The 72,089-nt window shown below is 40.6% G+C and overlaps 3 protein-coding genes across 5 annotated transcripts; all 3 read right to left on the bottom strand.

Annotated features, from left to right (window-relative positions):
- Positions 1-13,931: 13,931 nt before the first annotated feature.
- On the bottom strand, positions 13,932-35,143 carry LOC310644852 (epithelial membrane protein 2-like). 3 transcript variants are annotated; one of them, XM_083370163.1, is made up of 4 exons: positions 34,621-35,143; positions 34,374-34,526; positions 32,844-32,957; positions 13,932-14,214 (listed from the first exon to the last, which is right to left on the bottom strand). In XM_083370163.1, exons 1-4 carry the CDS (start codon positions 34,886-34,888, stop codon positions 14,159-14,161), a joined length of 591 nt encoding a protein of 196 aa, XP_083226289.1. In that variant the 5' UTR covers positions 34,889-35,143; the 3' UTR covers positions 13,932-14,158. The 3 variants fall into 3 exon arrangements, with proteins under 3 accessions (XP_083226289.1, XP_083226291.1, XP_083226290.1); XM_083370165.1 differs by lacking the exons at positions 32,844-32,957; positions 34,374-34,526; positions 34,621-35,143 and adding exons at positions 20,529-20,642; positions 22,132-22,284; positions 22,379-22,549 and having other exon boundaries at positions 13,941-14,214; XM_083370164.1 differs by lacking the exon at positions 13,932-14,214 and adding an exon at positions 32,333-32,386.
- A 2,417-nt stretch (positions 35,144-37,560) lies between these two features.
- LOC310644755 (epithelial membrane protein 2-like) lies at positions 37,561-43,006 on the bottom strand. The gene is made up of 4 exons (XM_083370057.1): positions 41,511-43,006; positions 41,264-41,416; positions 39,657-39,770; positions 37,561-38,695 (listed from the first exon to the last, which is right to left on the bottom strand). Exons 1-4 carry the CDS (start codon positions 41,776-41,778, stop codon positions 38,649-38,651), a joined length of 582 nt encoding a protein of 193 aa, XP_083226183.1. The 5' UTR covers positions 41,779-43,006; the 3' UTR covers positions 37,561-38,648.
- Positions 43,007-61,514: 18,508 nt separating this feature from the next.
- LOC310644812 (protein NKG7-like) lies at positions 61,515-65,745 on the bottom strand (the record flags this gene model as incomplete). The annotated part of the gene is made up of 5 exons (XM_083370120.1): positions 61,515-61,525; positions 61,624-61,758; positions 63,039-63,188; positions 64,101-64,345; positions 65,732-65,745. The coding sequence occupies 5 exons, from the start codon at positions 65,743-65,745 to the stop codon at positions 61,515-61,517; spliced, it is 555 nt and encodes a 184-aa protein (XP_083226246.1).
- Between the last annotated feature and the right edge of the window lie 6,344 nt (positions 65,746-72,089).

Below are 72,089 nucleotides of genomic sequence, written 5' to 3'. Positions count from 1 at the left end.
AAGCTTCTTCAGCTCTGACTGGATGGTGGGGAATGGAAGGATTTATATTCCTTGCAGACAGCTGGTCATTTGCATTCTTTTAGTAAGTTACCTGGAGGCTTATCTGTGTCTTCAGGGTCACCTGAGTAGTGCAAATGGATGTGGAGCCTTCTTGGAACTGCTGAAAGGACTGTTTTGTAGACTGGAGATAGATGATGTCGGATTCCCCCCCCCCCCCACTGAGAGAGGGCTGTTCAATTTTGACCTAGATGGCATCTTTGACCCCTCTTTCAAACCAGCAGTCCTCTCTGTCCAAAATGTGGACTTTGCTATCTTCGAAAGAGGGGCCTTTGTCTTTTAAATGCAGGTGGACTACTGGCTCTTGTCCTGATGGGTTTGTTCTCCCTATAAGAGCCTTGGTGCAGCAGTGGGCTAATGCCTCCTTAAGTAACACCAGCTGCCTGCAATTAGTGCAGGTTCGAGTCCCACCAGGCTCAAGGTTGACTCAGCCTTCCATCCTTCCCAGGTAGGTAAAAAAGGACCCAGATTGTTGGGGGTAATAAGCTGACTTTGTAATAATGCCGCTTGGGGGGGGGGACAAAAGCCCTAATAAGCAGGCTTGGTGGAGCAGTGGGCTAATGCCTCCTTAAGTAACACCAGCTGCCTGCAATTAGTGCAGGTTCGCATCGCACCAGGCTCAAGGTTGACTCAGCCTTCCATCCTTCTGAGGTAGGTAAAATGAGGACCCAGATTGTTTGGGGCAATTAAGCTGACTTTGTAATAATGCCGCTTGGGGGGGGCGAAAGCCCTAATAAGCAGGCATATACATAGAATGAAGGCTACTGCTAAGCTTGTAAGCCGCCCTGAGTCTTCGGAGAAGGGCGGGATATAAATGGAATTAAAATTAAAAAATAAAAATAAATAAAATAAAAAAATGTTGTGCCAGGCATTTTTGAAGTGGTTGTTTTGTTTCCCCCAATGTACAGATCTGCACATGGCTCATTGGGCTGCGTATACCACGTTGCTCAGTTTGTCTCTGGGTGTTTTATCCTTGGGGTGGACAAGATTCTGCCTTAGTGTATTCTTAGGTGAAGTGGGCTCATATGTTGTTTTGGCTGAGGGGGACAAATAAAAGCAGTGACTCAGTTTCAGTCACCACATTACAAAAAAGAGGTTGAGACTTTGGAAAAAAAACTGCAGAGCAGAGCAACTAAGATGATTAAAGGCCTGGAGACTAAAACATATGAAGTGTTATGTCGTGGGTGCTGGTGAGCAGGAATGAAGACAAACGGCTGAGAGTAGAGAAACTCATTCTTCATTTCTTGATGGTACTGTACTTGAGCTTGGGCTGCTCCCAGACCCAATATATAGCCAAGCCCTATGGTAGCAGCCAATAAGATTGAACCCACGCTTGCCTCCAGAAGCTGACCAATTGCAGGCCTGGAGACGGCCTGTCTGGGTGTGATGCCCAAAAGCGCAGTACGTTACATGAAGAATTTGGGTATGGCTCAGTGGGTTAGGACGCTGAGCTTGTCGATCAGAAGGTCGGCAGTTTGGCAGGTCGAATCCCGAGTGCCGCGTAACAGAGTGAGCGCCTGTTACTCGTCCCAGCTTCTGCTAACCTAGCAGTTCGAAAGCACGTAAAAATGCAAGTAGAAAAATAGGGATCACTCCGGTGGGAAGGTAACAGCGCTCCGTGCGCCTTTGGCGTCTAGTCATGCCGGCCACATGACCACGGAGACGTCCTCAGACAAGCGCTGGCTTTTCGGCTTTGAAATGGAGATGAGCACCGGCCCCTAGAGTCGGAAACGACTAGCATGCATGTGCGGGGGAACCTTTACCTTTACCTTTACTCTAAAGAAAGAAAGGACTAGAGTGACATGATAGCACCATTCCAATATTTGAGGGGCTGCCAGAAAGAGGAGGGGGTCAACATATTCTCCAAAGCATCAGAGGGAAGAAACAATGGACAGAAACTGATCAAAGAGAGAAGCAACCTCGTACTGAGAAAAAACAGTGAGAACAATTAACAGCTTACCTTCAGAGGTTGAGGGGGTTTCATCGCTGGAGGTTTTTTTAGAAGAGACCGGACAGCCACTTGTCTGAAATGGTTATAAGGTCTCCTGCTGGAGCAGGGGGTTGGACTAGAAGACCTCCAATGTCCCTGCCAGCTCTATTCTGACTCCTTAATATGCAATTGTTTTTAAACGATTAACTCTACCAATTGCAGGTGGGGGAAAGAAAGAAACTCTCTGAGGACAATGACTCGTGGGTGAAGTTTTGCCATCAGTTCCCCCCCCCCCAACACTCCCTTCTTTACTACAAACAGTTCACATCTCATCATGAACATGTCAGTGGAGGAAATTGAAGATGCGTTTTATTTCCGGGGAGCAGTGTGTGTGTGTGTGGGGGGGGAGGGGGGGGGAAGCATCTGGATGATTTGGTAGAAAGTCAGCTGGACTTGTTCAGAGGTTTTGACCCCAAAAGATCTTCCTAAAGATTCTTAAGCCATTGAGTATCAAAAGGAGACGAGGTCCAATTAATGCACCCCAAAAGAAAACCAAAACACATGCTGAAGCAGTATTTTTATTTTACATCTATTTGGGTCCTCAAGGCCACCTCCACTCCTGGCAACTCAAGCGGGGAACCCTATGCCATTTCAGACAAATTGTTGTCCAATCTCTTCTTAAAAACCTCCAGTGATGGAGCAGCCACAACCTCTGGAGGCAAGTCGTTCCACAGATGAATTTTTGTTTGCATCGATGTATCAGTGACTATGCCCTAGATCAGGGGTGTCAAGCTCAATTTCACTGAGGGCGGCATCAGCATTGCGGTTGCCCTCAGGGGGCCGGGTGGGTATGGCCAGGGTGGGCGTAGCCTACTGGGTGGGCGTGGCTAGAGTGCGTATGGCCTACTGGGTGGGCGTGGCCAGCTCTACATCGTTCGCATCAAGGGTGCCTATGGGGGCCTGGGCAGGAGTGGGACAGATCTGAGGGTCTCTGGGCCAGGGCCAAGGCAGTGGGGGCCGTTCCCTCACTGTTTCCAGGATGGCTTCGTGGGCCACATGAAACCACTTCACGGGCTGGATCTGGCCCCCGGGCCTTGTGTTTGACATGTCTGCCCTAGATGCTTTTTCTTTTCTCTTTTTACTGCAACATTAGAGAGGCTGCTCTTTCATTGATGTGCAGCCTAAAATACCACCTTAAGCTGTGTTATTTTAAAATGATTATGCTTTACACCTTCATGCTCGTAATTATCTCTGTGGCGGTGCAGGTTGAGGTAAAGATTAACTGAAAGATTTATGGCCGAGCAGAGATCGGAAGAAAGTTCCCTAATTCTTGGCTGACCCTCCCGATATCACACGGCCGCGGTGTATACAGGGAGACAAAATAGCGGCACACTCGTGTGTGCACTACACACACCCATAGAAACCGGTTTCCAGCCGAACATGCGCACACCCTGAATTGATCAGAAGACAGTTTACTAGTGAAGAGCCAGGAGACACATACAAAGGCTGTCTGTGAGAGGATATGTGCAAATACAGGCATGGTCCAGAAACATCTGGGACAGGGGAAAGGCCTGCCTAAGAGTTGGGGGTTTGGAAAATTCAGAGCAGAGTAGAAACAGAGTAACTAACTAACTAACTAACTAACTAACTAACTAACTAACTAACTAACTAACAACTAACCAGTGGAACAACCTGCCTCCAGAAGCTGTGAATGCTCCAACAATGGAAGTTTTTAAGAAGAGACTGGCCAGCCATTTGTCTAAAATGGTATAGGGTTTACTGCCTGAGCAGGGGGTTGGACTAGATGACCTCCAAGGTCCCTTCCAACTGCTTCTTCTTCTTCTTCTTCTTCTTCTTCTTCTTCTTCTTCTTCTTCTTCTTCTTCTTCTTCTTCTTCTTCTTCTTCTTCTTCTTCTTCTTTTCTTTTCTTTTCTTCTTCTTCTTCTTCTTCTTCTTCTTCTTCTTCTTCTTCTTCTTCTTATTATTATTATTATTATTATTATTATTATTATTATTATTATTATTATTATTATTATTATTAAAGAGTACATTGTGGTCAGTGCTGACCCAGAAGACTAGTCGACAAGGAAGTTAGTCTGTTTGTTCAAAAACATTTGCATGGCTGGCTTACTGCAAATTCGACAAAACCTAACGAAAAGAACCAAAAGCACAGAACAGGTCGTCCTCGACTTACAACAGTTCATTTAGTGACCGTTCAAAGTTGCAACAGCACTGAAAAAAAGTGACTTACGGCCGTTTTTTCACACTTGGGACCATTGCAGCATCCCCAGGGTCACGTGATTAAAATTCGGACGCTTGGCAACTGATTCATATTTATGACGGTGGCAGTGTTCCGGGGTGATCATGTGATGATCCCCTTTTGGGACCTTCTGACAAGCAAAGTCCACGGGGCAAACCGGATCCACTTAAGAACCGGGTTGCTAATTTGGGAACTGCAGCGATTCGCTTTACAAACGGGGCGCGAAAAGTCATAAAACGGGGCAAAACCCACTTCACAAATTTAACAACATAAATTTTGGGCTCAACGGCGGTCGTAAGTTGCGGACTGTACAGTGTGTGTTTTTGAGCGTGTACTAGTTTACGTGTGTCTCTCTGTCTGGATCCATTTGTGTTTCTGTGTCTGTGTGTTCCTAAGAGAGGTGAGAAAAAAGAAAGGGTGAAAATGATATTGCCCACGCACTGCTCCACACAAAATGTGGTCCAGTTGCCTCCTGAAAAAAGCATCTTGGGGACAACCGGGATCTGGATGACTGAGAATCTCCGTAGTCGTGTGGGCCTAAGACAGGGATCTTCAAACCTGGCCCTTTTATGACTTGTGGACTTCAACTCCCAGAATTCCTCAGCCAGCCATGCTGGCTGAGGAATTCTGGGAGTTGAAGTCCACAAGTCATAAAAGGGCCAAGTTTGAAGACCCCTGGCCTAAGAGAAACTGCAACAGCAAATCCATAATGTGGCATTTTGATTCCGCTTCAAGAAAAAGGAAATGGTATAAATGAACAGAAGTCCATACTGAGTAATTTTAAATATATACATCAAGGAGCATTTCCGACGCAGGCATTTTTGGAGACAGTTCTAGTCCATTTAAACAATATTTTTTTCCCCAGATTTGTAAACCACCTTCCATGGGCTGGAGCTTTTTCAGTTCCCTGGAACTACATTTAATACGATTTCATTTTCTTCTTCGATTTCCTGGAATATTGTATGACACAATGCTGCAAAAGCTGGAAGGGACAAAGAAGAAAAGACAAACATGCATCACAATCTTTAGGATCTGACGGAGACTAGGTTTCTCTTGAAAAATACACACACACCAAAAAAAAAAAAATCAGCGTTGATCAGCTTTACCCATCAAATTTCTGCCCTGCATTTGAATATTTAATTTCTATCTGAGCTACTTCAACAGGTAACTGCTAAGGAGATGGATGTAGGAGAGAGAAACACGCTACCTTCTCTGCTTGCATAAAAATGCTGTTTTGAAATCTCATTTATTCTAACTTGTAAGAATAACAGAATAACAGAATAATGGAGTTGCAAGGGACCTTGCCGGTCATCTAGTCCAACCCTCTGCTCAGGCAGGAGACCCAATACAATTTCAGACAAGGGGCTGTCCAGGCTCTTAAAAGCCTCCAGTGATGGAGCACCCACAACTTCTGGAGAAGCTAGACACATATTTCTAAGAACAATGTCCCACCATCTTGTGCTTTTATCACAGTAGATGAGAAGCCAACGGAAGCTCCAAGCCAAGTTTGGCTGGTTTTGGGAAAAAAAATAAGCAGTCTTGAGGATGGTTAATATTTGAATGGGTAACCCCTAGGAAATCCCAGAACTCTAAACTAATTGCAAAGTTGACAAAACACTGCAGAAAGACCTAGTGGCAAAACGCTTCTGTATGGTTAGGAAAATGACATGTCCTGGGTTCACCCAGAGCCAATTGGCTTCAAGGGAGCCTTTAATTAAACCAAGATAGTATATTTCAGGAAAAAAATAGGAAGCTCAGTTTGGAAGAAAGGGAGCTCATGATCCAAAATGGATGAAGCCCATGTTTGTTAATACTGCCATGGAACTTACCAGCCATGAGCGAGATGGGAAAGGAAGACCAGGCCAGCCAGAAGGAAAACCCACGGTCTTCATAAGCCACTTCGTTGGTGTAATGTCCAGTGTAAACTGACATTGCAATCATTGTAGCTAGCACTAGGAAGAAATGAATTGAACCATATCAGAGACAGAGGATCGGTTTTAAAATACTGTGGTTAATTGTGATAATGGGAATGCATGCAGCACACAACAAAGATCATCAATGTGTAAACAGACTGAGCCAAGGTGTTAGGGAAAGTGTATGTATAGTTTCAGGGGATTAACTGCCATTAAGGGAAATGCAAGGGCAATGACAATAAAGTGTGTGAGAGTTAAGTCTGTAAGAGGAAGTGGTTTAGAGATATACTGGCCCACAGAGGAACTTGATTGTGAGAAACCGGAACGAAAGCATCTCAATCTAACTATAAAAACGACTTCATATGTGGGTGAAGATCTGGGACTAAGAAGAGCTTGTCATCATTTCAAAGAGGATTCAAGCCAGATTCAATCCACTTTTCAGGTCTTGGATACCACTGTAAGGTTTCATTCTGCGGCAAGCTTTCTGCATTCTTAAGTAACAATGTGTTAGCTGTGACCAGTATTAAGTCATTTTTGCAGGATGCGTTTGCACATCACACTTCGCACGTTGGACCAAGAGCTAGTGCTGGCCTTCACATCTCATGCTAAGATTGCTTAGCATTCACCCCAGGCCTGCGTCTACGTGGTTTTGCAGATTGTGCAAGTCCACCTCACTTGATTAATGGACAATACGCTAGATTGATCCTAAGCCTGCTTGAGGCAGATGTTTGACATCAACAGTAGCAACAGCATTTAGCCTTATATATCGCTTTACAGCACTCTCTGGGCAGCTTATAATGTAAGTGTTATTTGCATATTCCCCCCAACTATCTGGGTCCTCATTTTATTGATCCTGGAGGATGGAAGGCTGAGTCAACCTTGAGCCCCAACAGGATTGAACTCCAGGCTGTGGGCAGAGTTTGTCTGCAATGCTGCACTTAAGCACTGTGCCACCAGATCTTACCAAAGCAGCCCAGGATAAAATTGGCCTGTGGAGCCTTTTTTGTCACATCTCTTCCAGAATACCCAACAATACGAAGGAGGATCTTCCATCCCTTTTCTAGAGGTGAGAAGAAATGTTTGCTTCATGAATCAGCTTCCAAGGGGTATTTCATTTTAATTCAAAGGGAATATAAAAAGGAGACTCCATTTTAATGCTGTAGCTAAGCATGACGTCAGGCTATTAGGGATTTAATCTTGTTTTAAAGGATACCTCAAGCTGATTTTATGTCCTTTTGGTTCAGATAACCTGAAATGTATTTATTGTTCACTGTGAGTGATGAGATGCTTAATTGGTCTTGGAAGCTGAGAAGAGGAAATAGGTCAGGGAGAAAACAGGATAATTACAAAAGAGATTATTGATTACTGAATCCAGGTGAAGAGGAAAGGGTGGTACTTTTACATTAGGTAAAAGTGGTGTGGTGTGGTGGTGTATGAGATGCAGAATTTCTGTTGCTAAGTGAGAAATGTGTTGAGTGGGTTCTGCTCCATTTTACGACTTTTGTTGCCACATTTAGTTAAGTGAATCACTGCTGTTGTTAAATTAGGCATGCAGTTGTTAAGTGAATCTGGCTTCCCCATTGATTTTGCTTGTCAGAAGGTCGCAAAAGGGGATCACATGACCCCGGGACGCTGCGGCCGTTGTAAGTGTGAGACGGTTACCAAGCATCCGAATGTAAATCACGCAAGCATGGGGTTGCTGGGACGGTTGTAGGCGTGAAAATGGTCATAAGTCACATTTTCCAGTGCCGGTGTAACTTCAAACGGTCAGTAAGTGAACGGTTGTAAGTTGAGGACTACCTGCAATCACTTGGGGAAGCTCTGAAGGTTGCTACTATGGTACTCTACCAACCCGAAAGATTTTTTTCAGAAATCCAAGATTGTATTTGTGTGCTGATGATCCCCAACTTCGCATCTCTGTGCAGGGTGACGCTGCGGTTATCTTTCTCTGTTGCCTGGAGGTTATGGGGATCTGGATGGGGATCAACAGGATTCAGCTGAACAGAGTGGCTGTGGGTGTGTGGAGCCTCAGGATCTGGAGCTTTATGACCATTCTGGATGGAGTTGCACTACCTAGGATAGACCCCCCCACACACAAACTGGGGTGGGGGGGGCTGTCCTCCTAATAATTCATGAGTCCTATTCTAACCGCAGGTGGCAGTTTTGGCTAGGAGGACCTTTGCGCAACTTTGCGTTCCATGCCAGTAATGCCCTTTCCTGGATCACGAAGCCCTGCACTCAGTCACTCACGCCTTGGTCATCTTGGATTACTGCAATATGCTCTACAGGGAGCTACCCTTGAAGAGTATCCAGAAGCTGCTATTGCCACAGAATGCAGCAGCACAAACAGTTCTGGCTGCTTCTAAGATGGTGCATTTAATGCCCCGGGTTGCTTTGGAGAGCGAGATGGACAGCATTGATAAATTTAACAAATAACTAAAAATGAGCAAATAAAGAAAGAAACAGTTGGGTTTAAGTTGGAAAAGCAGGAGTCATTTCTGGAAAAAAATGATTAGGAAAAAAGAAAATCAAAACTAGGTTAAGGTGAAGTGAGCTAAAATAACCCATTCTGCTTCAGAAGAGGAATTTGGGGGTTGCAGGTACCTGGCATTAAGATGGTTTGTTTTAATCTTTTGGACAGGAACTTGCTTGTCTTGCAAATGTAGAGCAGTCGGAGAACAATGGGGAGCAAGATTGAATATGTTGCAGCCGTGCCCAAAAACCCAATGACAAAAACTTTGTATACTGCAAAAAAGTAACGAGAGCACATTCAGAATGCAAACCAAGACAAGCCTTTGGAGTTACATTATAGCACAGGGGTCTTCAAACTTGGCCCTTTTATGACTTGTGGACTTCAACTCCCAGAATTCCTCAGCCAGCGTGCCTGTTGAAGAATTCTGGGAGTTACAGCCCACAAGCAGGGCTCTTCAAACTTGGCCCTTTTATGACTTGTGGACTTCAACTCCCAGAATTCCTTAGCCAGCGTGCCTGCTGAGGAATTCTGGGAGTTACAGCCCACAAGCAGGGCTCTTCAAACTTGGCCCTTTTATGACTTGTGGACTTCAACTCCCAGAATTCCTTAGCCAGCGTGCCTGCTGAGGAATTCTGGGAGTTATAGTCCACAAGCAGGGCTCTTCGAAATTGCCCCTTTTATGACTTGTGGACTTCAACTCCCAGAATTCCTCAGCTAGGCAATTCTGGGAGTTGAAGTCCACAAGTCATAAAAGGGCAAAGTTTGAAAAGCCCTGTTAGAGTAGGTTAGGTTCACATATGAACTATGATCCTAACTGCCAGGTTAATAAATAGGGATAGTCCTCAACGTATGACCACAAGCCAGCCCAACATTTCCATTGTTAAATGAGACATTTATTAAGTGAGGTTTGCCCCATTTTATGACTTCTTGCCACAGCTGTTATGTCAATCACTGCAGCTGGTAAGTTAACAGCCTGGTTGTTAAGTGAATCTGGCTTCCCCATTGACTTTGCTTCTCAGAAGGTCTCAAAAGGAGATCACATGACCCCAGGACACTCCAACCGTCATAAATATGAGTCACTTGCCAAGCGTCTGAATTTTGATCCCGTCACCATGGAGATGCTGCAACGGTTGTAAGTGTGAGAAACAGCCACTAGTCATGTTTTTCAGTGCCGTTGCAACTTTGAAATGTTACTAAATGAACTGTTGCAAATCAAGGACCACCTGTAGAGTTTCTAGCTGACATGATGGCTTACACCCAATAACTCATCCTTAGGGCGGCTATACCTCGTGGCTTGTATAGTGATAATACAATAACTGGGTTTTGACAACAACCTGAGTCACAAACTGCCCAATTTCTAATCCAGTGATGGGGAAGCTATGGTACATGTATCAAAGGTGACACGCCATGACATTTTGGGTGACACGGTGGCATTCACCAAGACTGAACAACTATCCTCAAAAACATGCCTTTGTCTTGTGTGACTTGCAGAGGCTGCCGAGATCATGTGAGAATGGGGTATGCTTTCACAGAGCTTGATCTCTATGGAGATTTTCAGCCATCCAGGTCATCGTTGTTGCAAAATTGTTTTTTCAAGAGGCAACTGGACTTCCTTCGTTTTTCTTCGAAGATGTTTCGCTTCTCATCTAAGAAGCTTCGTCAACTCTTCCCCCACCATCCAGTCAGAGCTGAAGAAGCCTCTTGGATGAGAAGCGAAACGTCTTCAAAGAAAACCCAGAAAGTCCAGTTGCCTCTTGAAAAAGCATCTTTGGTTTCGCAGAGCTTCCCCAAACCCCATGGTGTACGCTTTCGTACAATTTTTGAAGGTGGCAGAGGCTGCGAAAGAACATTCTCTTAAGCCACTTCAAGAAAGAAAGCCTCACGCAACCCAGGGCTGCTTCAAATTTGTCCATATTTTTGTTTTTTTAAAAAAAACCAACAACAACACAAAATCTGTAAACTGTTGTTTTGCTTTTGTGCATGGCGGGGAGTGTGATAACCCAAGCCAAGTCGAGTGACACATTTTTCAAATTTTGGAAATGCTGAGCAGAAAAGATTCACCAAGAGTCTTAAGTCTAATGTGTCATGAAAATCCAACCAATGTGTTATTTTTCCCAGCGTTCAATAGCTTTAAATTTTATTTTAAACAGTTGGCTAGGAAAGCAGGAATAAAATTTCCCAAAAACGTTTCAAGAAAAAATGCGAGCAGAGAGGAAAAACTATCAGTGAGCTTAAGACAAAAAAATAAAAATAAAAATGGGCGAGGACAGACATTTATATCCAAAGAGACACAATATGCGTTCAGATTTAATATTACGGTAAATCAGTGGAAGCCATCCACTAATATAAATATCCCCAAAATTGTCAGGTTTAACTTTCTATCAATATCATCCTTGACTCTTAAATACAAACCATTCTGGATATTCACTTTTTGTTCAGCAGCGTCTCAAAATTTAAAAGTGCTGGTGGTGGGGGGAAGACCACCCAGCCCTTTGCAAAATGATTTTCCAAACAGGGCCAACTAAAAGGGCTTGTGGACAATTGTATTGTTAACAATTTGTGAGACCACCTGCTGCCATTGTCAACCTCCCATCACCCGGTTCGCTCCCACCGAGTCGGCCTCCGTCGGCCAGGCAATGCCGGCTGGCAACCCCCAGGGGGAGAGCCTTCTCTGTGGGCACGCGGACCCTCTGGAATGAACTACCCCCAGAGCTGTGGACGGCCCCTGACCTTTGGTCCTTCCGCCATGACCTGAAGACCTGGTTGTTCCAACAAGCGGGCCTGGACTGACTACGTTTTTTAATTAGGCTTTTTACTGGGTTAAATTGTCTTGTATTTATTGCATCTATTGTTTAATTCTTTTTTAAATTTTTTACTTTATGTTTTTTTTTAAATTTTTATGGTTGTGAGCCTCCCTGAGTCCTCAGGGAGAAGGGCGGCATACAAATTTAATCAAATCAAATCAAATCAAACCATTTTCAATGGCAAACAAGGAGGAGGTCTGGAAGCAGAGTCATTTCCATGACTACGGACCTATATCTTCAAAGAAATTAGCAACCTCAGAGCGTAAGTGGCCCAAGTATGTCATATGCTACATCCTGACAAATAGCTTACCCCAGCCTCGATTCAAAGAGAAGCAGCTTGAGTCGATACAAGATGTCCATAGGTTTTCATGGTATATTCCGAAAGGAGTGTGGAGAACAACCCAATTGTCAGTGAACAGGCCAATCAGCAAAAGTGCAGAAGCCAGAGACAGCAGAATAGAACTGACGATCTTGAGAAAAAATGGCCACCACATAGTCAGTATTCCTGGTTCAGGAAACTCTAGGAAACTGAGCTTCACTTTTTGCTTCAACTCTGAGATAAGATACCTCGAGCAACCTCACACACGATGGATGAAAAAGGTGGAATGCTACCCCAGATAGCAGAGTGCCCCAGATTAAGAGCTATGAAAGGCTTGGGACAAAGTTCAGGCACTGTCAGGATCACTGGGGGTTAGAGACCAAGGAGAAAGTAGGTGGAGCATGCAGCATGTCTTTTCAATATGTTTCAGTATTGGGGATAGAACAGGCCAAATAAAGCTGGCGGAGACTGGGAAAGATTTGAGTCTGTTTAATTGGCACCACCTTAAGACCAGAATAGAGAACGTCGCTCTATTGTAGATGGAGAGAATTTTAGCCCTATACACACTTTCCAATCTAATGTTGTATCCAGGTCCACTAAAGAAATCTACATGGGTGATGATGATCAAAGACTACATTTCCATGCCACAAAAAAGCAGGACCAGAAACAACGGTTATAAGTTATGGCTGTCTAGGTTTCATTTAAGGAAAAACACTTCCAGGTGTTGAGATCTCTTAAACAATGGAACAGTCTAGCTACCGAGATTGGTGGTTCTCCATCTCTGGATGTTTTTTGTTTGTTTTTACACAACCCTCCAGATGCAGAAGATGTACAGAATGTGGCTGCCTTGGACATACTGAAATAGCACAGGGGTCTCCAAACTGTTTAGTTTATTGACCTTTTCAGGGACTTCCAGATTGTTCATTGACTCCCAAGTATTGTTGGTATTTAAATATAATATATAGTACTTTAATAGTAATAGCTAACTATCCAACGCTGGATAATGCTGTCTCACCACTAGCTACCTCAACTTTGGGACTATTGACTATTGACTGGCATGGACCCCGGCAAGATTAATTGACCCCAATTGACCTTCTATCATTTATCAACCCTCTATTGATGTAGATGTATACTGACCCTCTTTTGATCCCAACTCACCGCTTGCATTGTACCATTAATCCTTGGAAGTCAATACTGATTACTTTGGGGGATCCTAAACTAATATAGGAATTAAGAACCATAATTTTAGAAAATTTCAGCATAGATAGGGAACAAAATAGGCTCCAGCATTATGTACGTATCTTTTAGGAAGCTCTTTGCCTGTTAATCATACAATTGGTTCATTCTCCTTTTCAATTGTCCCTCCCATCTCCTCAACCATCTCTGAGCTGCCATTTGTCCTATTTATAAACTCTGCCAGATATATGTTTATGACATGGACTTTAGCCCTCTGCCACTGGGCAAATTATGCTAATTTATTGAACAAGCTGCTCTCTGGGCAGGGTTTACTATGATTCTTTAGACTTACAAAACTCGTGTGGAAAAGCAGCAGATGGTTCCCATAACAAAGTGAAATTGTTTACTGTGTGAGAAGGTCAGGGTTTGAGCAAAGAGACTATTGTTTAATTCTATGATCAGGTGTCCTGAAGCCTTAGAGTGAATTTTGCTTCATCAGTACCATGCCGTGTATTCAATAAACAGCAAGATTTTCAGAAATGGAACGGATCTGGTTATTTATTTGGATCCTCAAGTTGGACACATATTGCTTGAGTGATCCAGCCAATAAAACAGTCTAATATTTTTGGGAGCTATGTCCCTCTGACCATTTCTTGTTTTCTTCAGGTCTGTTTTCGGAAACTGACTCAAGATTCTTTGGCTCTTCTCATTACATTTGCAAAAGTTGATCAGACAGGCACTTCTGATGTGGCACCCTTGAAAGCTGCTTTTGCTAAGTCAAGTCTTTGGTCTATTAATGCAAGGATCAGGGGGTTGTGCTGCCCCCTGGTGGAATGCCAAAAGATAACCCACCCACCTTCTTTCTTTCTTTCTTTCTTTCTTTCTTTCTTTCTTTCTTTCTTTCTTTCTTTCTTTCTTTCTTTCTTTCTTTCTTTCTTTCTTTCTTTCTCTTTCTTTCTCTCTCTCTCCTTCCTTCCTTCCTTCCTTCCTTCCTTCCTTCCTTCCTTCCTTCCTTCCTTCCTTCCTTCCTTCCTTCCTTCTGGTGAGATTTTGAATACCAACCTTTGGCAACATCTTAAGATACAGTCATTAAAATCCAATGAAATTTAATTCAATTCCAGATGTTTATTTATTTATTTATTTATTTGTTTGTGTTTGTTTGTTTGTTTGTTTATTAAAAACATTGTTCTTGATTTTCTTTTATGAGTCTGGAGCCATTAATGTCATCAAGATCTGGAACATCCACTCATTTCAATTTTCTGTTTGTCTCTGTATATTTGACCTGCCATTAAAACATAAAAAAGGCATTCATGTTTTAGTTTGCTTTCCATCTGAACAGCCACCCCTCTTAGACAGAGAGGTAAAAATATTTCTACAAAAGTAACAAGGATCAAAGTCAAGATCAGGACAGAACGTTTCTTTTTTTTTAATGAACCCGTACAGGTAGGTCTTGATTAATAAATATATCAATTAATAAAGCCCATGAAATGGTTGCATTGTAAAAGTTTGCAGCTATTCAAAGTGATATTTCTGTGAAAAATAGGATAACTGGTTCCAGCTTGAAAAAAATAGGCAATTATAAATTTTGAAAAACATTTTTATACTTTTATTAATGAATTACTGTACAACCATAACAGAACAAACCCATATTCAGAGCCTACCTGTTATCTCATATATTCTGCTTAGTTCTTCAAAATAACTCTTCTTTTTTGTACCTTCTTTGAGCAGAACCTTTTTTTTCCATTTTGCACAAATGACGACTAACTTCTAAAACCCCAATAGCAACTGCACATGTGTGCCAGCCTCAGCTGTGCATGTGCTAGCCTCACATTAATTGAACTTTGGCCTGTATTAAACATGACCTGGTATCAATTTATAATTCACTCTAAATAGAGTACAGCACCATTCAAACTCCTAGTAATTGTGACCTCCCTGTATTGCTAAAAAAAAAAATACTGCTGTTTATTCCAGCAGGGACATTCTCCTTTACTGTAGCAATGTCCTGTGCGAAGACATGTGCCCTCCTTCCCCACATGTTCAAGCAAGCTATATCCAGAGATTCAGAGGAACTACGCTATTTGTCAAAGTCTCCTTCAGATCAAGCTTAATTGCCAATAGTACCAGAGACTATTCCATCTACCAATAAAGGAGGATATTTGTAGCTCAGAGCTGAAATGAGGGGTCCTTGGTGCTCTCTGAGCTTGCTTCTTTTCTTGCAGATGTTTCATTACCCAAATTAGGTAATATCAGCACCGATGCTTAGTTTGGGTAATGAAACATCTGCCAGAAAACAAGGAAGCTCAGAGGGCATTAAGAACCCCTCACTACTCTGTATATTGGCCACAGTATGGATGTGTTTTCCTGCTGCTCTCTTCTGAGATGTTCTTCTCTTTGACGCAGGGCAGACGCCAACTTTGGGAATGGAGAATATTTGAAGGTGAAGGTTTGCAAAGGTAGGCAAGGAATTGTTCAGAACGCTGCACCTCTCTCTTCCTTGGGCCTTAGTAACCAAAAGAGAGACGGTTGTAGATTAGTGCGCTCTCCAGGGTGCTGAAGCGCCGACTCTATTCTTTGTTTTCTATCTGCTCAGAACATACAATATTATTACGCGTTAATCTTCTTTATGGCTGAATGAATCGCTCTAATTGAGGAAACCTGAACTTTTTATTGGATTCATTTTTTTTAATCATTTGATTAAATGGAGCAGTTAACTCGCCCTGAAGAAGTTTAAAGAGGTAGGAGAAAAATCTCAGGTGTACCTACATATATAGTGTGGATGTATGTCCCAATGGGCATTCTGTCCTTCACAAAATATTGCAGTTGAATTAAAACCTCTGGATCATAGTGGCTGTAACATGCATTTGATTATCTTGGAAAGTTTTAGCTATTTTTTTAAAAAAAAACCTTTAGTTTTTTGAGGTTTATCAGGATTGGTTAAACACCAGGTACTTTGGCATTCCTTAAGAGTGTTTGTACACAGCAAATGATTACAAAACACAGGTGTTGTGCTGTTACATCAGCCATAAAGTATTATGCAGTGCATATTGTGCTTCCACCATGTGGTTGTTTGGGAACTACAACATTTATGTTAATTTGTTAAGCCAACCCCTCCCATTTGTGACGTACTTCCTCCTTCTTCTTAACTCTGAATGTTCTATCACTTTCTGGCACCATTGTTACATGCGGTCTCCTCTACATGTGGTCTCCTCTCATGGTAGGACCATTAATGTCTTTGACCTTGAAATACCTTGAAATACCATCCATTTCATCATCTACCACATCTTCTCTACATGCAAATAAAGGTCCTCGTGGATGATAAAAAGTGGAAAAGAGAGTAGAAATGGCCAGATTTTGACCAGATTCTATTGTCAACAGATGAAAAACTGATAAATTATTATTTTTGAACTTTTTGTTAAACCTGAAGGTGGAAGATGAACAAGTTAAAGAAACAATGATAACTTGGGCAAAGAATTTTGGACACAATGTAGAATTAGAAAAATGGCAAAGGTTGTGGGAAAGAAACTATAAAATAATAAAGGCAACTACGTAGAAAGAAAATCTACAGAATATAAAATGTTTTATAGCTGGCATTTACCACCTGGAAGATTAGCAAATATGTTTAAAAACATATGTCTAGTACCTGTTGGAAATGTAGGCAAAAGCCAGGCACGTACTACCATCTTTGGTGGACATGCCCTAAAGCAAAAATATTTTGGTCAAAAATACACATGTGGTTACAGAAAATGTTAAGAAAACATGTAGATTTTAAGCCAGAACTATTTCTTTTAGGGGTAATTACAGAAAACTATGAAAAAATGTATATATTTAATATTACATGTACTAATAGCAGCGAAAATTACATTTGCACAGCACTGGAAAAATGAAGAAACACCATCGGAATAAGATATAATTATAAAAAATTTGGATTGTGCGGAAATGGATAGGCTTACATTGAAAATGAAAGGGAAAAAAATAGAGAATTTTCAAACATGGGATTTCTTTTATAAATGGCTAGAAAAGTGGAAAAGAGTAGAAATGGCCAGATTTTGACGAGATTCTATTGTCAACAGATGAAAAATTGATAAATTATTATTTTTTGAACTTTTTGTTAAACCTGAAGGTGGAAGATGAACAAGTTAAAGAAACAATGATAACTTGGGCAAAGAATTTTGGACACAATGTAGAATTAGAAAAATGGCAAAGGTTGTGGGAAAGAAACTATAAAATAATAAAGGCAACTACGTAGAAAGAAAATCTACAGAATATAAAATGTTTTATAGCTGGCATTTACCACCTGGAAGATTAGCAAATATGTTTAAAAACATATGTCTAGTACCTGTTGGAAATGTAGGCAAAAGCCAGGCACGTACTACCATCTTTGGTGGACATGCCCTAAAGCAAAAATATTTTGGTCAAAAATACACATGTGGTTACAGAAAATGTTAAGAAAACATGTAGATTTTAAGCCAGAACTATTTCTTTTAGGGGTAATTACAGAAAACTATGAAAAAATGTATATATTTGATATTACATGTACTAGCAGCGGCGAGAATTACATTTGCACAGCATTGGGAAAATGAAGAAACACCATCGGAAGAAGATATAATTAGAAAATCTTTGGATTGTGCGGAAATGGATAGGCTTACATTGAAAATGAAAGGGAAAGAAGATACAGTGAATTTTCAAACATGGGATAACTTTTATAAATGGCTAGAAAAGCAGAAAAGAGAGAAGAAATGGAAGTTGTATCACCACCACTAATGTTAAATAAGTGAACCCAGAGAACACATTGTTTATTAAGCACTAAAGATTTGTAACCATAAAAACTCAATTAAATATTTATAAAAAAAGAATAAAATTTTCCAACTTTTAAATGGTTAAAGAGATAAAGAAATACTAACTCACAGTTTAGAATTTGTTTCTTGGTCTTCTTGCAGGTGATAACTCTCAAGAATGCTTGGGCTCCACTCCTAGTTACTACATGTTAAAACGTATCACTTCTTTTAAGCCCATAGTCTCCCCACCCATGCACTATTTGTTTACTGTTGACTTCCTTGTGCTGCCAAAGGAAACATTTGGTTTCTTAATCCTTCCCTTTCTGAGATATTAATTTTTTAAAGTCCCATTTATATCCCGCCCTTCTCTGAAGACTTACAATCTAAGAAGCACAAATCAATGTGCTGAGCAATAGCCTTCATTCTATGTATATTTATTTATTTATTTATTTATTTTAATTCCATTTATATCCCGCCCTTCTCCGAAGACTCAGGGCGGCTTACAAGCTTAGCAGTAGCCTTCATTCTATGTATATGCCTGCTTATTAGGGCTTTCACACACACCCCAAGCGGCATTTTTACAAAGTCAGCTTAATTGCCCCCAACAATCTGGGTCCTCATTTTACCTACCTCAGAAGGATGGAAGGCTGAGTCAACCTTGAGCCTGGTGGGACATGAACCTGCACTAATTGCAGGCAGCTGGTGTTACTTAAGGAGGCATTAGCCCACTGCTCCACCAAGCCTGCTTATTAGGGCTTTTGTCCCCCCCCCAAGCGGCATTAGTACAAAGTCAGTTTATTACCCCCAACAATCTGGGTCCTTTTTTACCTACCTCGGAAGGATGGAAGGTTGAGTCAACCTTGAGCCTGGTGGGATGCGAACCTGCACTAATTGCAGGCAGCTGGTGTTACTTAAGGAGGCATTAGCCCACTGCTCCACCAAGGCTCTTGATTTCATCATATCAAGAATGCAACAGCCACAGCAGTTTGAGCCATTAAACCATTTTAAATCATTGGAACCATTACACTAAGAATCTAGAAATAAATTTTATTTATTGGTTAATCTTCTGATTGACCAAGACCCAAACATCCCACTGAGTTGCTAATTTTGCTCTCTGCAAGTATAGACCATGTGGTAACGTGCTTCTTTCCTAGAGCTGAGAGAAAATGAATGGCCCAAGATCACACAGCAAATATTTTTGCCTTTTTATTGAAGAATATATTTTGCACATGTTTTGAGATCAAAACGTTCAGCCATTAGTGCAAGAACAATAGTTGAAAGTACTGTAGTTCAAATTGCATAAATTCAGTTGAATGGAACTATCGGCTTTCTCCCCGAATACTTTTAGACCGAAAGACTCAGTTGAAGAACTGTTCGTTTATACAGACATGAAATGAAGTAGCCTGAGTGTGTATGCCAAGAGTTATATAATTCTTTGGATTTCCTTATCCAAGTTCTAAAGTACAAAAACTCTGATTTCTAGGAAATCAAATTTTAAAGGTGTGATATGGAAAAGGGGGAAATCTGAAATGCAGGAAAGGTGATCTAGGGGTTTTATCTAGAGAATTCCCATTCTCCAACCTTGATCGCCAGTAGAGGAAGGAAGCAAGGCATGCCAGGGATAATCCCATCCCATTTCTTTTGGCAGAAAGAAAATTAATTTTCTTTTTTCTTTTCCCTTTGGCAGAATGGAAATCAACTTTCCTGAAACAGTCTAGAGAAATTTGGTTGTGATTGTCCCAAAGATGCTTCTTCAAAACTGGACTTTGTTTTTCCTTGAAGACATTTCACTTCTCATTCAAGAAGTGACTGTGACTGTGACTGAATGATGGAGGATCGAAGGATTTAATTCCTTGCAGTCATCTGATTGTTAGTACTCTTTCTGAAAGTTGTTAAAGCCACTTGGGGGTTTATCTGTGCTCTCTGAGTCACCTGAATCGTGCAAATGGGTGTGGACCTTCAGAGCACAGATAAATGAAAAAGCACCTTTGGTTTCCTGGAACAGGAAAGAAGGGAGGAGAGTAGAATTCCTGCTTTCTGGGACCTGCTTGGAGAAGTCTCCCAAAGTTCTTAACATTTGCAAATCCAAATGGCCTTCAGAAAGAAACAATCTGAATATTTTAGAGAAAAAATGGACGGGGAGGGGCTGGGAATGTACTGTTGTACAATGAATGTAATGTTAAACTAATTATTCTGCCTTCGTCCTTCATCTTATAAAGTTGGTGCAGGGCAAAAAATTCTGATTGGACATTATTTGTGCCTCCAGATAATCAATGCAGCTTCGCTGGTCATCTCCAAAGGCAGGACCATATTTCTCCTATGCTGATGTTGCTGTATTCTTATGCAATATATAAGCAAGAGAACCTGTCCAAAGAGAAAAAAATAACAGATTAGCCAGACAGCAGATGAAGTAGAATTTTTTTAAAAAAAACAACAACCCAGGAATCTATGGAGCTCTGAACTCGACCTCATCTCTTTATTCATCTCCTTATGACCAAGCTCTAATCCTCAAAAGTCAATGTTCCAGAATAGATCTATTGCTCTTAATTGCATGCAATCTTTATCTCAGGTATATCAGGTTATCTAGTGTCTTCTAAATTTCCCGAACTTCAAATATTTTCAGTCCCAAGCAAGCAAGGGGTTTGGATAAGCTGTAATACAGGATATGTTTAGATGTTTGCTGATTCCTCTCCTGCCAAGGAAATGCTCTTAGTGCCCAACGCAAAATGAAACAAATTTCACTCTTGTCAAAATATACAGAATGCATAAAGATGTACCTTTAAAAAAAATCTCACCAGAGTAAACCAAAAGAGATCCTTACCAGTTAGAAGGTACAATGGAAAAGAGGCCCAACCCAAGCCGAAAGACCACCCATATTGGTTGGTGGCAACAAACGTTCCTGTGAAAACGGACATGGCAATCATGACGCAGAAGCCTGGAAATCAAGGGAGAGGCAGAGGTAGAAACATTCCCTTCAGAAGTATGGAAGACACCAATGGGCTTTTCTGCTCTCATTACAAAGAAGGCAGCAAACCTCTTGGGGTGCTCATTGCATTGGGAAAGTCCAAGTATTTCATATTTGCTCCAAACTTAGAAACTGGCATAGAGAAGAATGGGTTAATTTGCCAAAGGTCTGTGGAGGTTCTCAGTCATCCAGGTCATGGTTGTCCCAAAAGTGCTTTTTTCCAAAAGCCAACTGGACTTTCTTTGTTTTCCCTTGAAGATGTTTTGCATCTCATCCAAGAAAAGAACTTTATGTAGCTTCTTGCATGAGGAGAGAAACATATTGAAGGGGGGGGGGGGGAAATCCCAGTTGCCTTTTGAAAAGCATCTTTGGGTTAATTTGCCAATTTTGTTTTCTCAGTTTCACATTTTTCCATTTATACATAGCAATAGCACTTACAGCCCTCTCTAAGGCGGTTTACAGAATCGGCATTCCCCCCCCCCAGCAATCTGGGTCACCATTTTACTGAACTCGGAAGGATGGAAGGATGGCTCAACTGTGAGCCAGTGAGAATTGAACTGACGAACTGCTGGCAGCTGGCAGTCAGCAGAAGTAGCTGCAGTACTGCACTGCACCACCAGGGCTCTGTTCTAACACTGAACTGCCTCCTTTCCTGGAAGAAAAGGCTCTTCACAGTCACTCGTGCATTCGCCCTGCCTTCTCTGGGATAGTGTATACAGGGCCATAGTTGAAGACACCCTTGAAAGATGCACTGGCAACTAAAGTTAGTCCATAAAACGGCTGCATGAGTAATTATGAATGCACTTCAGAATGTCCACCTGACACCACCACTTCAAGAGCTGCAATGGTTGCCAGTTGGTTTCTGAGTGGAACTCAAGTTGCTGGTTTCCACCTATAAAGCCTTTCCTTATTTGATCCCTGATTCTTTATGGGACCGTCTTTGTCCCATTGTCCCTGTCCATCCTGCAAAATTCAACAAGGCAGGTGTGGTTCACCTTGTTGTTGTTTTGTTATTTTAACTTTGTACACTGGTCTGTTCCTTTGTGGCTGTATCATCATCATCATTAGGCACAGAGATGTCCATATTGTTGCAGTCTTGGCCACAATATGAAGTGATTTGTCTTCTTTTGGGATGCATTTTCAACTTCCCTGTCTAGCCTACATCTCTGAGATTTTGGGGTGGTGTCCCATTCATGTATTAGGCAAGTTCAATATTGCTTAGATGCTTGAGGTCATCCAAAAGCAGATAGTACTCTATAATAGTAGTTTGAAAACTGCCCCCTCCCTGATGCCATTCCAAATTCCATGTATTCCAAGAATCTTATAACACAAAGGTTTCAACCAATGTACTGAAGTTCTGCTGAACTCAAGAGAACTTTCTCCTATACAGTCATCTATAGTGTGTAATTAAGTCATGCAGAAAACATATCTGGGGAAAAACTTTTGTAAAGATGCTTACCTGCATTAAAGCTGCCGATATATGCGATGCAGCCTGCTGAGATACTGGTATTGCCAAGACTGCATTTTTTATTCAGGATGCAAAGCCCAATGAGAGAGACAACTCCAGCGATCATCCCCAGAAACATAAAGGTTCGGGTGGCATGTATAGCAGCTGTAGGGAGCCAATGCAGACACAAGGCAAGAATTCATGATAGAGGTTCTTGTGCATTTCAGGCTAGTGATGCATTTGGAATACTGAATCTTACCTGGCACAAATTCCACACCTAGTGAGGTACATGTTCTGCCATTACAAATGTTCCATAGACCAAGATGTACGCTGGAATCCCCTATCCAGTAGTCTGAGCCCAAAGCAGCGAGCAGGAACAGAAGGCTGATGAAGCAAATGAATACAGCACCGAACTTCAGGGCATTCATTGTGCCAAGAGGTCTGGTATGGAACTGGAGGACAACATTAAGTTTATGTCATTGAAGTTCATTACTTTGATCATTTATAGTTATGCATCTTAATTACTTTGTATGCTAAGAATTTGGGGTGATTTTAGTGCCATGATAAACTCCCTGGGAAAACTGAGAGTCCTTGACCCCAGTATAGACTTTCAAATAGATATCTGAATACAGAGTCTTACCCAAAAGAAGAATCTGGGCTCCATGATTAAATGTGTCCAGTTTCTTCCACAAAACATTTCTCTTTATGCTGTCAAAAACTATAAAGGTGGCACACAATTTCTTGCCAATTTATGCGTATTTCACAATATATCATAGAATAAAACAATTGTCTCTCAGGGAGCATCACAATCAGAATTGAGCCTGTCCTTCCACCAAGAGATATTTCCACTTGTATTCAATCCTATATTTTGCTCAAATGAAGCTTTGCATACATTTTTGCATATCAGAGAGGAACTCCACCAGGTCAATTCCAAGCAAGAACAGAAGGAGTGCCTTCAAATTGTTTCTTGAGAGGTGAGATTCGGATTTGATGAAACCAGATCTATTAATGGTATAGTGTAGGGGTAGGAAGCCTTGGCTCTTTTATGACTCATGGACATCAACTCTCAGAATATATAGCATGTCTTTGGCATTATCTAGATGCCTACTGCTACACTTATGCATTAAAATGGCGGCGCCAGAATGAAATTAACAATTATCTGACTTCCAACCTGAAACCTGCATATTGAAAAGATTATAAAGATTACAAATAGAAAAGATTATAAATGTAGAACTTCCGGGTGGCAAGGCTCCATCAATGGCAGTCATTTTTGACCGTCAGCCCCGTTGCTCTGTTTAAATCGTGAAAACAGCGACAATCAGCTGTTTCGTGGTTTGGGAATCCCCCCCTTGGGAGAAGAGGGGGTGTGAGCATTCAGGTAGAGGTTGAGCTCCCCTAGACCCACAGAATTATTACTCTGTGGGTTGAAGGGTGAGAGCTCCCTCGGAGCCTGAATTAACTCCGGACTCGGGGACTCCTCTGTTTGAAGGCTTTGAAACAGAACAGGATGCTGCAACCATCTCTGCATTCAATATTGTACTTTGGATTACTTGGACGCAGGCAAAACTGAGCAGGAGAATATTGAAACAGCAAGTATATGATCTTTCACTCCGGTTTAACTTAAAAGAAGGGGAGGAAGATGGCACTGGAATAAATCTTTAGAGAAAGTGGGAAGTACAAAGAATAAGGAAAATAAAATAAAAGATCAAGGAGGAAGATATAAAGTGGATTTTTAAAGTCGTAAAAGACTGTTAAAAACATTTGAAGTTGGCTTAAAAGTGATTTAAAAGACTTGGATATTTAACAGTGAAGCAACAAGGTTGCAATTTGGGCGGAAAAGTGAAAGTGAGAAACAAAAGTTAATTGGGTGTTAAAATGGCTTCGAAACCACCTAGATTCCCTGCTTCTGAAAGTGTGGGGGCATCACACATTTATGTGAAGAAGAATTTAATAGCTAACCTAATTGAAGCAGATAAACAAGGAAGATATATTTTAATTGAACTTTTAATAGAAGGGAAAAATGCTTTTAATTGGATTATATACACCTAATCAACAGCAAAGAGAATTTTACAAACTTTTACATAACAAAATAATTCAATGGGATTATAAATCGTGTATTTTAATGGGAGACTGGAATGGAGTACTAGACACATAAAAAGATAAAAAAAGGTCCTTTTAAAAGCACTCCAAATCATGCTAAATTGCCTAAATCCTTTTTTGACATGAAAGACGATCTGGAACTGAGAGATGTCTGGAGAGAATGAAATGTGGAAGAAAGGGATTTTACTTTTTTTCTGACAGACATCAATCTTTTTCTAGGATTGATTTTGTATTAACTACTAACGATTTTTTTCCCAGGGTTAAGAAGATTAAGATATGTCCAAGAACCTTATCAGACCATAGTCCAATATGGATGGAATTGGACAAGGGGAAGGGAGATAGGAGATCTTGGAGATTAAATGAAAATTTGTTTAGATATCAAGAAAATGTGGAAGAATGTAAAAAACAAATGAAAGAATTTTTTATTATAAATATGCAAAAGGGTACACCCATTGAAATGGTTTGGGATGCAAGTAAAGCTTATATGAGAGGTGTGTTAATATATTTGAATAATAAATATAGACATAGATTGGAATATAAGCGTAAAGAATTGGAGGAGGAAATAAAGATGAAAGAGAAAGCTTTTATCTTGAACTCATCTAATAAGAGGTTGAAAGAAGCAATTAATTTGTTAAGAGGGCAGTTTGATATGTTGATGGCAGATCAAGTGGCAACTAACTTACGATATGTCAAACATAATACTTTTTACAATGTTAATAAGCCAGGTAGATGGTTAGCTTATCTGTTAAGGAAAAAACAAAAATCATGTAATATAGATAAGATAGAATATAAGGGTAAAGAGGTGTTTCAACAAAATCTTATTAAAAGGCTTTTGTTGAATTTTATTCTAAATTATATGCAAGGGATATAACTCAAGGTTTAGATATATATAGGTATTTACAAGAAGTGAATATCCCTATACTTACACAAGAGGGAAGGGATGAATTAACCGATAACTGCTGAAGAAATTATTTTAGCAATTAAACAACTAAAAGTGGGTAAGACACCTGGAACAGATGGTTTGATAGCCACTTATTATAAAAATTTACAATTAGAGTTGGTGGAACCTTTAAAAGAATTATTTAGGACAATTCAATCTGGAGGGGAAGTGCCTCCATCGTGGAGAACAGCATTTATAAGATATTTGCAAATATCTTAGCAAATAGATTAATGAAAGTTATGCAGCAAATGATTTATAGTGATCAAACAGGATTTATAAGTGGTAGACAAGTGAAAAGTAATGTGAGACATATTGTAAACCTATTAGAATATTTGGAAAGAAATAATCAAGTCCCTGCAGTGCTGATTTTTTTGGATGCTGAAAAGGCGTTTGATCAATTGAATTGGCAATTTTTATGTAAAGTCTTAGAGAAGATGGAGTTTGATGATAAGTTTTTACAACCTATTAGGGCAATATATCAAAAACAAACAGCTCAAATTATAATTAATGGTAGTTTAACAGAAGCTTGCAAAATTGAAAAGGGCACAAGACAGGGATGTCCGTTGTCACCATTGCTGTTTGTTTTAACATTGGAAATATTACTGATTAAGATACGTGACTCAAATAAAATAAAGGGAATTAAAATTAAAGATCAAGATTATAGATTGAGAGCATTTGCAGATGACTTGGTTATTACATTAGGTCAACCGACTCACTCGGTTATAGATTTAATGGAAATAATTTGGCAATATGGACAAGTTTCTGGATTTAAGGTTCATAGGCAAAAAACTAAAATTTTGTCTAAAAATATGACTACAGAACAAAAGGTAGTCTTTCTGCCATTCCTCCTCTAATTCTTTACGCTTATATTCCAATCTACGTCTATGGAACCAGCTCCCCCCTGAGCTTGGGATGGCCCCAGATCTCTGGTCCTTTCGCCGCGGCCTCAAAACACACCTTTTCCATCAGGCTGACCTGGACTGACAGGGATTTTAATTATGTTTTTAATTTTTAACTTATTTTAATTTTAATTTATTCTATAGGGGCCTTTAATTTAATTTTCTTTTAACTTCTGTATTATTGTAATTTATTGTTGTTAGCCACCCTGAGTCCTTCAGGAGATAGGGTGGCATATAAGTCCCAATAATAAATAAATAAATAAGCTAAAATATGCTAATCAACTATAAATACACTTTAAATCCTATCGCACTTTAACTCCCGTTAAACATAAGTAAATAATAATACATCTTATAATTCTAATATTCAGTCATATGCTAAATAAAAAATTTTACTCCCATATTTATTCTGAATATAATCGATCCATCTTCTCCATTCTGAGATATATCTCTGTTGCGATTGTTCTTTCAAATATGCTGAAATATTTGCCATTTCTGCCAAGTATGAAACTTTTATAGTCCACTCTTCTATAGTAGGCAATTCCTTCTTCTTCCAGTATTGCAAAACCAAAAGTCTTGCTGTCGTTATTAAATTCAACATCAATTTAGTTTCTATAACAGTACAATCTGTAATAATACCCAACAGAAATAACTGGGGGGGGGGGGAGAGAGGGGATGTGGAGGGGGAGGGGGAGGGAAGGAGTATATGCTTAAAATGTACTGTAAAACTTTTCCATAAAAAAAAGATTGTAAATATAAATTATTTGGAAGCCAGCTGCCTTCCCTGGCTTACAAACATTGCTTGAGCTGCAATATTAAGAACTCTTCAGAGAGAGAGAAAAATTAATCAACTGTGAGAAACTTGTGACATGCAGAGACATTTTGAATACTGATGGGAAATTAAAAACTAAACAAGAATTGGAAGAACAGGGTATTGAGCTATTATGGTGGTCACACTTACAAATGCAAATGAGATACAAAAAGATGCCAAAACATGTGGCTTTTACAAAGATCTAACAGTTTTTGACCAGATTCTATTGTCAACAGATGAAAAATTGATAAAAAAAATCTATAAATTTTTGTTAAACCTGAAGGTGGAAGATGAACAAGTTAAAGAAACAATGATAAATTGGGCAAAGAATTTTGGACACAATGTAGAATTAGAAAAATGGCAAAAGTTGTGGGAAAGAAACTATAAAATAACAAAGGCAATTACTTATAAATAAAATCTATATAAAATGTTTTATAGATGGCATTTACCATCTGGAAGATTAGCAAATATGTTTAAAAACATGTCTAGTAACTTTTGGAAAAGTAGGCAAAAGCCAGGCACGTACTACCATCTTTGGTGGACATGAACTAGAGCAAAAATATTTTGGTCAAAAATACACATGTGCTTGCAGAAAATGTTAAGAAAACATGAAGAGTTTAAGCCAGAACTATTTCGTTTAGGTATAATTACAGAGAACTATGAAAAAAATGTGTGTATTTAATATTACATCTACTAACAGCAGCGACAATTACATTTGCACAGGATTGGAAAAATGAAGAAACACCATCAGAAGAAGATATAATTAGAAAAAAATTGGATTGTGCGGAAATGGATAGGCTTACATTGAAAATGAAAGGGGAAAAAAGATATAGAGAATTTTCAAACATGGGATAACTTTTATAAATGGCTAGAAAAGCGGAAAAGAGAGTAGAAATGGAAGTTGTATCACCACTAATGTTAAATAAGTGAACCCAGAGAACACATTGTTTATTAAGCACTAAAGATTTGTAACCATAAAAACTCAATAAAATATCTATAAAAAAAAGAATAAAATTTGCAAATTCTTAAATGGTTAAAGAGATAAAGAAATACTACCTCAGTTTAGAATTTGTTTCTTGGTCTTCTTGCAAGTGATAACTCTCAAGAATGCTTGGGCTCCACTCCGTTACTACATAAGTATCATTTTTTTTAATCCCATAGTCTCCCCACCCATTTATGATTCAATTCTTATTGCCCTCCTTATATGGTTCCAATTTTAATATATATCCTGCCGAAGGAGACCTTTGACTTCCTTAACCCTTCCCTTTCTGAGATCTTAAAATGATTTCAGCATATCAAGAATGCAACAGCCACAGCAGTTTGAGCCATTAAACCATTTTAAATCATTTGAACCATTGCACTAAGAATCATTTATTGGTTAAGTTCAGATGGGTAGACCTTAACCTATGACCACAATTGAAACCGGAATGACTGTTCCAAAGCAAAGCGGTTGCTGAGTTAGTAATGCCCAATTTTACAACCTTTTTGCCACGGTTGTAATGTGAATCATAGAGTTGTTAAGCAAATCCAGCTCCCCCCATGCACTTCGCTTGTTGGAAGTCAACTGGGAAGATCACAAATAATGATCATTTTATTTATTTATTTATTTATTCGATTTATATACCGCCCTATTCCCAAAGGACTCAGGGCGGTTTACAAGGCAAAATTTAAAAACAATCCAATATAAAATTAAAATAAAATAAAATTAAGTCTAGCCACAAAAATTAAATCACAATTTAAAAACATTAAACCCCTCAGTCAGACCAGATAGCTCAAAGAGCCAGGTTTTTAGGTTCCGGCAAAATGAACGGAGGTCGGGGGCAGTCCGGAGTTCCGTTGGCAGTTGATTCCATAGGGCAGGTGTGCCCACAGAGAACGCCCTCCCCTTGTGGATCGCCCGTCGGCAATCCTTGACCGGTGGTACCCTGAGGAGGCCCTCCCTGTGGGAGCACACAGGACGATGGGAAATTGATGCTGGCAGCAGGTGTTCCCTTAGATAATCTGGGCCCATGCCATTTAGGGCTTTATAGGTCATCACCAGCACCTTGAATCTCACCCGGAGGGCAACCGGAAGCCAATGCAGCTTGCGGAGAAGAGGTGTTACATGGGAGTATCGGGAGACTCCCATCACAACTCGCGCGGCTGCATTCTGCACCAGCTGAAGCCTCCGAGTGGTCCTCAGGGGCAGCCCCATGTAGAGAGCATTGCAGTAGTCTAGCCAGGAGGTCACGAGCGCATGGGTGACTGTGCGTAGGGCATCTCGGTCCAGATAGGGCCATAACTGGTGCACCAGACGAACCTGGGCAAAAGCCCCCCTGGCCATGGCTCCCATATGATCTTCCAAACTGAGCCGTGAATCCAGGAGGACACCCAAGTTGCGAGCCCTATCAACGGGGGGTAACACCTCACCCCCCATAGTTAACGATGGAAAAGATTGGTTAGTCTGAGATGCCGGTATGCACAGCCACTCAGTCTTGGCAGGATTGAGACGAAGCCTGTTTCTCCCCATCCAAACCCGGACCGGACATGTGAGTCTGGGGTGCTGCAATCATCAGCAATTCATGCCAGTAGCCAAGGTCCCAAATTTTGAGCACCTGTTTGGCTACTGTGATGGTTGTACGTGCAAGGGCCAGTCATAAGTCACTTTTTTCAGTGCCAGTGTAACTTTGAACAGTCATTAAACAAATGGCCGTAACTCGAGGACTGCCTGCATGCCTTTCAGTTCATTCAAAAAAAAAACTCATCAAGAAGTCCCCTCAATTCATTCTGAATCACTTTGTGTAGCTCTATATTGCTAGTTAGGTTTCCTTTTTTTTTTAGATTGTTCTGTATCTAGGAGTGGATGGTTGCATTTCCCTGCCTTCTTTTCTTTTTCACTTCTAGCTATTACTGAAAAAGTGCTGACATCACAGCTAGAAAATAAAGCCAAGCGAGAGTGAAATTCATCCTTTTCTAGTCTAGACATGGACATGCTACATATCTTCTGATTGACCAGGACCCAAACATCCCTAATTTTGCTCTCTGCAAGTAAAGACCAGGTGGTAATGTGCTTCCTTCCTAAAGAAAATGAATGGCCCAAGATCACCCAGCTGGCTTTTTGCTTAAGGTCAGACTAGAACTCACAGTCTCCTGGTTTCTAGTGCCTTAACTACTACACCACACTGGCTCTCCCTCCTTATAAAAGGTAAAGGTAAAGGTTCCCCCGCACATGCGTGCTAGTCGTTTCCGACTCTAGGGGCCGGTGCTCATCTCCGTTTCAAAGCTGAAGAGCCAGCGCTTGTCCGAGGACGTCTCCGTGGTCATGTGGCCGGCATGACTAGACGCCAAAGGCGCAGGGAACGCTGTTTTCTTCCCACCGTAGTGGTTCCTATTTTTCTACTTGCATTTTTACGTGCTTTCGAACTGCTAGGTTGGCAGAAGCTGGGACGAGTAACAGGCGCTCACTCTGTTACGCGGCACTCGGGATTCGACCCGCCAAACTGCCGACCTTCTGATCGACAAGCTCAGCGTCCTCACCCACTGAGCCACCGCGTCCCTCCTTATATTTTATTGTAAATCATGAGTGGCATTCAGCCGGTCCAAGGTATTTTGGCCTCTGATTAAACAAAATTTTCTATCCATTTCCTTCTCCTTATTTATCTAAATATTGGCTATTGGGTATGTTTTATATTTAACAGCCCTTATTAATGATTACTGCAGTTTTAGCTGAGTTTATTATCAGAGGCTTAAATTCTGTTTTGGACTCACTAAGTTGCAAATAAGTCCCTATTGAAATGCACTACAAATCAACAATTAGTTCCCAGGAATTATAGTGGTGCTGAGGCACAGCTAACTCAGTTGGCATCCAACTCCAACCAGGTTTCCCTTCTCCATTGAAATTCGCATGAAATACAGCAAATATTTTTGCCTTTTTATTGAAGAATATATTTTGCCCGTGTTTTGAGATAAAAAAAAAGTTCAGCCATTAGTGCAAGAACAATAGTTGAAAGTACCGTAGTTCAAATTGCATAAATTCAGTTGAATGGAACTATCGGTTTTCTCCCCAAAGTGTGATATGGAAAAGGGGGAAATCTGAAATGCAGGAAAGTTGATCTGGGGGTTTTATCCAGAGAATTCCCATTCTCCAACCTCGATCGCCAGTAGAGGAAGTGCTGGGTATTGGAGTGTGTATTGTATTAAGCAATAGCTTAACAGATGAAAGCTAGAAGAGGCTGTACATAACTGCTGCTAGGTGTGGCTCAGTTTTCAGGGGGAAAGCCTAGTTAAATTGATTGGCTGTCAGCTCAGCAGCCAGAGTATATAAAGGGCACAGACAGCCCATTCTGTTGCTGGTTCTTCTCTACAAATAAAGAGCTGAATTCACTGCCTGGCGTCGCCTTGTGTGTGTTAACCCACTACACTTCAGGAAGGAAGCAAGACACGCCAGGGATAATCCCATCCCATTTCTTTTGGCAGAAAGAAAATTAATTTTCTTTTTTCTTTTCCCTTTGGCAAAATGGAAATCAACTTTCCTGAAACAGTCTACAACAGGGGTGTCAAACTCAATTTCATTGAGGGCCGCATCAGCATTGCAGTTGCCCTCAGGGGGCCGGGTAGGTATAGCCAGGGTGGGCGTGGCCTACTGGGTGGGTGTGGCTAGAGTGCGTATGGCCTACTGGGTGGCCATGGCCAGCTCTACATCGTTTGCATCAAGGGTGCCTATGGGGGCCTGGGCAGGAGTGGGACAGATCTGAGGGTCTCTGGCAGGAGGAGGGTCTCTGGGCCAGGGCCAAGGCAGTGGGGGCCGTTCCCTCACTGTTTCCAGGATGGCTTCGCGGGCCACATGAAACCACTTCGCGGGCCGAATCTGGTCCCCAGGCCTTGTGTTTGACATGTCTGGTCTACAAAGATTTGGTCATGTTTGTCCCAATGATGCTTCTTCAAAACTGGACTTTGTTTTTCCTTGAAGACATTTCACTTCTCATCCAAGAGGTGACTGTGACTGAATGATGGAGGATCGAAGGATTTATATGCCTTGCAGTCATCTGATTCTTAGTACTCTTTCTGAAAGTCATTGAGGCCACTTGGGGGTTTATCTGTGCTCTCTGAGTCACCTGAATCGTGCAAATGGGTGTGGACCCTCAGAGCACAGATAAATCAAAAAGCACCTTTGGTTTCCTGGAACAGGAAAGAAGGGAGAAGAGTAGAATTCCTTGCTTTCTGGGACCTGCTTGGAGAAGTCTCCCAAAGTTCTTAACATTTGCAAATCCAAATGGCCTTCAGAAAGAAACAATCTGAATATTTTAGAGAAAAATGGATGGGGAGGGGCTGGGAATGTACGGCTGTTTTTCTAACGTTAAACTAATTATTCTGCCTTCGTCCTTCATCTTATAAAGTTGGTGCAGGGCAAATAATTCTGATTGGACATTATTTGTGCCTCCAGATAATCAATGCAGCTTCGCTGGTCCTCTCCAAAGGCAGGATCATATTTCTCCTATGCTGATGTTGCTGTATTCTTATACAATATATAAGCAAGAGAACCTGTCCAAAGAGAAAAAAATAACAGATTAGCCAGACAGCAGATGAAGTAGAATTTTTTTAAAAAAAAACAACAAACCCAAGAATCTATGGAGCTCTGAACTCAACCTCATCTCTTTATTCATCTCCTTATGACCAAGCTCTAATCCTCAAAAGTCAATGTTCCAGAATAGATCTATTGCTCTTAATTGCATGCAATCTTTATCTGAGGTATATCAGGTAACCTAGTGTCTTCAAAATGTCCTGAATATCAAATATTTTCAGTCCCAAGAATGCAAGGGGTTTGGATAAGCTTTAATACAGGATATGTTTAGATGTTTGCTGATTCCTCTCCTGCCAAGGAAATGCTCTTAGTGCCCAATGCAAAATGAAACAAATTTCACTCTTGTCAAAATATACAGAATGCATAAAGATGTACCTTTAAAAATATCTCACCAGAGTATCCAAAAAAGATCCTTACCAGTTAGAAGGTACAATGGAAAAGAGGCCCAACCCAAGCCGAAAGACCACCCATATCGGTTGGTGGCACCAACCATTCCTGTATAAACGGACGTGGCAATCATGATGCAGAAACCTGGAATTCAAGGGAGAGGCAGAGGTAGGAACATTCCCTTCAGAAGTATGGAAGACACCAATGGGCTTTTCTGCTCTCGTTACAAAGAAGGCAGCAAACCTCTTGGGGTGCTCATTGCATTGGGATAGTGCTAGTATTTCATATTTGCTGCAAACTCAGAAACTGGCATAGAGAAGAATGGGTTAATTTGCCAAAGGTCTGTGGAGGTACTCAGTCATCCAGGTCATGGTTGTCCCAAAAGTGCTTTTTTCCAAAAGCCAACTAGACTTTCTTTGTTTTTCCTTGAAGAAAAAGAAAAGAACTTTATGTAGCTTCTTGCATGAGGAGAGAAACATCTTCAAGGAAAAACAAAGCCCAGTTGCCTTTTGAAAAGCATCTTTGGGTTAATTTGCCGATTTTGTTTTCTCGGTTTCACATTTTTCCATTTATACATAGCAATACCAGTTACAGCCCTCTCTAAGCGGTTTACAGAGTCGGCATTCCCCCCCCCCCCCAGCAATCTGGGTCGCCATTTTACTGAACTCGGAAGGATGGAAGGCCGGCTCAACCGTGAGCCAGTGAGAATTGAACTGACGAACTGCTGGCAGCTGGCAGTCAGTAGAAGTAGTTGTAGTACTGCACTGCACCACCAGGGCTCTGTTCTAACACTGAACTGCCTCCTTTCCTGGAAGAAAAGGCTCTTCACAGAGTCACTCGTGCATTCGCCCTGCCTTCTCTGGGATAGTGTATACAGGGCCATAGTTGAAGACACCCTTGAAAGATGCACTGGCAACTAATGTTAGTCCATCAAATGGCTGTATGAGTAATTATGAATGCACTTCAGAATGTCCACCTGACACCACCACTTCAAGAGCTGCAATGGTTGCCAGTTGGTTTCTGAGTGGAACTCAAGGCGCTGGTTTCCACCTATAAAGCCTTTCCTTATTTGATCCCTGGTTCTTTATGGGACTGTCTTTGTCCCATTCTCCCTGTCCATCCTGCAAAATTCAACAAGGCAGGTGTAGTTCATCTTGCTGTTGTTTTGTTGTTTTAACTTTGTACACTGGCCTGTTCCTTTGTGGCTGTATCATCATCGTCATTAGGCACAGAGATGTCCATATTGTTGCAGTCTTGGCCACAATATGAAGTGATTTGTCTTCTTTTGGGACACATTTTCAACTTCCCTGTCTAACCTACATCTCTGAGATTTTGGGGTGGTGTGTGTGTGTGTGTGTGTGTGTATACGTATATATATATTGCTCAAAAAAATAAAGGGAACACAAAATAAGACATCCTACTATTAAATACAGTACATTGTGTTGTGTAAGTGTTCCCTTATTTTTGAGCAATATATATATATAATAAACAGTAGGGATAGTGTTCAATTAAGTCACACAAAAAACATATCTGGGGAAAAACTCTTGTAAAGATGCTTACCTGCAATAAAGCTGCCGATATATGCGATGCAGCCTGCTGAGATACTGGTATTGCCAAGACTGCATTTTTTATTCAGGATGCAAAGCCCAATGAGAGAGACAACTCCAGCGATCATCCCCAGAAACATAAAGGTTCGGGTGGCATGTATAGCGGCTGTAGGGAGCCAATGCAGACACAAGGAAAGAATTCAAGGTGGAGGTTCTTGTGCATTTCAGGCTAGTGATGCATTTGGAATACTGAATCTTACCTGACAGTGATTTCACACCTAGTGAGTAACATGTTCCGCCATCACAAAATTTCCATAGACCAAGATGTACGCTGGAATCCACTATCCAGTAGTCTGAGCCCAAAGCAGCGAGCAGGCACAGAAGGCTGATGAAGGAAAATAACACAGCACCGAACTTCAGGACATTCATTGTACAAAATGTCTCTGGTCTGGCTCTGGCCAAGAGGTCTGGGATGGAACTGGAGGACAACATTAAGTTTATGTCATTGATGTTCATTACTTTGATCATTTATAGTTACGCATCTTAATTACTTTGTATGCTAAGAATTTAGGGGTGATTTTAGTGGCGTGATAAACTCCCTGGGAAAACTGAGAGTCCTTGACCCCAGTATAGACTTCCAAATAGATATCTGAAGAGAGAGCCTTACCCGAAAGAAGACTCTGGGTCCCACGATTAAATGTGTCCAGTTTCTTCCACAAAACATTTCTCTTTATGCTGTCAAAAACTATAAAGCTGGCACACAATTTCTTGCCAATGGGTGCGTATTTCACAATATATCATAGAATAAAACAATTGTCTCTCAGGGAGCATTCCAATCAGAATTGAGCCTGTCCTTCCACCAAGAGATATTTCCACACATATTCAACCCTATATTTTGCTCAAATGAAGCTTTGCATACATTTTTGCATATCAGAGAGGAACTCTTACCAGGTTAATTCCAAGCAACAACAGCAGGAGTGCCTTCAAATGGTTTCTTGAGAGATGAGATTCAGATTTGATGAAACCAGATCTATTAATGGTATAGTGTAGGGGTAGGCAGCCTTGGCTCTTTTATGACTCATGGACTTCAACTCTCAGAATATATAGCATGTCTTTGGCATTATCTAGATGCCCACTGCTACACTTATGCATTAAAATGGCAGCGCCAGAACGAAATAAACAATGATCTGACTTCCAACCTGAAACCTGCATATTGAAAAGATTATAAAGATTATAAATAGAAAAGATTATAAATATAAATTACTTGGAAGCCAGCTGGCTTCCCTGGCTTACAAACATTGCTTGAGCTGTAATATTAAGAACTCTTCAGAGAGATAAAAAAAAAATCATCTATGAGAAACCTGTGCCATGCAGAGACATTTTGAATACTGATGGGAAATTACAAACTAAACAAGAATTGGAAGAACAGGGTATTGAGCTATCATGGTGGTCATACTTACAAATACAAATGAGATACAAAATGATGCTAAAACATATGGCTTTTATAAAGATCAAACAGTTTTTGACCAGATTCTATTGTCAACAGATGAAAAATTGATAAATTAAAAAAAATTATAACTTTTCTTTAAACCTGAAGGTGGAAGATGAAAAAGTTAAAGAAACAATGATAACTTGGGCAAAAAGTTTGTACGCAATGTAGAATTAGAAAAATGGCAAAGCTTGTGGCAAAGAAGGTATAAAATAATAAAGGCAACTACTTATAAAGAAAATCTATATAAAATGTTTTATATCTGGCATTTACCACCTGGAAGATTAGCAAATATGTTTAAAAACATATGTAGTACCTGTTGGAAATGTAGGCAAAAGCCAGGCATGTACTACCATCTTTCGTGGACATGTCCTAAAGCAAAAATATTTTCGTCAAAAATACACATGTGGTTACAGAAAATGTTAAGAAAACATGTAGATTTTAAGCCAGAACTATTTCTTTTAGGGATAATTACAAAAAACTATGAAAAAAATGTATATATTTAATATTACATGTACTAGCAGTGGCGAGAATTACATTTGCAGAGCATTGAAAAAATGAAGAAACACCATCGGAAGAAGATATAATTAGAAAAAAATTGGATTGTGCGGAAATGGATAGGCTTACATTGAAAATGAAAGGGAAAGAAGATACAGAGAATTTTCAAACATGGGATAACTTTTATAAATGGCTAGAAAAGCGGAAAAGAGAGTAGAAATGGAAGTTGTATTACCACTAATGTTAAATAAGTGAACCCAGAGAACACATTGTTTATTAAGCACTAAAGATTTGTAACAATAAAAACTCAATTAAAAATCTATAAAAAAAGAATAAAATTTGCCAACTCTTAAATGGTTAAAGAGATAAAGAAATACTAACTCACAGTTTAGAATTTGTTTCTTGGTCTTCTTGCAGGTGATAATTCACAAGAATGCTTGGGCCCCACTCCTCTTACTACATGTTAACACATATCACTTCTTTTAAGCCCATAGTCTCCCCACCCATATACTACTTGTGTACTTTGGACTTCCTTGTACTGCCAAAGTAAATATTTGATTTCTCAATCCTTCCCATTCTGAGATCTTAAAATGATTTCAGCATATCAAGAATGCAACAGCCACAGCAGTTTGTGTCATTTAACTATTTTAAATCATTTGAACCATTACACTAAGAATCTAGAAATAAATTCCATTTATTGGTTAATCTTCTGATTGACCAAGACCCAAATGCAAAGTCACGTGGTCGCACACAGAGACGGACACTCAGCTGGGTGTTAGCTTCTTTATTGGAGTCAGGAACAAGGCTGGGGAAAAGGGGTTACCTGGCGTATCTTTATACCTGCCCAGGTGAATACCATCCAATGGATTCAAACCTGGGCTTCCCGCCAGTGCAGGTGACCAATAGATTTAAACCCTGGCTTCCCGCCAGAGTCGATCATGCCTCGGGCTGTCAGGCTTTGTTCGCAACCAGGCTTTCCCGCCAAAAGCGATTCTAGCCTGGAGCTGTCCAGCCCCCTGCTGTGCTGACATCCTGTGTATGCTTTTAGTCACATACACTACACCAAACATCCCACTGAGTTGCTAATTTTGCTCTCTGCAAGTAAAGACCATGTGGTAACGTGCTTCTTTCCTAGAGCTGAGAGAAAATGAATGCTCCCAAGATCACACAGCAAATATTTTTTCTTTTTTATTGAAGAATATCTTTTGCACATGTTTTGAGATACAAAAAGTTCAGCCATTAGTGCAAGAACAATAGTTGAAGGTACTGTAGTTCAAATTGCATAAATTCAGTTGAATGGAACTATCGGCTTTCTCCCCGAATACTTTCAGACCGAAAGACTCAGTTGAAGAACAGGTGAAAGACGTCTTCATTTATACAGACATGAAATGAAATAACATGAGTGTGTATGCCAAGAGTTATATAATTGTTTGGATTTCCTTACCCAAGTTCTAAAGTACAAAAACTCTGATTTCTAGGAAATCAAATTTTAAAGGTGTGATATGGAAAAGGGGGAAATCTGAAATGCAGGAAAGGTGATCTGGGGGTTTTATCTAGAGAATTCCCATTCTCCAACCTTGATTGCCAGTAGAGGAAGGAAGCAAGGCACGCCAGGGATAATCCCATCCCATTTCTTTTGGCAGAAAGAAAATTAATTTTCTTTTTTCTTTTCCCTTTGGCAGAATGGAAATCAACTTTCCTGAAACAGTCTAGAGAAATTTGGTCATGTTTGTCCCAATGATGCTTCTTCAAAACTGGACTTTGTTTTTCCTTGAAGACATTTCACTTCTCATCCAAGAGGTGACTGTGACTGAATGATGGAGGATCGAAGGATTTATATGCCTTGCAGTCATCTGATTGTTAGTACTCTTTCTGAAAGTCGTTGAGGCCACTTGGGGGTTTATCTGTGCTCTCTGAGTCACCTGAATCGTGCAAATGGGTGTGGACCCTCAGAGCACAGATAAATCAAAAAGCACCTTTGGTTTCCTGGAACAGGAAAGAAGGGAGAAGAGTAGAATTCCTGCTTTCTGGGACCTGCTTGGAGAAGTCTCCCAAAGTTCTTAACATTTGCAAATCCAAATGGCCTTCAGAAAGAAACAATCTGAATATTTTAGAGAAAAATGGATGGGGAGGGGCTGGGAATGTACGGCTGTTTTTCTAAAGTTAAACTAATTATTCTGCCTTCGTCCTTCATCTTATAAAGTTGGTGCAGGGCAAATAATTCTGATTGGACATTATTTGTGCCTCCAGATAATCAATGCAGCTTCGCTGGTCATCTCCAAAGGCAGGACCATATTTCTCCTATGCTGATGTTGCTGTATTCTTATACAATATATAAGCAAGAGAACCTGTCCAAAGAGAAAAAAATAACAGATTAGCCAGACAGCAGATGAAGTAGATTTTTTTAAAAAAAAAAACCCCAAGAATCTATGGAGCTCTGAACTCGACCTCATCTCTTTATTCATCTCCTTATGACCAAGCTCTAATCCTCAAAAGTCAATGTTCCAGATTAGATCTATTGCTCTTAATTGCATGCAATCTTTATCTCAGGTATATCAGGTAACTTAGTGTCTTCAAAATGTCCCAAATATCAAATATTTTCAGTCCCAAGCAAGGAAGGTGTTTGGATAAGATGTAATACAGTGTTCTGTTCCAGCCTACCACCGGTCCTGCAGAAAAGGCAGGGACAACCCCTTTACAAAAGGCAAAAGGCTGGAACTAAGCCTGCCAAATTTATTGACACAAAACAGAGCAAACTGAACAAAACACGAACCACAAAACAGGAGCTATTCAAACGGTTGCCTTCAGCAAACCAGGCCTCCCACACATTCCCCTTTTAAACAGTTCAAGGCGTGGCTTCTCTCTGCCTCCTTCCGAGGTGCCCCATTGCCTTCCTCTGTTTACTCCTGATTGACTGCCTCCTGCGTCGGGCGTCCTTGAACAGGGCCAGCTGTGGGTCATCTTTATCCACTCTGTCAGGCTCACACAGCTGGGTCTGCTTAGTAACCAGATGAGAGGGGCCTGGCTGAGAGCTCTGCGAAGCCTCAGAACTGTCCTCTGCAGGCTCTCCAAAACCCCCCTTCTCCTCCTTCTCTGAATCGTCCGACCCAACTGCTGAACCCACAGGCTGACCCTGAATCACAACACACAGGATATGTTTAGATATTTGCTGATTCCTCTCCTGCCAAGGAAATGCGCTTAGTGCCCAACGCAAAATGAAACAAATTTCACTCTTGTCAAAATATACAGAATGCATAAAGATGTACCTTTAAAAAAAATCTCACCAGAGTATCCAAAAAAGATCCTTACCAGTTAGAAGGTACAATGGAAAAGAGGCCCAACCCAAGCCGAAAGACCACCCATATTGGTTGGTGGCAACAAACGTTCCTGTGAAAACGGACATGGCAATCATGACGCAGAAGCCTGGAAATCAAGGGAGAGGCAGAGGTAGAAACATTCCCTTCAGAAGTATGGAAGACACCAATGGGCTTTTCTGGTCTCATTACAAAGAAGGCAGCAAACCTCTTGGGGTGCTCATTGCATTGGGAAAGTCCAAGTATTTCATATTTGCTGCAAACTCAGAAACTGGCATAGAGAAGAATTGGTTAATTTGCCAAAGATCTGTGGAGGTTCTCAGTCATCCAGGTCATGGTTGTCCCCAAAGTGCTTTTTTCCAAAAGCCAATTGGACTTTCTTTGTTTTTCCTTGAAGACGTTTTGCATCTCATCCAAGAAAAGAACTTTATGTAGCTTCTTGCATGAGGAGAGAAACATATTCAAGGGGGGAAAACAATCCCAGTTTCACATTTTTCCATTTATACATAGCAATACTACTTACAGCCCTGTCTAAGCGGTTTACAGAGTCAGCATTTTGCCCCCAGCAATCTGGGTCGCCATTTTACTGAACTCGGAAGGATGGAAGGCCGGCTCAACCGTGAGCCAGTGAGAATTGAACTGACGAACTGCTGGCAGCTGGCAGTCAGCAGAAGTAGCTGCAGTACTGCACTGCACCACCAGGGCTCTGTTCTAACACTGAACTGCCTCCTTTCCTGGAAGAAAAGGCTCTTCTCAGAGTCACTCATGTAACACGAAGGTTTCAACCAATGTGCTGAAGTTCTTGTGAACAGTCATCTATAAGATGCACGTATACTTGTTTTAAGAGAACTTGAACTGAATTGAACTTGAAAACCATTAAGAATATACAATTAGGAATGACTACGGGTTTTTTTATAAATCACTTGAGAAAGAGTTCTTTTAGAGAGGGCTGTAAAACACTGTGAAGCGGTATATTAGTCTTAAGTGTTATTGCTATTTGAAACTTCCTCAGGAAACTTGAACTAAAATGAATGTCATAAGCATGCAGAATATAGAATTAAGAATGACAGTATGGGTGGGGTTTTCTTTGAAATACCTTGATAAAGAGGAAGCATCAAAGAGCAATTTTCTTACCTGAAATAAAGTTGGCAATTGATGCAATCCAGCCTTTCAAGTTAATGCCAAGTCTGCGTTGCTAAAATGACAGTATGGGTGGAGTTGTTTTTTTTTAAAAAAATAATTTAATAAAGAGTAAGTTTCAAATAGCATAAGCACTTCTACTTACCTACCCATTCACAGAGCTTTACAGCCCTCTCTAAGCAGTTTAGAAAATTAGCATTTTGCCCCCAACAATCTGTTTCCTAATTTTCCTGATCTCAGAATTCTGAGTCAACCTTCAGCCGGTGAGAACTGAACTGCTGGCAGTCGGCAGAATTAGCCTGCAATACTTCATTCTAACCACTGTGCCACCATGGTTCCTATAATAGTATAGTACTATACTATGTATATACTGTGTATATATACTGTATATATATTTCACGCAAATATATATATTTCATGCAAAAAACATATCTGGGGAAAAACTCTTGTAAAGATGCTTACCTGCAATAAAGCTGCCGATATATGCGATGCAGCCTGCTGAGATACTGGTATTGCCAAGACTGTATTTATTATTCAGGGTGCAAAGCCCAATGAGAGAGACAACTCCAGCGATCATCCCCAGAAACATAAAGGTTCGGGTGGCATGGATAGTGGCTGTAGGGAGCCAATGCAGACACAAGGAAAGAATTCATGATAGAGGTTCTTGTGCATTTCAGGCTAGTGATGCATTTGGAATACTGAATCTTACCTGACACTAATTCCACACCTAGTGAGTAACATGTTCCGCCATTACAAATTTTCCATAGACCAAGATGTACGCTGGAATCCACTATCCAGTAGTCTGAGCCCAAAGCAGCGAGCAGGCACAGAAGGCTGATGAAGTAAAATAACACAGCACCGAACTGCAGGGCATTCATTGTACAAAATGTCTCTGGTCTGGCTCTGGCCAAGAGGTCTGGGATGGAACTGGAGGACAACATTAAGTTTATGTCATTGATGTTCATTACTTTGATCATTTATAGTTACGCATCTTAATTACTTTGTATGCTAAGAATTTAGGGGTGATTTTAGTGGCGTGATAAACTCCCTGGGAAAACTGAGAGTCCTTGACCCCAGTATAGACTTCCAAATAGATATCTGAAGAGAGAGCCTTACCCGAAAGAAGACTCTGGGTCCCATGACTAAATGTGTCCAGTTTCTTCCACAAAACATTTCTCTTTATGCTGTCAAAAACTATAAAGGTGGCACACAATTTCTTGCCAATGGGCGCGTATTTCACAATATATCATAGAATAAAACAATTGTCTCTCCTTCCACCAAGAGATGTTTCCACCCGCATTCAACCCTATATTTTCCTCAAGTGAAGCTTTGCATACATTTTTGCATATCAGAGAGGAACTCCACCAGGTTAATTCCAAGCAACAACAGCAGGAGTGCCTTCAAATGGTTTCTTGAGAGATGAGATTCGGATTTGATGAAACCAGATTTATTAATGGTATAGTGTAGGGGTAGGCAGCCTTGGCTCTTTTATGACTCATGGACTTCAACTCTCAGAATATATAGCATGTCTTTGGCATTATCTAGATGCCCACTGCTACACTTATGCATTAAAATGGCAGCGCCAGAACGAAATAAACAATGATCTGACTTCCAACCTGAAACCTGCATATTGAAAAGATTATAAAGATTATAAATAGAAAAGATTATAAATATAAATTACTTGGAAGCCAGCTGCCTTCCCTGGCTTACAAACATTGCTTGAGCTGCAATATTAAGAACTCTTCAGAGAGAGAGAAAAAATTAATCATCTATGAGAAACTTGTGACATGCAGAGATATTTTGAATACTGATGGGAAATTACAAACTAAACAAGAATTGGAAGAACAGGGTATTGAGCTATCATGGTGGTCATACTTACAAATGCAAACGAGATACAAAAAGATGCTAAAACATATGGCTTTTATAAAGATCAAACAGTTTTTGACCAGATTCTATTGTCAACAGATGAAAAATTGATAAATTTAAAAAAATTATAACTTTTTGTTAAACCTAAAGGTGGAAGATGAAAAAGTTAAAGAAACAATGATAACTTGGGCAAAAATTTTGTACACAATGTAGAATTAGAAAAATGGCAAAGCTTGTGGCAAACAAGGTATAAAATAATAAAGGCAACTACTTATAAAGCAAATCTATATAAAATGTTTTATAGCTGGCATTTACCACCTGGAAGATTAGCAAATATGTTTAAAAACATGTCTATAACTGTTGGAAATGTAGACAAATCCAGGCACGTACTACCATCTTTGGTGGACATGCCCTAAAGCAAAAATATTTTGGTCAAAAATACACATGTGGTTACAGAAAATGTTAAGAAAACATGTAGATTTTAAGCCAGAACTATTTCATTTAGGGATAAGTACAGAAAACTATGAAAAAATGTATATATTTAATATTACATGTACTAGCAGCGGCGAGAATTACATTTGCACAGCATTGGAAAAATGAAGAAACACCATCGGAAGAAGATATAATTAGAAAAAAAATTGGATTGTGCCGAAATGGATAGGCTTACATTGAAAATGAAAGGGGAAAAAAGATACAGAGAATTTTCAAACATGGGATAACTTTTATAAATGGCTAGAAAAGCAGAAAAGAGAGTAGAAATGGAAGTTGTATCACCACCACTAATGTTAAATAAGTGAACCCAGAGAACACATTGTTTATTAAGCACTAAAGATTTGTAACAATAAAAACTCAATTAAATATCTATAAAAAAAAGAATAAAATTTGCCAACTTTTAAATGGTTAAAGAGATAAAGAAATACTAACTCACAGTTTAGAATTTGTTTCTTGGTCTTCTTGCAAGTGATAACTCTCAAGAATGCTTGGGCTCCACTCCTAGTTACTACATGTTAACAGGTGTCACTTCTTTTAAGCTCATAGTCTCCCCACCCATACACTATGTTTTTACTGTTGACTTCCTTGTGCTGCCAAAGGAAACATTTTGTTTCTTTTTTCAAATTATTATTATTATTATTTTTTATTAAAGAGTTTTACAAAAAATTTTTTTTACAATACATATCCCCAAAACCCACCCACCCCAAACCACCCCCATTCCCCCCCTGCTTCCCAGAGCTAAAAACAGGGTTATAGATATAATAATCATATTCTAACTAAAAATTATCCATAATATAAAATTAACCAAATTCATAATGTGCTTTAACTCCCCTTTAACATAGATACATACAAAGTACTAACACTAAAATTAATAACAATATCCCTCTAAAATCTACTCATAAGCTAAATGAAAAACTTAATCCTTCCCTTTCTGAGATATTAAAATGATTTCATCATTAATTTTATTTTAATTTTAATTTAATTTTAATTTTAATTCTAATTTCTTTAATTGTGGGCTAGTCTTATTTAATTCTATTTTAAAGTGTACTTATTTGTATTGTTTTAACTTGGCCTGTAAACTGCCCTGAGTCCTTCGGGAATAGGGCGGTATATAAAATTAATTAATTAATTAATTAATTAATTAATTAATTAATTAATTAATTAAATATCAAGAATGCAACAGTCAAAGCAGTTTGGGCCATTAAACCATTTTAAATCATTTGAACCATTACACTAAGAATCTAGAAATAAATTTTATTTATTGGTTAATCTTCTGATTGACCAAGACCCAAACATCCCACTGAGTTGCTAATTTTGCTCTCTGCAAGTAAAGACCAGGTGGTAATGTGCTGCCTTCCTAGAGCTGAGAGAAAATGAATGGCCCAAGATCACACAGCAAATATTTTTGCCTTTTTATTGAAGAATATATTTTGCACATGTTTTGAGATAAAAAAAGTTCAGCCATTAGTGCAAGAACAATAGTTGAAAGTACTGTAGTTCAAATTGCATAAATTCAGTTGAATGGAACTATCAGCTTTCTCCCCGAATACTTTCAGACCGAAAGACTCAGTTGAAGAACAGGTGAAAGACGTCTTCGTTTATACAGACATGAAATGAAATAGCCTGAGTGTGTATGCCAAGAGTTATATAATTCTTTGGATTTCCTTACCCAAGTTCTAAAGTACAAAAACTCTGATTTCTAGGAAATCAAATTTTAAAGGTGTGATAAGGAAAAGGGGGAAATCTGAAATGCCGGAAAGGTGATCTGGGGGTTTTATCTAGAGAATTCCCATTCTCCAACCTTGATCGCCAGTAGAGGAAGGAAGCAAGGCACGCCAGGGATAATCCCATCCCATTTCTTTTGGCAGAAAGAAAATTATTTTTTTCTCTCTTTTCCCTTTGGCAGAATGGAAATCAACTTTTCATTCCTTGCAGTCATCGGATTGTTAGTACTCTTTCTGAAAGTCGTTGAGGCCGCTTGGGGGGTTTATCTGTGCTCTCTGAGTCACCTGAATCGTGCAAATGGGTGTGGACCCTCAGAGCACAGATAAATCAAAAAGCACCTTTGGTTTTTCTATGCTCTGAGAGTCCACACCCATTTTGCTTCACATCCAAGAAAAGAACTTTACGTAGCTTCTCGCATGAGGACAGAAACATCTTGAAAGAAAACAAAGCCCAGTTGCCTTTTGAAAAGCATCTTTGGGTTATTTTGCCGATTTTGTTTTCTCATTCATGCATAGCAATAGCCCTTAGACTTATATACCGCTTCACTGGGCTTTACAGCCCTCTCTAAGGTGATTTACAGAGTCAGGAATTTGCCCCCAACAATTTGGGTCTTCATTTTACCGACCTCGGAAGGATGGAAGGCTGGCTGAACCTTGAGCCAGTGAGAATTGAACTGACGAACTGCTGGCAGCTGGCAGTCAGTAGAAGTAGCTGTAGTACTGCACTGCACCACCAGGGCTCTGTTCTAACACTGAACTGCCTCCTTTCCTGGAAGAAAAGGCTCTTCTCAGAGTCACTCGTGCATTCGCCCCCTCTTCTCTGGGATAGTGTATACAGGGCCATACGTGAAGACACCCTTGAAAGATACACTGGGAACTAAAGTTAGTCCATAAAACTGCTGCATGAGTAATTATGAATGCACTTCAGAATGTCCACCTGACATCACCACTTCAAGAGCTGCAATGGTTGCCAGTTGGTTTCTGAGTGGAACTCAAGGTGCTGGTTTCCACCTATAAAGCCTTTCCTTATTTGATCCCTGGTTCTTTATGGGACCGTCTTTGTCCCATTGTCCCTGTCCATCCTGCAAAGTCTAACAAGGCGGGTGTGGTTCATCTCCCGTCAACTAAACAATACTGTCTTGGGAAATACTGGAGCCATGCCTTTTCTGGCCTTGGAAATGCCCATTAGGCCTGAGGTTCATTGGCCCTAACTGTGCTGTTTATTTTTTTTTAAAAAAAAAAAAACCTGATTTCAAAGCAGTCCAGAGGATGGGGTAATCCTGTCTGGATGATGACAGATTGTTGAAACAATTACATAATTTCCCAATATTCTAATTTCTGTATTTGGTCTTGGGGTTATAGCGGTTGTTTTGATGTTTTAACTTTGTACACTGGCTTGTTCCTTGGTGGTTGTATCATCGTCATCATCATTAGACACAGACATGTCCATATTGCTGCAGTCTTGGCCACAGTATGAAGTGATTTGTCTTCTTTTAGGACGCATTTTCAACTTCCCTGTCTAGCCTACATCTCTGAGATTTTGGGGTGGTGTCCCATTCATGTATTAGGCCAGTTCAATATTGCTTAGATGTTTGAGGTCATCCAACAGCAGATAGTACTCTATAATAGTAGTTTGAAAACTGCCCCCTCCCTGATGCCATTCCAAATTCCATATTTTCAAGAGAATCTTGTAACACGAAGGTTTCAACCAATGTACTGAAGTTCTGCTGAACTCAAGAGAACTTTCTCCTATACAGTCATCTATAAGATGCTCGTATACTTGTTTTAAGGGAAGTTGAACTGAATTGAACTTGAAAACCAGGCAGAATATACAATTAGGAATGAGTATGGGTTTTTTTAAATAAATCATTTGAGAAATAGTTCTTTTAAAACTGCTCAAAGAGGGCTGTAAAGCACTGTGAAGTGGTACATATTACTCTTGTGCTATTGCTATTTGAAACTTCCTCAGGGAACTTGAACTAAAATGAATTTCATAAGCAGGCAGAATGTAGAATTAGGAATGACTGTATGAGTGGATTTTTTGTTTTTTTGTTTTGAAATAACTTGATAAAGAGGAAGTATCAAATAGCATTTTTTTACCTGCAATAAAGTTGGCAATTGATGCAATCCAGCTCTTCAAGTTATTGCCAAGTCTGCATTGCTAAAATGACAGTATGGATGGGGTTGTTGTTCTTGTTGTTTTAAAAAAATTGATAAAGAGGAAGTTTCAAATAGTATTAGCACTTGTACTTACATTCCCCTTCACAGTGCTTTACAGCCCTCTCTAAGCAGTTTACAGAATCAGATTTTGCCCCCAACAATCTGGGTCCTCATTTTACTGACCTCAGAAGGATGGAAGGCTGAGTCAACGTTCAGCTAATGAGAACTGAACTGGTGGCCGTCGGCAGAATTAGCCTGCAATACTGCATTCTAACCACTGTGCCACTATGGTTCCTATAATAGTATAGTACTATACTATATATATAAAGGTAAAGGTTCCCCTGCACATGTGTGCTAGTCGTTTCCAACTCTAGGGGCCGGTGCTCATCTCCATTTCAAAGCCGAAGAGCCAGCGCTTGTCCGAGGACATCTCTGTGGTCATGTGGCCGGCATGACTAGATGCCAAAGGTGCACAGAACGCTGTTACCTTCCCACCGTAATGGTCCCTATTTTTCTACTTGCATTTTTTACGTGCTTTCGAACTGCTAGGTTGGCAGAAGCTGGGACGAGTAACAGGCGCTCACTCTGATACGCGGCACTCAGGATTCGACCCGCCAAACTGCTGATCTTCTGATCCACAAGCTCAGCATCCTAACCCACTGAGCCACCGCGTCCCTTACAAACTCAGAACATGACTAGAAAGAAGTAATTAACAATGCAGATAATAGAAGAAAAACTAGAGCAACCGGATCCCAAGATGGAGGATTTAAAGGAAGGAACTGGCCCACAACTCAAGACAACTGAAGAATTAGATGGAGTGATAATATTGAAAATGGAAAAGGCCTCTTACAAATCAAGAATTCAGAATATATTTGAGGACAAGGAAGAAGCTGTTAGGACAACTGTGGGAAATTGGAGAAGGAGGAAGGCTGTTTAGTGAATATCAATGGGTTTGTTCTTCAAAAAATATTGTAACGAAACAGTCTTTCTTATCCCAAACAATATACACAAAAGCAGAGGAAAAAAATACTTGATGATTCAAAGGCCCTGACTGGAAAGTTAGTTGGCATAGGAAGAAAGCTAGAGTAAGACTGAAGAAAATAGAGGTTCTGATCCACTAGATAGGATACTCCATTATTAATTAGATGGTTGAACATGGTAGGGAATAGATAATTGTTAGAAATTGAAGTATTACTATAATTAGAAATGTAAGATTTGTAATTAGAATATTAGATCTTGGTATGAGAAGGGAAACAGGAAAATGCTATGAAGTTTGAATACAGTAAGGGAAACTTTTGGTCACCTAAATATAACTTACTCTGAAATTACAAACAATATAGACATTTTGAATACTGATGGGAAATTAAAATTTAAAAAAAAAGCAAAACCTATATGGATGTTAAGTGCAAATGCAATTAAGATATGTACTGGTTAGAAAAGTTACTTAAAACTGACACTATTGATAAATGTACCAAAGATGTTTATATTTAGCTGATAACAATAAGAATTGTATTTGCCCGGCATGGGAAAATAGGTATTACTGGAAGAAAAGAGGAAACGGTTTGATGGTATAATATTGGATTTAGACTAAAGAAGTTAATGAATATCGCTGAATTAGTAACGGACCCAGACAACAGGTTGTTTATAAAATATTTGACTGTAAAACCAGAAAATTAAGAAAATATTTATGTAAAAAAAAGAATGCTTGTGTTCTACTCCCAAATACTATATATTAACACATGTATCACTTCCTTTAAAATTTAAAGGAAACCTTATGAGGTTTGTTTCTTGCTGAATTTCTTAATCTTTGGCTCGCTGAGATCTTAAAACAAATGCAACAGCGCAGCCAATGCAACAATCACTGCAGTTTGAATCATTAAATTTAGCATCTAGAAATACATTTTATTTATTTATTAAGTTTATATCCCTAGAATCTGTTCCCTCCCTTATTATTAGAACTGTTCAATTCAACAGTAAAGAGATTCATTGCTCTTCAGTCTGATGTTTTAACCAAGCATAACCAAACTCTGAGTTTTTAGAATTGACACATGTTCCAAACATTGACTGGAAAGACACTGTGTCATGGAACTCAGCATTGTTAGAAAGAAGTGGGGCAGGTGGAGGTGGGAGACTTTTCTCAATCCACATGTTCATCCATCAACTTTATTCCTGACAGGAGGGGAACAGGAGATGAAATATGCAATAAGCAATAGCCCACTTTTGAAGAAGGCACAGAAGTTTCCATCCACATACTAGCGATACTTATTTAAAGATAGAGGGGAAAACGTAGCACTAAAGCAGCCCTTTTCTCCAGATACCCAGAGTGGGTTTGTTCTTACACAACTTTAATTACAGAGGAGTGGGGTGGATTGGGTTGGCTCTCAACCTCCCCCTCTACACACACACACACACACACACACAGAGAGAGAGAGAGAGAGAGAGAGAGAGAGAGAGAGAGAGAGAGAGAGAGAGAGAGAGAGAGAGAGGCCAGACCTTCTGTGCTTCTCTATATTTAAAATCTTGTAGTCATGAACCCCTTTTATGCACTGGATTTAGTGAGTGTTACTTGCAAAAGGATATGCCCAGTACAGTTGGCTAGTTTTGAAAGTAGACTGCAGGAAGTTTCTCTGATGACAAGAAATGAGAGCTGAACCAAAGTTTCATCTTCCCAGTTTATTGTGGGAAACCTGGCCACTCTATTCCCCCGCGCCCCCTTTAATCCTACAAGGTAAGATCAGCCCTAGAAAGAGGACCTAGATCACCAATACTGCTTGAGGGTCAGAGTTCCTGGGGTCAGGTGGGGGGCAGGAGTGAAATCACGCCTATCTAATACTAAAAAATGTCCATATTTAATCTCAAGAGAATGAGGAAGGATCTCGACAAATCTCCAGGTCTTCAAGAGAAAACAGAAGGGAGAAATAATGCAGACAGAAAAGATACCTTTAGCCAAGAATGTAAGTTCAGGATCCAACTAGAAGAGTTGCAAAACCCAACAACTGCAGCTGCCCAGCCCCCTACATTACTTATTTGCAGTGCTTTTTTTGTAAAAGAAAAAGGTGCCGGAACTCACACATGTCATACAACCCACCTTGCCTACCCTACAAGGTTCCATCCAAAAAAAGGTGCCGGAACTCCGTCCTGAGCATTCTATGACAAAAAAAGCCTTGCTTATTTGTATTTTAAACTTGGTTAAAGTTTGGCGGCTGTTTGGGTCTAGCTCCTCTGCCAATAACTTTTAAAAGACAAGATAATATGTAGTAAAAAGATTTAATTATGGGATGATCCAGATCTTTATCCACAGAGTCCGATAACACAGTAGCTTGAAAATCTTTTCATCAGGAGAGAAGTCAGAAGCGTGCTTATACCACCAGTGCAAACCGAAAGTTAAACCGAATGTTTTATGAACAGTTTCTCTCGAGTGAGTGCAGGAAGTCTGCACTTTGTGTTTTATAGAGGACCCTGCTTCCTGGTTTCACCTAGAAACAGTTACACAACATCACAGGTGTCCTCTCCAAATTACTCCACACCCAAATGAATAGTAGACCATATTTCCTTCCTTAAAACAGCTCTTTTACTCACTCATCCACCCTTAGACAGAAGAACAGAACATTTTATTAATGTTATTCCATAACTTCTTGGTGTGCCTTCAATCCTTGAGGATAACAAGGATTAAAACAATTGCGGCAACAAAATGGTTTGCAGAAGTGGACATAAACCATTATACATAGCTTTGTTCAGATACACTTCTGTAAATGCCCCTTGTCTCTCATGCACACCTAATATATAAGGAGTTAGATGTGGACTGCTGGTTAGATGTGACCGCTTGCAAGACAGAAAGACCTGTTGAAATGAAAACTAAATCCTTTAAAATAGTGGCCCCTTTTCTGTTAAACAATGTTATGGGATATTTTAAATTGTCAATATTTGATTCAGCTCTACCTAGTTAGAGAACTGACAGAAAAGTTCATAGGACATACTTAGTATATTTTCAAATGAGGTACAGGAAATACTGTAACGGTGACCTCATTCCTAGTATGAGGCTATGTTTTATCTAGGCAAGACAACCAAAGGGGTGGGGTGGGGGGCAGGAATCATAACAGGAGCTCAACTGAGCTGTCCTTGGTGACTATCATGGCTAGTTGGACAGGATCACTGGAAAAGGATTCGGTGCGTCTTCATCAATAAAGCACCTGATGGGAAAAGAGAAAGAAATTAATTTCAGACTAAGCCGAGACTCAGCCAAACTAGCTCTAATTGTTTACAAAGAGGAAAGTTCCTATACTGGGGATGTAACTCCCTACACACTCACACAACTCTGGAAGCACCCCTGGTGCTAGCATTCATCCCCTTGTGACATTTAGATGCAACGCAAACTTGCTTCCAGCAGAAATCCAGGGATTCCTTTACATCCCTGCTCAGTTACTGAACACAGATTTTGTTTACTGCTAAAATATTTGCTTTGGTTGCTGAGTTGTTTTCTCATTATTATTCAGCTTTTACTAAATGAATACCTAGTATATATATATATATATATGTGCTTCTGTACTCCTTTCACTCCTGGTTGAATTCTTGGCTGATTTTTTTAGAAGCTGCTTCACATGTTTATTTTATTCCAGCTGTATTTTTTTTTTGTTTTAAAATATGCTGGCTTTCATTCCTTTTTGTTTGTTTTATCTATATCTATATCTATATCTATATCTATATCTATATCTATATCTATATCTATATCTATATCCAGGGCTTTTTTTCTCATAGAACGCTCAGAACGGAGTTCCGGCACCTTTTTTGGATGGAACCTTGTAGGATAAACAAGGCGGGTTGTCTGATATTTGTGAGTTCCGGCATCTTTTTCTTTTACAAAAAAAGCACTGTCTATGTCTATATCTATACAGTATCTGTATCTGTATCTATATCTATCTATATCTACATCTATATCTATATCTATATCTATATCTATATCTATATCTATATCTATATCTATATCTATATCTATATCTATATCTATATCTATATCTATATCTATATCTATATCTATATCTATATCTATATCTATATCCATCTATCCACCTACCCATCTATCTATCTATCTATCTATCTATCTATCTATCTATCTATCTATCTATCTATCTATCTATCTATCTATCTATCTATCTATCTATCTGTGTAATATCACCATCTAGGTTTTTGCATCTATCTTCTTTGGCCCTGTTTCATTTTAAAACAGGGGTCTTCAAACTTGGCCCTTTTATGACTTGTGGACTTCAACTCCCAGAATTCCTTAGCCAGGCATGCTGGCTGAGGAATTCTGGGAGTTGAAATCCACAAGTCATAAAAGGGCCAGGTTTGAAGACTCCTGTTTTAAACCAATTGTACGGTGCCTGAAGTTCTTATCTTAGAAAAAGAATGTTCAGTGCTAAGACAGTTGTAATTCATCTTCCTCCCTGCAATAGTTAAAAATTCTTTATTCTTTAGTTTCATTTCTCTGTATGGTCTGTTTTTCTTTGGTGGACATTCTCTCTAAGCAGTTGGCCATCACGATGAGCCCAATCGGATGTCATGGCTCACCTGTTATGATGAACATTGGAATGCAAGCCCACGCCAGGCTGTAGGAGGGTCCAAAGATAATTAAATGTTGTGCATAAGGCCTGCTGTTCTTGTATATATATGTGAATATACACATGCCAAATAAGAAGAGAGTACCTAGGGCCAGATAAAGGAGGAGAGAGAAAAAAGAAGAAAGTGATTTGCTTCAAAAGAACGTTACATATACTATTTGTTTCCTTCTCAGTTTTAAAAGCCTTGGTGGAGCAGTGGGCTAATGCCTCCTTAAGTAACACCAGCTGCCTGCAATTAGTGCAGGTTCGAGTCCCACCAGGCTCAAGGTTGACTCAGCCTTCCATCCTTCCGAGGTAGGTAAAATGAGGACCCAGATTGTTGGGGGCAATTAAGCTGACTTTGTAATAATGCCGCTTGGGGGTGTGTGAAAGCCCTAATAAGCAGGCATATACATAGAATGAAGGCTACTGCTAAGCTTGTAAGCCACCCTGAGTCTTCGGAGAAGGGCGGGATATAAATGGAATTAAAATAAAATAAATAAATAAAATAAATAAAAACACGGGCATGTCTGCCCAGCTCAACCAATTCTGGCTGGCCGATAGCAAGCTTGATCAAACCTAACCAAAAGGACACAAAATCGCAGTACACAAGCTGATAAGTAAAAAGAAAATGGTGGTCCAAACAGAAGTGATGTCATCCTCCAACTGGGGTGCCGATACATCAAATCTCAAAGTCTCAGAGGAACCGACATGCCTTCCATTCATAAGAACAGAACAATAGTCCTGCCAGATCAGGGCAAGGCTCATCGTGGTCCAACTTCACCACGACCAAACCAGGGTCAACCAGATGCTTGTGAGGGACTTAGAAGCAGGACATGAAGGTGAATCTTTCTCCTGCCCTTGTTCCCCCGCAACAACATTTGAAGGTCTGCTGTTTCCTTCTGAGGGGCAAATGACATGGACTTTGTAATTTGTTAGCTAACGCAGTTGCTTTGTATTTTAGAGAGCCTTTGTGGCGCAGTGGGCTAATGCCTCCTTAAGTAACACCAGCTGCCTGCAATTAGTGCAGGTTCGCATCCCACCAGGCTCAAGGTTGACTCAGCCTTCCATCCTTCCGAGGTAGGTAAAATGAGGACCCAGATTGTTGGGGGCAATTAAGCTGACTTTGTAATAATGCCGCTTGGGGTGTGTGTGTGAAAGCCCTAATAAGCAGGCATATACATAGAATGAAGGCTACTACTTCAGACCACCAAAACTGGACAGGGAACGCCCATTCAAGGGGACAATTTATTGTTTAGTTGTGTTTCCACACTTTCACCCCCATATTTTACATTGTTAATTTTACTTTTCTACAATTAACTTGTCTGTGGCTCCTTTGTGTCTCTTTCAGACTTCTACCGTATGGCCCTTGGTCATAAAACAGCCTTGGTGGAGCAGTGGGCTAATGCCTCCTTAAGTAACACCAGCTGCCTGCAATTAGTGCAGCTTCGCATCCCACCAGGCTCCAGGTTGACTCAGCCTTCCATCCTTCCGAGGTAGGTAAAATGAGGACCCAGATTGTTGGGGGCAATTAAGCTGACTTTGTAATAATGCCGCTTGGGGTTTGTGTGAAAGCCCTAATAAGCAGGCATATACATAGAATGAAGGCTACTGCTAAGCTTGTAAGCCGCCCTGAGTCTTCGGAGAAGGGCGGGATATAAATGGAAATAAAATAAAATAAATAAAAATAAAAATAAAATAAACATAATTACTTTATATTTTGATTTGACTAACTTTTCCCTCTTTCAAAATGGCGATAAGGTTTTATTTAAAAAAAAAAACATTAGACTGCAATGTAGGAAAACTTCCTATCCTACGGCTGTATGGGTTGAATATGCAGATAGCTTTTGACACCCTTAAACTGAAAAAATAAAGTGACAGAGGGATGGCTGGATGCTATTTCCTGGTGAGAAAATGTTTCTTAGCATCAACTGGCATTTGGTTATTTCACTTCAAACAACCTTTGTGGCTGATTTGCCATGAAAAGGGGGGGTGGGGTTACTTTTATTGTGGCTAACCAACTTTCCTCTTTCATATTTTCTTTGTTAACTATAAATGGGGATGTAAGCTAAGGATCGGGGTTTCCTCTTTGGATGAGAGGAATCCCTTTTGTCTGAACAGTCTGATAAATTGTAATAATATGATCTCCTTGACTTGGTTTGTCTCACTGGAAAATACACATGCCGTGGCAGGAGCCTAAAAAGTGCCATATTTCGTCCTTCACTTCTGGAGGTCACACCAAGCTTCAGTGTTACTCCAGGTTGGGAGCAGCTTGCCTTCAAAAACCACCTCAAGAATAATTGCTCATGACTTCACCCAATCCACTTCACAAGGTTGTTGAAATTAGCAGTTATCACCACCCACAGGTTCATGAAGTGCCACGGGAAGAAGAGTTTCCTATGGCACATTCTAAATCACTTTTACCTCAGCTTTACAACGGGGTATCCTTCAAGAGAGAAGGACGGGCCTGCCAATGCGGTAAAATAAAAATGGAGGAGCCACAAGCCCTTGTTACCTGCTGTGATGCTGAAGATAGAGGACAGCCAGACCACAGAGACTGATTTGACTTGGGTACGAATGAAAGAGAAAGAGACACAGCACCAAGCCAGGAAGCCACAGATTGTTCCGAGCACCAGGAAAGTCCTGGTAGTGTGGACAAACCATGCTGGGAGCCGGGGAGAAAGAGGACAGGAAAAGCATTAGGCAGTGATGGTACAAAGATGGATGGATTCTCTTTAGCCCCAAAAAAACAGGTTAGAGAAATACGTTAGCTGCGAAGCGATGTATATGTTGTATCTTTGTGGTCTTTCTAGCAGGTTGTTTTCTTGTTAGCGCTTTTCGCAAAATCGTGGCAAATTATAACAGCAAAAAATAACAATGAAAAATCTATGCGCATTCCATTAGAATTGTGCATTTAACTCTTAAATACTTAACAAAGCCCAAATGTCCGCACATCTACCTACAGTCAGTAAATAAAAGTAAGAATAAAAATAAAAATCCAAGCATATTAGTGATGACCAGGACTTAGGGGACAGTATCAACTGTGAATACGTGCAGATGGCCCCTCTCTCTCTGGCCACTTGCAGGCTTATGAATGCAGGGTCATGAAAGGACAGCAATGAAAATGCTCAATATTCTAACCCACCTGGGAACATATGGTGTCTTGGGGAAACACCCAAACCACCAAAAGGGAACATATGATGTCTTGGGGGAAACATCCAAAAGGGAACATACTAGCTATTTCTGCTTTCTTCCTTCTTATCTAGAGTGTGCCAGCCTTAAAGGGCGAAGTCTTTATCTTATGTGTGTCAGCTTTGCTAGGTGAATTGCTTATGTAATCAAAGTAGGTATAAAAATAAGGATTTTCTGCTATTTGGGGCTTTTCGTCTCTTTTTAGAGAAGCCCGTCTTTGTTCAGCTGAATAAAGATGTAAACCTTGAAGGCAACTTCTGGATTCCTGTATTTTTGTATCAACCAAAACCTCAGAACCTGCATATCGTTAGCTCTGGATATCTAGATTTTTATTACTATGAAGGAGAAATTGAAATACATCACTGAACTCCTCAAAATAACGATAGTCTCCTTCATTGCTAATGTATTAAAACATTTTCTGAGGGCGGAAATGGGACCTGGAGAGAATTTGAACCTGAGAGATTCATTGCATAATATTCAACGTGGGTAGTCTTACCTAGGTTAATTGGATAAAAGTCACAATTTGGATCTAAGCAAATACTCCAGAGACCCCCATGAAGCAGACCGTGAGGCGTACTTTCTGTCACCCAGTAAGGGGTGAACAAGGCAATCAGCATCAACATTAGACTCGCAGTGCAGAAAATCAGGCTGCTGCACCAGAGTGGTTGCATCAAGAAACGAAAGTTAGTCTGAGAATACACCGATATGGTTGAGATGGTCCTAGGAAAGAAGGGATGTGAGTCATTATTCACATTTGTGGTGGCACATGAGGTTAGAATGCTGGGCTGACAATATCCTGACATTTGAGCCCCTTTGTTGCCGCAGAGTCAGGCGCATTTCCGTCTTATGGTTCAGCTGAGATGTGTTTGAATATTAATAGCTCAGCTTGGCAGATGGGCTGTCGGTTTGATCTCCGAGCTTGGAGAGTTGGTTGCAAAGGATTCATCTCCATTTTGGAGGGGTTGGGGGGACATCTTTAGTGTGCTTTGAATTGAGCTCATCTGTCAGAGCACTGGCCTTTAAATACATTTTTGTGGGATGTAAATTGGTGTGGGTGTTATTTGTCCGGATGTTTCTGCTCCAGCTGCTGCCAACCCAGCAATTCCAAAGTGGGTGACCTCAGGTAGATACTGTAAATGGGTATCACTTCAGTAGGCAACTTCATGGGGATGCCAAAGGAGCCCCCGATTGGACATCCCCCCCCCCCGGGCAACATGTCACTGGCAAATCCTTTCGCCTCGGAAGCACTTTGGTGTTTCCAACATGGAAGTATTTGTATCCACATTTGTTGTGAAAGAGAAGCTACAGAGCAAAAGATATGGCCAATGGAGGTGGACCAAACCCTGTCCCTGGAATTTGTAGAGTACTTCTCAGTGGGTGAAAAGAGAAACAGGGGTCTCCCTATTCCAGAAAATTGATGAGGAAGAGGAAGTCACCACTGATTTTTAGGTGCCTGATGGGGGTATCTCCCACCATCACCACACTTGCTTTCCATTACTTAAATAAAGACTTCCAACTTTACAATGCCTTGGTAAGGCCACACCTAGAATACTGCATCCAGTTTTGGTCACCACGATGTAAAAAAATGTTGAAACTCTAGGAAGAGCACAGAGAAGAGCGACAAAGATGATCAGGGGACTGGAGGCTAAAACATATAGGGAACAGTTGCTGGAATTGGGTATGCGTAGTTTAACGAAGAGAAGGATGAGGGGTGACATGATAGCAGTGTTCCAATATCTCAGGGGCTGTCCCAAAGAAGATGGAATCAAGCTATTCTCCAAAGCACCTGAAAGCAGGACAAGAAGCAACGGATGGAAACTAGTCAAGGAGAAAAGCAACCTAGAACTAAGGAGAAACTTCCTGACAGTTGGAACAATTAACCAGTGGAACAACCTGCCTCCAGAAGTGGTGAATGCTTCAACACTGCAAGTTTTTAAGAAGAGACTGGATAGCCATTTGTCTGAAATGGTGTAGGGTTTCCTGCCTGAGCAGGGGGTTGGACTAGATGACCTCCAAGGTTTCTTCCAACTTTACTATTATGATTATGATTATAAAGCCTAACGTATGTGCTGAATGGAGAAATTCTAAACTGTTAGGTAGGCAGATAACAGCTAAGTGTCAGTTTGAAACACAAAGATAAAATGGACCTTAGGCTAGCAAACCCAAGTGGTGGCTAAAGTGTTAAAACAAACAGCACAGATGCAAGAGGGCTTTCTAGAAAAGAGGAAGCAGGTACCATATAAGGTAGAAGTTTTTGATAGAATGCTGTGTCAATTTTTGTGTAAGGGAATAACAAGCTGATGTACACTTCATTCTAGGTCCACCTTGTGTGCACCCATGTTCGCAAATACGTGAATAAATTCTTTGCTGCTTTCAAGTTATTGTCTTGAGTAGTTCCCTCTGCTTTCCAACAGCTTCATCTTTTAAGGCAGAGGTCTTCAAACTTGGCCCTTTTATGACTTGTGGACTTCAACTCCCAGAATTCCTCAGCCAGTGTGCCTGGCTGAGGAATTCTGGGAGTTGAAGTCCACAAGTCATAAAAGGGCCAAGTTTGAAGATCCCTGTTTTAAGGCATAGGCTTATTTGTTTAATGACAGGCCACATTTAAAAAAAAAACCACCCAGATATGTGAAGGCCCTTTTACAGGCATCGCTTGCCACTTGTCTTAGTGATCAAAATAGCTCATGTTTGCAAAGGGATCATGCAATCTCCAATATACATATACAAAATACATGTTAACCGCCCTGAGTCTCTGAGAGAAGGGCGGTATATAAATTAAATAAATAAATAAATAATAATAAATACCTCCCACATCCTTACAAGTGGGCAAGTCTACAAAATTAAAACCAAACATAAGCCGAAAGAAGGGAGGGGAAATTAAAATTGTCTTAGCTACCAGTAGAAGGTAGCATTTCTTCTCCAAATTTTATAATGTGCTTGCATTCTTCTTTCTATCCATTCTCCTTTAAATCTCATACATGTCCAACTTTCGTGAGTGGGACAAATGAAAGGGGAATCAATAGCATTTACTTTAGAAGACAGTATGAAGATCTGTGTCCATCAAGTTCTGTATTTCTCCCTCTGGAAATAATGTTGCTTATTATGTAGAATGGAGAATTAAAATTAAAGAGGCCATTTCTCCAGACTAAGGACCCAGCAGCCAAGGATAATGAACAGATTAGCGATTCAGTTCGGTGCCTGGTGGATGCAGAAGATGAGGGCTGATTCTGACTGTGTCTAGAAGAATCAGAAGATGGATTGGTGCTTTATGGTCACAGAATGGTGCTTGAAAAATCAGACCAAGCCCTACCAGATCTTTCACATCAGTTCACAAAATTGGATACCTTCTCATGGACCGTACACCCCACATATTCCATGGCAAATTGTCTGTTCTACATATCCTCCATTTTCCTCTATCATAATGGGTTCTCCTGTTGCCATACCTGTCCACCATATTTATGTTGGGGGTTGAGTCTGGAGAAGCATCAAACCCTTCAGAAATAAATCTAGTTGCCTAGGACACTACAGCTGCTCCAGTCACTGCCAAGCAACATAACACTTGACCAATCAGATTCTTGGAAAATTCTACATGTGGAAATTTAAACCAATCAGATAAGCAACAGGAAAAGTTGTCCTCCACCATTCCGGACAAGTTTGAAAATGCAAATCAGTCAACCTTCTATTCCGAATGAAAGAAAAATTCAGTCATAAGCTTAGAAAATTGAAAAAAAATCTGAAATAAACAGCAGAAAGTTATATAAGACTTCAATAAAATTGGGATATTGAAACTTTTACAAGAAGATATTAGAATCAATCACGAAGAAAAAAACAACTCCTTGTGGGAAATTGATCCTGTTTTGGTTTTTTGTAGGACATTACAAATGTAAGCAACTTCATGATTTCAAAAACTGAACACAAGACAGGATGAGATTTTAGCATAGCTGGCTCAGGAATTCTGGGAGTTGAAATCCAAAACGTCATAAAAGAGCCAAGATTGCCTACCCCTGCCCTAAATATGTTAATCTGTTTTATTTGTATTTGACGTGAACTCAAATGAGGCATGAAAAGAAGTGCTTTTATTTATGATGTTTCTTCCCCAGTCCCTCTTCTAGGGAGCTCAAAATGACATTTGTTGGTTCTCTCTTCAGCTCTCTGTGGCCTTCCAGCCATCACGGGAAGAGAGGCAGGGAGAGAAAGAACTAGGTCCAACATGTCAAGATATGGTTTAATGAATCGTGATTGTTTCAATAAAACATAGTTGACTGGGTTGATGCTCATGTTAAGCCAAAACAAATTACGATTGTTGTCTATGTAAAGAACGCATCAGGACCACCCATGAACTTTATGACTAAGCATAAAGTTTAGCTTTAGCCTACGTCAAATCCTTTAAATATCTCACCATGACAGGGTTGCTTTTCTTTTTTTTTTTGAGGGGGGGGGAGAAAAAAAGTCACTGCATACACTTTAACACTGAAAAATTGCTTCTTTAATTTCAAACAAGACAGGCATGATCTAAAAAGATCTCAAGAAAATCTGGGCGGAACAAAAGAGGCTAGGCAACCATGGGGCAAAATACATAGTTATGGAAGAGTTGATTGACAACCACTAACAAACAAAATCATATTCATATATGTTTTCACTGACAGATACAATCCACAGGTAAATTGATCCCCACAAAGAGATATTTACACGACAGAGTCACATGTGTTTGCACAATCCTCAGACAACAGGGCCTAAACAAAATGGACTCCACTATTCTCTTCAAGATGTCCATTTTACCACCTTAGTTACACTTGTGTTATATGCACTCACTTACACCTGAAGCTAATGTTCCTTCAGCAAACCTACGCATTGTCTAATTCATTTTCAGCTGGAGAAAGGCTGAAATATTGTCTGCCTTGGCTCACCACCACAATATAACTGTACCCTTTTTTGAGGTATTATTTACAAGACATGAGGTATAATTTACAATAGCCACCATGGAGGAGTGTCACGTGCTCCTTTTCTGTCGCTTCCTTTCTAATTTTCTGTTTCAGCCATCTCTGACTCATTATGATAGTCAACAGGTTTTAAATTAGTATGAGCTGCAAGTCAGAACTGGAAACCCAGTTTAAAAGTGAAGAAAGCTCCTGTTTCCCCCCCCCCCAGGTCATAGTTTCTGGGTTGTCCTAACAAGCCATAGTCATTTCCAGTTATCATACAATATTACATGCCAATGTTCTGTCAGTCGGGGAGAGAACTGGCTGATAGCCATTCCTAGTAGCAAAACATGGTCCAATTACATTGGAATAAGGAGAAATGGGATGCTGTCTTCATATACCCAGAATAAGGTTGCATTTGTCCCAGTTCAATCCTCCAGTGCATAATCGTTTCCATGATTATGAAACCAGTAAATGTGTTATGGGTTTAAAGTCTCAGTGGAAGGGCCGATGCCTAGACTAAAGAAATAATGGTTTTTTCAGTCAGCAAAAGTAGAATACCTGAGGGAGAAAGGGAAAAAAATGAATCATATAAGTCACCTGTCAAAGCCGAAGATAGTAATATTTTTATTTATATTTATTTATTTGGTTATTTATTTTTTAAAAAAGTTGCCTGATGCTTAAGTCTTGAAAATTCAGATATTTTGGCCTTCATCTCCCAACTGCTCCAGGCAGCTTGGCTGAAGGGAAGAAACTGTGAAATCCTTCAAACCATTGCTAGTGTCAAAAACACATGGACATTAAATGCAGAAAAGGATAAGATAACTGCAGGACTTCTAGGCCTTCTTAATAAAATAAAATAAAAAAAGACTCACCGGTAATGATGTACATAAGAATGGAGGCCCAGCCCAAGCTGAATGATGTGCCAAATACTACTAAACGTTGGGCGTATCCTGGGGATCTCCTAAGAATGGCTGTAAACACAGACATGGCAACCAGAATGAGGAAACCTAGAGCCAAAAGAGAAGGCAAAGGAAGTGTGGAATGGGAGTTGGAGAGCAACCTAACAAACTCACCCATCAACCACGTCGTCAAGGCTGCTAGGAAGCTGGACTTCATTCTCTCCAGGAAAGAATACCGTGGCTGAACCTTATCCACTGATTAATACTGCAGCCACTGTGGAAAACCTCTCCTGTTCACCAGCTCTTAATTGAGATTTTGCCCTGGGACAACAGAACTAAAGGACCACCCAATCTAATTATCCATCAAGCACAGGGTCATCTATATGAGTAAGAGTTATACCATAATAACCAAACAGGAGGTCCAACAGCATGTAGCCAGGTGACTTGAACTATCTACCAAGGCCAAGCTACGTCTCACTATTTCTTTCTGAGCTGGAACAGCTGGTCTCTCTCCAGCCTTGTCCCTTTGCATTGTGACCTTAAAGGCAGGGGAGGGGGAGAGATTGTCTCTTTTGCTCCCTCTTTTTCATTTGTCTGAGCGACTTTGGGAAGCAAGCACTGCCTGAAAAATCCCCTTTTGGCTTTAGACAAGCAGTCCAACAGCTGGAATAATTGGAAGAAATACCTGAGTTCACCCTTAGGGCATCCTTCATGCAAAGCACAGGTCCAGCCCCTGAAGAACAGCGTCTGTGTTTACAAAGTCCCTCAAATAAGGGCCGAGAGCTGCTTCTGATGTAAGTTCCAAAAAGATGCACAAACAAAGGCCCTTCCTGAAAGTTTTGTCCTGAGACTCTATGGAGATTCTTAGTCACCCAGGTCATGGTTGTCCCAAAGGTGCTTCTTCAGGAGGTAACTGGACTTTCTTGTTTTTCTTTGAAGACGTTTCGCTTCTCATCCAAGAAGTTTCTTCAGCTCTGACTGCATTCCTTTAGAGAGTTCCAAGAAGGCTCCACACCCATTGGCAGCACTCAGGTGGCTTTGAGGACACAGAAGAACCACCAAGGAGCTTCAACGACTCTCGAAAAGAAGGCAAACGGCCAACTGTCTGCAAGGAGTATAAATCTTTCCATTCCCCCACCATCCAGTCAGAGTTGAAGAAGCTTCTTGGATGAGAAGCAAAACGTCTTCCAACAAAAAACAAGAAAGACCAGTTGCCTCCTGAAAAAGCACCTTTGGATTTTGTCCTGAGACTGTGCAGCATCCGCAGAAGTACATGATACCAAGAAGAGACCCAGCTGCTTTAAAGAGTTGCAAGCAAAGGCTATTTTTGCACGCTGTGCCCACTCAAAAACGCCTTTCTGGAATGAGTCTAAAAGCTTTCTACCAACCTGCACTGAAGCTGAAGATGGCGGCTGCTTTGATCACCGATACGTTGTATAGCTTGTTACGTTCAAAAGAGATGCAAATGAAAATCAACCCTATGAAGCCACAGAAAAGGGCCATCAGCAGGAAGGTGCGGGTAACATGGATGTGCAAAGCTGTGCCCAAGAAAAGAAAGAAAACATCAGTGTGCGTGGGCATGTGTAACTGCTGTCAATGCTGCTAACATCGGATGTTTTTGCATTGACAACAGATGGGAATCTAGCCATTTTCTTCCTTTTGCTTTTAGAGTTAGATAATTTAATTTAATTTAATAATTTAATTTAATAATTTGATTTCTATACCGCCCTTCTCCCAAAGGACTCAGGGCGGTGAACAGGGCAATACACAATAAAAATCGAATACAAAAATTAAAAAGCCATTAAACATCATGCCCATAAAATCAATCCATATTAAAATTAAAACTAGTTTTAAAAACCCAACCCCATCCCGTCAGACCAGGCCAGCTTGTTCAAAAAAGAATGTTTTGAGATCGCGCCGGAAGGAGCGAAGGTCGGGGGCCATCCGGAGCTCAACCGGTAAGCGGTTCCAAAGGTCTGGCGCGCCCACAGAGAACGCTCTCCCCCTGGGGGTCACCAATCGGCATTCTTTGATCGGCGGCACCCTGAGGAGGCCCTCTCTGTGGGAGCGCACTGGACGGAGGGAAGTTGATGCCGGCCGCAGGTGTTACCGTAGGTAATCCGGACCCATGCCATGAAGGGCTTTGTAAGTCATAACTAACACCTTGAACCTCACCCGGAGAGCAACCGGTAGCCAATGCAGCTCGCGGAGCAAAGGTGTAACATGGGAGTATCGGGAAGCTCCCAAGACAACTCGCGCGGCTGCATTCTGCACAAGTTGGAGTCTCCGGGTGGACCTCAAGGGCAGCCCCATGTAGAGAGCATTACAGTAGTCTAGACGAGAGGTCACGAGCACATGAGTGACTGTGCGCAAGGCATCCCAGTCTAGATAGGGCCACAACTGGCGCACCAGGAGAGTGGAGAGATTAAGACGGAGTGGAGAGATCGTACCTAAGAGATTAAACTGGTACAGGTTGCATTTTGGATCTAAGCAGATGTTCCAGAGTCCACTATGAACCATGCCTCTGTGAGTTGTCTCCAGTACCCAGTAAGAGGTACTCAAGGACATATATTCCAACAGCAGACTTCCAGCTGAGCAAACGCCACTGCTGATCTTCAGGGGTTGCGTCAAGAAAGACAAATTTATCTCTAAACTGGTGATACTTGTTAACGAAACTGCAGTGGAAGGGATTTCTCTAGATGGAGGATGAAGAAAAAGACTGTAAATTTAGAGTCATTATGATTGTTTCTAATTTATTTTTTTAAAAAATTCCTGATTAATGGTTGTTTGGAGGAAAGTCTTGGATATTGATTGCAAGATCTGGTAAAACATGGCAAGGATCTCCGATTGTAGTCCTAGGACCTAGGCCTAGGCTGTACTGAAAACATTCCTCTGAGATTTCTTGTTCCACGTGTTCCCTCACTTAGGAGTAAAATGACCCAGTAGGATTTTCCAAAGCACCAGAAGGCAAGACAGGACAATACAAGTCAAGACAAGACACCATGGATGGAAATTAATCAAGTGAAGCAACCTAGAATTAAGGAGAAACTTCCTAACAATGAGAACGATTAACCAGTGGAACAGCTTGCCTTGAGAAGGTGCTCCATCACTGGAGGTTTTTAAGAAAAGATTGACCTGTCTGAAATGGTATAGGGTTTTCTGCTTGAGCAGGGGGTTGGACTAGAAGACCTCCAAGGTCCCTTCCAGCTCTATTTTGATGGATTTTCACTGATGGAATTGTGAGGCTTCTCGTTGGAAGGCCAGACTGGAAAAAGTCATCAGGCAGACAAGAATCTAGCAACTTTTGATCAGGATTTTTTATCATTGAAAAATTAAGAAGCCATTCTGAAACACTTATTATTTTGAAATATTATCAAATGTTATCTGGTTATGGTGAAATTGAATGTATTTTTTGTGCATCTTTTTTTTCCTTTCCAAGCTATGCAACAGACTGGATGGGTTCCTATTGATTTCCATCATGTCTGTTTAATAATAGCCAGGTCTAATATTGGGTTGTTTACTTCTGACCACGTGACAGTCAACTTTCAATGAAAGATGAGATCACTGCATTTTTAGCTATGAATGGACACATACTCAAGACCTCAGGATTAAAGATGGCCAGGGAGTTAAATATGGGCCCTTTTTATCCCTTTGGAACCTTTCCCCTGCTTCCATTAAATTCCAAGAGAAGAATTTTAGACCTGGTGTAAGCATCTCAAGGGATGTGGTGGCTCAGTGGGTTAGGACGCTGAGCTTGTGAATCAGAAGATCGGCAGTTTGGCAGGTCGAATCCTGAGTGCTGCATAACAGAGTGAGCGCCTGTTACTCATGCCAGCTTCTGCCAACCTAACAGTTCGAAAGCACGTAAAAATGCAAGTAGAAAAATAAGGACCACTACGGTGGGAAGGTAACAGCGTTCAGTGCGCCTTTGGCGTCTAGTCATGACCACTGGCCACATGACCACGGAGACGTCCTTGGACAAGCGCTGACTCTTCGGCTTTGAAACGGAGATGAGCAGCGGCCCTTAGAGTTGGAAATGACTAGCACGCATGTGCGGGGGAACCTTTACCTTTACCTTTACCTTATCTCACCCATGCTGATGGGTCTCAGAGAAACTAAGCAAGTCCACATCTGTTTAGGGCTTGAATGGTTGGGATTCCTGACCAAAAAAACATGATACGAGGAAAAATCAGGATGGAAAATACCATTGACCGGATGCTGAGGACCCATTCAAATTTGGTACCATTTCTGATTTTATTGCACAAATTTCTTGGAAATTATCTTCTTTTCTAGGTTTCTAGAAACTGCATCTTTGCAGAGTGAGGTACATCCTGGCATTCATACAGATGAGGGGAGGAAAAAAAACTAAACATCTGTTTGGTTCAGTCTGGGTTCAGGCTGGCTGGGGAATTCTGGGAGTTGAGATCCTCACTTCTTCAAGTTGCCAAAGTTGAGAAACGCTGTATGGTTGATGCTAAGTTCATTGATTGATGTTTTTACTGTTCATCCTATCACCATACGTCTAAAATACAGTAACTCCATTTAAAAACAAATGTTATTGATCGTGAAGCCTGTAGCTGTTAACCAATCTAATACCGTAATTTGAATTGCAACTGAACAAACATTAAATCAAACTATATGCCAAGGGTTCCCAACCGGGGGTGCGAGACGATATTCAGGGTGGTGCGAAAACTTGGGTTTTCAAAATTAGAGTGTATACTTATAATCCTTTGCCTTTATTTCAAACTTTTGTAAGGGGTGCGAGAATATATCAGAAGCGTTCTAGGGATCCGGGGCATAGAAAAGGTTGGGGGCCGCTGCGATATGCACATTTATCCTTCCTTTCCACTTGAAAAGTTTATTATTTATTTATTTATTTATTTATTAGTTTTTATAAACCGCCCTTCTCCCGAGGGACTCGGGGCGGTGTACAGAGGAAGGACGAAGAATACAGACCGAACAATAAAATAATAAGAAACACTAATGAACACAAACTGGGACCCCAATTAACGCTATCATGCCAGGCCAGCCTGCTGGAACAAAAAAGTTTTTAAGTCACGACGGAAGGTACGGAGGTCAGGGGCCATCCGGATTGCTTCTTCTTTATAATAATTAACTGAACTAATTTATGCGAACAGACTTCAACTACATACAACCTCTAACTTTTCAAATGGGAATGTGAAAATCTGCAAAAAAAAAAAAAATTAATCACAAATGCAGCGATTCATTATTTCCGTGGATGTTTTATGGCGCAATCTAAGAACCACCATTATACTTTCCTCGTGTTGTTATATGAATGGGGGAGGGAAGAGGACAAAATTCAGGTCAAGATGTCCAGTTCTTTTTTTTTCTTTTTTTTAAAGGCCTTACCCCTTTCTCCCTCCCACAACAGGTCCAAACAGCCACACCTTTCTGCCATTAGGGGTAGCTTCTCTCCAATGGAAGCAAGGATGGAGAAACAGCAACCTCTTCTGAAATCAACTCGGTTGCCGTGGCTACCACCGCAGCTTTCTAGACTACCATGGAATCTGCACTTCCGGCCAATGAGGTTTCTGGGTTCTTCTTTCTTCAAGAATTCTGGCCAATTAAGATTGATGTTGTGCAAAAAGGGAAAGAATGTTTTGTTTTGCCTGTAATTTAAATGTTATAAACTTCCTTGTGAAGAAACTGAAGCCTAACGAGAAGAACTGAAAGGGTTGAACAGTTTTATATCCCTTTCCTTACAAAGAAACTTCTGTAATTGCAACAAACCTCCGGAAGTTGCTAAATTACAAAAAAAAACCACCCCAGTATCTATCTTCCATCTCTTCTCTATCACTATCCTATCTATCTATATCTATAGCTGTCAAATCTCTGTACCCATCCATCCATATCTATCTATCCCTGTGTATACTTTTTCTCTCTCTTGCTATCATCTATCTAATCATTGAGTTTTTAATTGTCTTTTAGGTGATCTACAAATGAAATAAACAGTAGCTAAATAAATAGCTACGGAAAGAGAACTGATCTCATAAAAATAAAACATTGCTCTATTAGGTAGGGAGATGATCTCATATTTGACTTCCCCAGGATTCTTGTTCGCTCATGCTGCTTTGATCATGCTAGTTTGTTTGGATAAATAAAATTAGGTAAATAAAATTGAACCTTAGTTTTATCAGCTTTCTTGAAATGCCCACCCTGACAACTCTGCTCAAGTTTAAATAAATGTGCCCATGCCTTGTATATTAAAGGGAACAGCCCATCTTGCTAACACAATGCCAACTTTATTGCAACAAGTGACAAGTTATCAGAAAAAATTCACATCTTCCCCTAGGGGGAAGCAATATTTTACTATAAAATATTTCAAATCACCGCTGATGCTTTTCTTGGGTTTTAAAACCCACACTCGCCATAGAAGATATACAAAAATGTTTTAAAGCATTCTAAGCTACTTTAATTAACAGTCATGAACACAAACAGCAAGATTAATGCACTTAGATATACTAGACAGACATCATGATTAAAATAACATATCCATCTCTGTGTGCAAAGAAAAAAAGGTATGGATGTCCTTTGCTAACCATTTCTCCCATACACTGAAATGATACTATCTTTGAAATTATGTAGTCTTGAAATTTGCATGATGGGTTCAAGCTTCTGTGCTTTAAGATGATAAGATGTAATACGGGTTAATCTCTGGATTCAAACCAGGTAAGACTGTAGTTTAAAAGTCATGGATCATTTCTACAGAACCCACAAGGGGTATTTTGTAGAAGTCACCCATGGATATGGGTCAGTAGGATGTGTGCATGGAGTCAGTAAGATGCTTCTAGTCTAACAAATTGCCAAATTAAAAATCCCAGCAGTGATGGTTAACACAAGCTGAAGTAGCTTTTCATTGGTGATATCTATTAGAACACCCAGACTAAGGATAAATGATGTGACTAACGTGATTCACCTTTGCTTTTTCCATTCTCTTCAAATAGCAAGGTTAACTGGTTGAATATGGGTTGTGTTTACTGGGAGATATGCCCATAATCTAGCCTATTTTGGAAGGACATCAGGTGTATCTCTATGTCAGAAGATAACACAGGTTGCGAATAATCTGTAAAACAAGACATAATAATCACAACCTACCTACACTGGAATCAAACTTCTATCTTAACCAGTTAAACAGCTCTGAACTTCCAGAATTGGAAACTCTTGGAGAAATTTCCTCCAAGATCCCAAGTCTGTAAACTAAACAGGATCCTCCTTTTCCCCTCTTAGCTAATCTCCCAGTCATAATCTACTCCAAAAGTTTCAATTCTCCCTCAGATGCACTCTTTGTAGCCTCCTCCTCTTCTGGTTTAGATTTCTCTTCATCAATAATGATGGTCAGATCTGCAGAACATTCAGAACTTGACTTCTCCGGGACATCAGAATAAAGACTCTGGAGATAATGGACAAATCTGCCATTCTTCCTCCAATTGGAGTCAGATGTGGTGGGTTCCATCTCAGCAGATGTAGCTGCCTGGTCTTGGGAAACTGACTCGGGAAGAGGAGAGGTTGCCAGCATCTGTTTGGTTAGGTCAGTAGATGGAGCACATTCTACATCATAACTCTCTCCTGCTTCGGAAGTGTTCATTTCTTTGCTCTGAAGGGGAAAACACTCTGGAGCACTGGAGGTTTCTTGGCTACTCTTATACTCTGCCTCCCAATCTTCACTTTTATCCTGGCCAGTTGTACTGGTCATCTGAGCAGCTGCAGTATTATCTATGAAGTTGGCCGGTTCTTGTGGCCTTTGGTTCTTCTGCCATTCAATCTGGGCACGGGTCAAATACCTTTGGCCTTTGGAGTCACCGCACACCTCTGGCCAACCATTTCCATCTCGCTTCTTCTTAATGTTCAGAGAAGGTTCTCCAAATGACGTGGCTTCCCTTTTTCTATTCAGTGAGCCTGAAGACCAAGGAGTTGACTCAGCCAGGCTTTCCCTGGGGTGGCTCCAAGATTTCCTGAAATCCCCCTGCTTCCCTGGCCAGTTGTCCCCTTTCCGATACCTCCCACCTTCATTTCTCTGCCTCTCCTTCCATCCCAGTGGGGACTGGGTTCGTTTCCATCCCCTTGCCGGATCTGCTTGAGTGGATCCAGACCAGTTCTTCCCGTCGTTCCATTGGGCAACCTTGACCCATTGGTTGTTCTGTCTGTCTGGGATTCCAGTGCTCAATCGGCCATCAGAGTAACAGCTTCTATTAGCTGTTTCGTCACGGTGAGGTGTACGAGGGAACCAGGTGTAAGGAGCACTACCAGCAGCATTGTGACAGGTGGGGCGGCAGCTGGTACAGCAGCTCCCAGCTTGTAAAGCAACTTGGCCATGACAGGCAGGGACAGATCCTTGCCCATTCTGAACAGGTAAGGGAGCCAGGGCATTTTGGGCCCCTTTAGCAGCACTGTTAAGCAAGAAGTAGAGGACATCTAAGCGTACGGGCACCGTTAAGGAGGACAGGTTGCTTGATGATGTCACATGTCCCAAGGAGTTGGGATGCTCAGAAGCTCCAGATGCGGACATTTCCTTGGAGGATGACCCGGATGGCATCAGGATTAGCCTTCTCTCAGGAGTCTCACCATTAACAGGCTGCTGATTCTCAGCCATAGGACCTTCTCCGTGATTCTAAAGCCACCGGGTGACACAAAGGCTATAGGAAAAAGGAGAATACAAAACCAACGGTCAAGGAAACTACTCCTTCAACATGTTTTCAATACCTTTGGAAAAAAAAGTTTCTTCTTTTTTGCTTTTTGCGATCTACAGAGGAAAAAGTCTTCTGAACAAAGCTATACATCCTCCTCCTGCCATCTGCGGCAGGAAACACACAGCGGCAGACTCTTAACCGTCACACAGACACCTCCAAATAACATTAGGAAATGGAAATAACTTAAGTCACCATGTGGTTTATAAACTATTCTTCTTTCTCCCCTCCCCACCATTACAGGTTAATCCTCCATTTACAAGAGTTCACTTAGTTCAGTTACAAAAGCATTGAAAAAAGTGACTTGTGACCATTTTTCACACTTACAACTGTTGAGGCATCCTCGTGGCCCTGCGATCAAAGTTCAGATGCTTGGCAACCGACTCATATTTATGACGCCTGCAGTGCCTTGGGGGTCACATGCTCCCCTTTTGCGACCTTCCGACAAACAAGATCCATGGGGAAACCAGATTCACCACCATTTACAAATTTAAGAACTGCAGTGATTCACTTAACAAATGGGGTGAGAAAAGTCATAAAATGGGGCAAAACTGACTTAACCAATTTCTCACTTAGCCACATCAATTTTGGGCTCAACTGAATTTCTAAGTGGAGGATGATGTATGGTTTCCAAAAAGACAGCAGCGTGTGTGTTTTTACCTCCAACAAGTATCTTCAAGAAGGACGGGTTGGGGAGAGAAAAACTTCCTGCTTCAAATTCCGAGAAGCTGCTTCCAGCTCGTGTTGAAAATAGTGACGCTATTTCTGGCACGCCTTCTCTTCTCCACGTTTATTCTGAAAAGAAGTATCATTGTAAGTAGATCGATATATGTAGGAAGAAGGTTTGGCCTAGCATTTATACTGCATGCCCTTCGAAGAATCACTGCTCATTCTTTAGGGGAAAAAATGGAGTTGCACTTTAACACAGTTCAACATGTCCGTGCAAGCTCTCTGAAAAGAGACTAGCCAGGTTCATACAACAGGTTGAAAAAGATTAGCGGGTGCATTAACCCAGCATTTCCCAACCTTAGGAACTTGAAGATGCGTGGACTTCAACTCCCAGAATTCTGGGAGTTGAAGTCCACGCATCTTCAAGTTCCTAAGGTTGGGAAACGCTGCATTAACCCAGTGTGGTAAACTTAGATTTTAACCTTATTTGCATTTGGTACAGTCCCACACCTTTTGTCTAATGGTGGTGAAGGGCTTTGTAACTGGAACAAAACCAAATTGTCTGGCCTAACTATCGCTGTTGTAATCAGCATTTGCATCAGGGATAAATTTCCTGGAAGTGTGGGAAACATGTACATGGATGGGATGTACTGGAAGAAGGAGCGTACAGCAATGGTGAATGTCTTCCTTATGATGCAATGGCTCTGTTGTCTGACTTTCACTGGCTCAGAAAGTTTCTAAAGCAATGCTACCAACTTTCTAAGGTGTGGCCCATCTGAACGCAACACTTCTGCCAGTGTTATGTTTATGTTCCCACAGCCAGGACTCATTTCGATCGAAAATAAAATGCTGTTTCCTCCAGAAGCCTCCGCTTGAGTTGCCTGGTTAGACTTTTAATGGTATCTCAAATTTAAGTAAGGGCCAGGGACCTTACAATGGCTTGGGGCTTTTTGGTGGGGGACCTCTGGGAGTTGAAGTCCACACATCTTAAAAGTTCCCAGGTTTGAAAACACTGGCCTAGCCTATGATTCAGAAGATCAACACAGAATACAGGATTTGTACCCT

Source organism: Vipera ursinii (assembly GCF_947247035.1).
Source record: "Vipera ursinii genome assembly, chromosome: 9".
NCBI classification, from domain to species: domain Eukaryota; kingdom Metazoa; phylum Chordata; class Lepidosauria; order Squamata; family Viperidae; genus Vipera; species Vipera ursinii.
This window is presented reverse-complemented; position numbering and strand designations above follow the sequence as displayed.

Bases quoted from the DNA above. Each gene is read 5' to 3' on its own strand.
- LOC310644852 (XM_083370163.1), bottom strand. From the start codon at position 34,888: ATGATCAAAGTAATGAACATCAATGACATAAACTTAATGTTGTCCTCC. The intron at 34,527-34,620 runs GTAAGATTCAGT...GGCTCCCTACAG, and splicing joins AGGTGTGAAATCACTGTCAG to CCGCTATACATGCCACCCGA. The intron at 32,958-34,373 runs GTAAGCATCTTT...CTTGAATTCCAG, and splicing joins TATCGGCAGCTTTATTGCAG to GTTTCTGCATCATGATTGCC.
- LOC310644755 (XM_083370057.1), bottom strand. From the start codon at position 41,778: ATGATCAAAGTAATGAACATCAATGACATAAACTTAATGTTGTCCTCC. The intron at 41,417-41,510 runs GTAAGATTCAGT...GGCTCCCTACAG, and splicing joins AGGTGTGGAATTAGTGTCAG to CCACTATCCATGCCACCCGA. The intron at 38,696-39,656 runs GTAAGGATCTTT...CTCTTTGGACAG, and splicing joins TCCATTGTACCTTCTAACTG to GTTCTCTTGCTTATATATTG.